Raw genomic sequence first — 60,948 nt, 5'->3', positions numbered from 1 at the left:
ATGTACATGCATGGTGAAAATGATCAGCGCTATGTGGAGACTTAAGATTTACGGGCAAAGAAGAACCTTTGAAGGTCATTGGCTTGCTTGGAAGTTGGAATTCATGATCTAAGAATATTCTGGGGCCTTGTGCTCGTTCTAGTTGCTTGAAGTTATCATAGATAAGTCGAGGCTTGACCATTAGACAGAGGAACATTATGGATTGTTGAACTGGGATGGCAATCAAGCAGAGTCAAGGAATCTGATATCTCCAGAGACTAAGAGCTCTGACTTTGGGCCACAACCGTTGTGAAATATCATCAGTAGAGCCACTAAACTGAAAATTCACATTACTCTCCTCGAATACAATTACAAAGCTCTAGCAGCCACAGTTTAGCATCCCCTGTTTACAAAGCTCTGGCCGAGCCTGGTTTTGGTCAACAAAGTAAAGGCAGGACGCTTTTAGATTGTGCCTTACAGCTGACGGCCGCATCCCCTTTACAGAAACCAATGAGACTATAAACACTTGGGTACCTTTGTATCCTCAAGTGAAGAACCTTTTAGCATGGAGCTAGACACACGTCGAAAAAAACAAGAACATTATATGATCTATTCTACCCGAACAAACAAGAGGGCTCAAATCAAATTTCGAGCGCACAAACGCAATAGGATAACAATGCCGAGACAGTGTAAAAGGAATGATTCCTGAAATGAAAGTCTACCCTCTTTTGTTTCGAAGGTTAGCTCTTTATCGAATTCAAGATTCTTCCAATGTAAAATGGGCACAAGTTGCAATCTGTAAAAGTAGGCAAAGTAAGGGAGAGATGTAAAATGAAATTCTTGATTGAGAAATGAGAATGAAGAACATAACTTGTCATCATTGAAAGAAAATGGGAGATCTTTAATCTATTCCCGATTTCCTTTGCGATGGGATAGAGTTAGAGAGAATTTCCTTGTACTAACTGAATCTAATTGATAAAATTCGATGAAGGGGATGGATGTGCCGTCAGAAGAAGCCAGGCTGCTCCTTCTTGTCCTTAGGTGCTAGGCGGTAGATTCTTTCCATAATCTGGCTGGGAGTCCACGCAGAGGGACCGGAAATGGACCATACTGAACTCCACTATTAGATCCCACCACTTCCCACCTACAGTACACAAACAACGACCCATTGAAAATTCCCCTGTCAAAAATCATGGAGCACTCAACTCGAACAGAACTGCTAGTAATACCGGTATATCATAATACTACCATTGGTCATTCTTAGACAGGGTGGTTTTTTTTTTTTTTTTTTTTTGTGCAAGATTTGGCCAAAAAAAATACCTGAACTTGGAGACTAGGTGGTGGATCAGTACGAACATTTCCAGCTTTGCAAGCTCATTACCAGGACAGGCGTGTGCTCCGCTGCCAAATGGCATAAAAGTGTTGGGCTTTGGGGCAACCTATACAAGTGCAACACAGGGCATTTTAGAACAGGATCTTGATGTTGTTAGCTGTTACTTATGCAACATCTGGACCAAGTAAATTGGCGCTTTAAGGAAAGATCTTTAGACGTTTTGCATTTGGGAGTTTGGCCAAATAAATTCTGATTCTGTACCTCAAATCTTGAAGGATCAAATCTCTGGGGTTCAGTAAAGAATTCTTGATTGTGATGAATATTCCTGAACAAAGGCATTACCTTCCAACCTTTTGGAATAAGGTACCCTGACATAATCATGAGTTTTCAGTTCCTCCACATCTTTCGTCAGAAAAGAAGTGTATATATAAACATTTTTATCTAAAAAAGGAGAACTCTGACTCAAACCCAGAAATCATACTTTAATCCCAGATCAATTAGTTGCTAGAAAATAATTCACTTCCTATAAGCTTTACCTTTGTACTCTACATCAGCTACTGCTTCCCTAAATGTGAAAGATATAATGCTTGCAATTCTTAAGCTCTCTAAGATGACCTGAGGACACACATTGTTACCAAATACAGTTATTCCAACTTCATAAGAGGTAAAGAAAAAGTGGGAAAAAAAAAGGGGACCCCATTTGCACATTCTCATATACCTTGTAAGTTAATGGCATCTCTCTAGTCTGAGCCCATGTCAACTGACAATGTTCTTTGGTATTTGATTGGTAGATAGCCCTCTGTTCGGCCTGCACAGACATTTTAGACATTGAATGCAATCATGACAGTGTCCCTAATATCAAAGTTTAAGTCCAAGACACAGCGAATGGACAATGAGGGGCTCCTTTTATTTCCCTTTTAGTAGAAAAGAAAATGTGACCATGTTCTGGAATGCACCTTTACAGCCTTCAGAAGTTTCGGGTTATCGTGGAGGTACTTGACTATCCATGTCATGACACTGGCTGTAGTGTCCTGGGCGGCAAATAGAACACCAATGATGTTATCTGCAATCTGATCCTCCTTCAGGACTTCACCATTTTCATCTTTGTAATTCAGAAGACATCCCAACAGGTCTTTCTCAGGTGTTCTTTGTTCCTTCCTTTCACTTATGATCGTGCTGAGGATTTCACTTAGCCTTTTCCTTGCCTTCAAAGGGCAAAAACAGCCAATTGATAGTACAAATTGGTAAGTTTCCAATTACTAACAAAGACAGTATAGATCATTTGAAAGGATATAACATGATCGATGCAGTTAACTGTTTTAACACGTCACTTTCACTACCGTAGTGGCACAATAATGTCCTATTGACAATGACATTTTCTATGGTTTGTTTACCTGTAAGGCCCTTCTGTAACGAGTTCCAGGAAATTTTGTTGGGAAAGAGTTGTAACCTTTATCCACAATGCTATAGTTTTCCTTCAATGCTTCTTTACGTGGGGCTTCCAAATGACCAAAAATAGCGAGAATGCCCACTTCGAATGAGTACTGGACAATTCAATCATAAGTAATTTTATTAAGAAAAGTGATAGCAATAATGCAGAGGAAAACAGGAAATCTATTTTCTCCAGTCCTCCTAAAAATCTATCATTGAGATTTACTGATATACCAACCCTTTTCATTTCATCAAAAGTGTTGAGAACATGGCCCCCTGCAACGGACTCCAACGTAGCGATTGCAATAGCTTCAACATCATTGACAAGATTACGAATAGCCTCAGGATATAAGGAGCTTTGCACCAGCTTTCTCAGGCGCATGTGGTAATCTCCTTGGTGGAAAAACAGGGCGGAAGGGCCTATCAAAACCTCCTTACACCTGGGATATGTAGGCTTGAATAAGTTAGCTTTAGTCACCAACACAAATCGAGCTGCGTCAGGGCTAGCCAGCATCACACTAGGACAACCTAAAATGTTAGTCTTGAAGACTTCTCCATACCTGGAACAGAAATCATCCAATTCGACGAAATTACACTCATCCATCCAGTGTTTAGTAAATTAACAAGATAATCATCATGCAAAAATGTACAAAAGTTGATGACACGAAACCTTCTTTGTCTATCAGTAAAAAAGACGTTGGGATCTTGAGAATAAAGTTGCAGAGTTTCTCCTATACAAGGCCACCCCATTGAGCCTGGAGGGAGCCTAGACTTTCGCCAGGTTACTACTTTCTCCTTTTCCAGGATTAAGGACATGTATGAAAATATTCTCTTGGCTTTCAGGACAAGGATGCAAGAGAGTAGAGTAAGGAGACAGATGAAGATATGTATAAAGACTTTCCCTTGCTCCATCTCCCTCTCTCTCTCTCTCTCTCTCAGAAACAGTTGAGGAAGTTAGTTTTGTTCTTGGTGCTGTAGTTAAAATGTTTCTTTCCGCCTATTCAATTCTGAGTTTGAATTGGACTCTGGACGTTGTGCTTTATATAGAAAAGCGTGGGTAGGATGGGGACAAAGTTTAGAGAAGATTTGCTCCTGCTTATATGCACTATTTAGATAAGAATGATCAGCCAGAACCCTGCTCAACTAAGGAAATTAAAGAAAAATCAAATTTTCGTGTATGGAAGTATTTTAATTAATTCCTCTAGATTATTGAGCATAAAAGGAAAACTTTTGACAGTCTATGGAACATCACATAGATTATTCTGGAAGAAAAAGGAGTACTGCAGGGTGTGAACGTGGTTGGTGAAAACTCTGACTCAGCCTTGACGTGAATTAATTATAACTCGACTCGAGTTCAATTTAACGTTAAAAATAATCCAAATTTCGAGTTTCAACTTAACTTGGAGGTGCTCAATAAGCTTGACGCCGCGTATTTTACTTTGAATTATTATGGTAAGCCGAATAACACCTTGGTATGTGATGTGATTTATTTTCATATTGTAACGGCAAGTATAATTATTATTTGATGAAATCCTTATCATAATTTTGCATCCAAAATTTCATAGTGCACAAATGATTTCCTTTCTGATTTATCTGGTTAGTTGTTTTCCTTAGTTAGGTCAACCATAGTTTGTGATTCCTGATATGGACAGACAGCTCCCGGGGAAATGATAGATTAAACACGATTTTTGCGCCTGGATTTTTCGTCTTAATGCGCCTTATTATGTGTTGTTAGAGTAGGTGACATTCTTGATATATACAGGGAAAAGTACCAGCATGGTAAGAACTAAATGGAATTGCAAAATAATTACTTTCCTTAATCTCGTTTATTTTTTACTTAATTTCTCTAAAAATGACAATTAATAAGTTCATGCACCTGCCAATTTCGGACATGGAACTCCAAATGAAGGAACTATTTAGTGGATATGCTATTTTTTTACTTGTTTTTATTTTAATTTTTAGTTTTTTTTTTTTTTTGGGTACAGCAAATCAATGGTCCTGTAGCTAGTAACAAATCATGTTTAGTCCTCCCTCATTAAGCGATCCACCTCCAAGCTTTTTGTCACTCGTTCTACATTTTCTTTTTCTAAATGAACTAACCCTTTGAAACCCTTCCACTTTTTAAATTGTTTTGCAGTAGGAGAATATATACCAGTACTTTTGGTAAAGAAGTGGATATGATCATTCGAGCATGACTTTGGAGGGATTTCTTCAATTGAAACTAAGGCTTTGTTTGGATTGCTTGTTTCTATCGGAAAATATTGTTATTTTCGTGATCACCTTTTTCTCTCACATATATCAAATCACTACAGTAATTTTTCCATGAAAAATGACGGAAAATGCAATCCAAACACAACCTAAAAATGTTAGCATGTTTTATGATTCCTTCGGGCTATTAGAATAGGTCGGAGATTTTCATTATTTTTCAGCTCATCCAACGGTATAAAATTATGCATAAAAATATTAACATATGCAATATAGGCAAATAAATTGTACACAATTGAACTGTCAAATGAATGAATGGTTGGTTGGCTTGTAATTCATGTGAAATCAACACGTAATAAAAGTTCAATATTAATAAATAGCATTTGCTTACCAAAAAAAAAAAAATTACGTTTAGTTTAATAGAAAGGGGAAAATAGCATCATATAAATATATTTTAGTTCAAGGTTCAAAATGTGAAAATGGAGAGGACAATTGTAAAAGATTTCAACAATTTCGGGGGGACAATTATGAGATTAAAGGGACTACTATCAAAATTCAGAAGGGATAAGAATGAGGCAATACTCTAATTTTTAAAATTTTTATACGCTATTTTAGAGTTTCTAAAAAATTAAAATTTCACCCCCTCAACTCAACGTGGCGGTGGCTCGGCCACTAATTGTAGGGGATGGATCTCATTGAAATTCAACTCTACAAGTAATAGCCAAAACAAAATATTTAAAAATGATGAGGGGGTCAATATAATTTATAAACTATGAAGAGAAATTTATGTATTTATTTTGAATGTTATAGGATTAATTAAGCGGAACCTGAATCGTATTTAGCCAGGCTGGGAGTGGGGAAAAGGACTTTTCCTTCGAGTGGGACAGGCTTGGACCTGATCAATCTAACAACCCAAACAATAATATGTGTTCGTATTTGGCCCACGGAAACTGGAACTGGTAAGAACACAAGGGCCGATGTGTTCCTCACCAAAACGTGCACCACCTTCTTTAGAATCTAGCCTTGTTTAGATTGTGACATTTTGGAGAAAATGTTTTTCCATAAATATTCTTTCTACACAATTTTCATTCATCTTTTTACCTCATATACATCACATTCTTAAAAAGTGTTATAATAATTTTTCTCCATAAACTCCCCAAAAAATGCAATCCAAATGGTTCGGAGTTAATTAAGTACTGGGTTTTTCAATTGTATGTCCTTAGTGCACATGATGAGAGCTGCGTCCGATTTTAAGTTATATGTGAGATAAAAAGATAGTCAAAAAATGTATTTATGATATGATTAAAATACTATTTGAAATTTTTAGTGGGTCCACCTACTCTTTTTTATGTGCTTATCGAATGTCCAAAGAACACAGAATATATATATATATATATATATATATCAACATAATAGTGTACATATTTTCCATTTAACCTAGAAAATCACAGCTTTCTTTCATTTAATTTTTACTTTTATTTGAAAAATATAATGTTGGAGGATAGAGCAGTCTCCCTCTCTGCTGGAACTCAATTTCATGGCAAATTCAATTTATCTCAAGAGGGTGTATTCAAACATGTGGAGTGTTTGGATACAAAACTTATCCCAAATAATATTTCGCTTGCATCGTACACACATTTTCCGACCCACCTTTTTATATTCCCAACCACCTTTTTATCTCACATACATCACATCACAAAAAGTGCTACAGTAATTATTCCAAATAATATTTCAAATAATACCATATCCAAATTTCCTAACCTCAAACAAGTATTCCAGGAAGCATGAAAAAACCTGCAACACACAGGGCAACGTAACGGAATCAATCAACCAGGGCAGGGATTATCTAAGCTACTTCCATAATGTTAAAATCCATTCCAATAATTTATGTAGGGTCTTTTGTCCTATGATTTTTTCCCACAATCCCATGGGATTGTCACCACATTTTCTAAACCAAAAAGCTGATGAGTTGCTGTCTCTTAGACAACAATCCCCCATTGACCCTCTTTACATGAGCCTCAGCCATTTCCAGGCTGTAAATGGCTTCTGTATCACTTTAGAAGTCAAGAAACACTCATTACAATAATGTTCCATAGTGATTGGAGATGCTTAGTTTGTCAATAACAATTTGCGGTTCTAGATTGCTCAAAGATTTCAAGAAAGTAGACACTTAACTTTAGGTTGCCTGAAAGTTCATCTGAGCCTCCTCCTTGGCAGTTGGCACATAATTTTAGAGCATTTTTACACATAAAATGAATTTCGAAGCAAACCATATTCTCAAAATGCATGCACAAAAATGGATATACGAGTCCGAACGAGGACCCTCTACAAACCAAAGGTTGAGCAAATGTTCATGTGGGACCAAAAAAGATGTTCTGTGAAACGTTGTCATCTGCATCTGGGCAATGAATTCAGAACATGTTTACTTGTTTAGTGTTCTGGACTGCTCCCTCAACATCATCTGGTCTACATGGTCCGTTGTAAAGCTGATTGTCCTTAACCAAAAGATACTTCTTTTCTTTTCTTTTCTTTTTTCAATGAAAAAATAAAAAAACACTATCGGTTCGGTTGGCTAACAGGTGCTTAATGGGCATTCGTTAAGAGGGAGTTCAGGTGTAAGTTTTTTAGAATTACTCCGAGAAAGTGTCACGATTCAAAAGGGGCAATAAATTAATATGAGTGTGTGTCTTCACGTAGTAACTTAGATGTGATTTAGGTATCTCAACAAATGTCATTAAACATCCGTTAGAAACATATAACTTTGTTACTCTAACTCAAAATTAGCCTCGAGAACAGACTAATATAAATTCAAATGTAGTTGCACTTGCAGGGCTTGCGATATTATTACAAGTGCAGAAATTTTCCTGCCAGTGCCAGAGCAATATCTCTGTAAATGCCTAAATTACCCTTATGAAGGTCAACCCAAATTCACTTCCAACTTTGCCATCTCCCCTGCTTTGTTTCCTATTTCCTGCCGACGCATGTAGCCCATCAACCACCATCAGGACCTCCGCTCCCCAACCAGTAATGTTCTGCTCTCTCCTGCAAATCCCCCTCCCTAAATTGAGTATCCAACAAGGCCACCATGATTCACAGAGGCAGTACATCCCATGCCCTTTCATCCACCATCTTGGTCGGCCACTCACAGTTGGCTACACTTTCCTCTTGAAAACCCAATGAACTGTGTTTTACTGCCTTTCCAACCAAACCACAGCATCGAATAAATATTTTGCCAAAGATGATTAAACATCCAAGTCCGAGTCATTGATTTTAAAGTTTGTACATGAGAGTTTAGTTATGTTGGAAATCCCCAGTGGTACGTGGTGAGGTTACATGTGGTTTCCTCTTCCTGTTTTAATCAACAGCATTGATGGACATTTTTAGCAAATAATGGTTAAATTTTTTCCCGGGATCCTTGATATCAAGGATATGCTCATAAACCTCCAAATTCTTGACTCTGATGTTTATGCTCATAATTGTGGCAACATTTTCCTTTCTATTTCTCGATTGAAACCCAAGAATGGCTATGCGGTTAGGGTGGGTTGTTTCATTATTTACCTATTACAAGTTGGGCTGGGAGCTGTAAGGCTTGAGAGAGATCCTGAGCGGAGGTTATAACGAAAGAAAGAAAGAAAATAGAGAGTGAGGATAGTGGAAATGGGTCAAACTTTAGGAAGGGTAATCTAGACATTTTAAAGAGAGATTGCTCTGGGAAGAACACCATCATTGTTATGGCAATGTTGCCAACCACACTTGCAACAATGGAAGAATGTTCTACGTTGCTTGCCGTGGATGAGCTAGAGTCTATAGATTACGAAAATCTATATCATTAGATTTTCAAATCTCATTCTATAGATTCGATTAGTGATTGATTTGAATGAGCCAACAATGGGGACAAATTAGCTCAATAGATTACCTGCTTGAAAGAAGAAAAGGTGGTTACACTAACATTTGGTTCACGACCAAATTCGGCATGGTTGCCATACAGTCAGATCGAGTGTAATTGACTAATTTCCAACATAATTGTCTTGGTTACTAGCTTTGCCATATCAACACTTATTTTGGTAAATGAAACAAATGAGAGCATGATTGTGGTTTCCCAAATATAAACCCATTCCATGTCATTCATCTGTACTCCCAGCTGCTGGATTATCACTGTTCAATGGATTTTTTTTAACGGGTGCCCGATGACCATTCATTAACATATTTAAAATTCATATAACCTATCATTTATATACACGTACTAATAATGATTACCCTTCCTTACATTTATATATCCTTTTTTGCTTTAATTTTATTTATCTTTCCTTGTATTTATTTACTTTTTTTATTTAATCTTACATTTTTAAAAGCATGACACCTGAAATATTTCTAACGCGTGTTCAGTGGACACTCGTTAGACAGACAGATCCTTGTTTTAATAAAGCATTTATATCTTCTAACAGGTGCCCTGTTAACTACACTATTTCATGTCTTGGAAAGTTATTTTTAAGGGATTTCACATGTTAAATAAAATATCTAACCTTTTCTCTACAAATAAACATCACAAGTCTTCCGCTGGCACTCGTGTCTTGGAAGACTTGTGATGTTTATTTTTAGGGAAAATTTTGGGTATGTCATTTAACATGTGAATCCTTTAAAAATAACTTTCCAAAATATGAAACAGTTAATGCAGTAATTAAACATTTTTTTTAACCTATATTAAAGGGTGCCCAAAATCCCTACTTAATTTACGTCAAATTTATTATATGGGTACACACACTTGAAATTTGTTGCACTTTCTATTTTTGAACTCCTTTTTAAATTAACAACACTCTTATCAAAAAGTTAATATTTGAAGCGCTAACAAGGAGTATTCGCTAGACACTCATTAACTAAACTCGTATTCATTACTAACTTCTGCTATCAAAATTTTAGAAAGGTTTCCTTTTAAGATTAAAAAAAAAAAAAAAAAAAGAATTTACATCCGCCCTCTCCATTTTACATCTTGCGCTTCAATTCACTCACCGAATATGTAAATATCATCGAAGAAGTGCTAGAAGTTAACTGATTAAGCAGTGAAAAAATCAATTCCCGGAAAAAAGGGGTTGGACTTTCCAGAAAGATGAGGTGGATTGAGGAATCTGGGATGTCGGGACCCACAAGAAAACGGCAGTGCCATACAGCTAACCACGTCGGATATCCTAGGATCTCCGACCTTACAAAGCGGATTCATTTCAAGTGGCTCCCGCACATAAATTCTTGTGGGCCGTTCTTTTGGTGTACGGATGTCACGTGTAATGATATTGCATTTTGGGCCCCCAACGAAGTTTTTGAGTAGATCAGTCTAATCAAGCCTAGTACTGCCATAAGATCTGGTTTTTTTTTTCTTTTTTAAAAACCTTTTAATGAATTCAAAGTTAACTTTAATCTTGGCTAAGCTTGATTCTAATAAAGTGAACTTTCGAATTGCTGCATTCTAGAGCTGGCAATTTGTCCCAAGTTCCAATGGACTACCCATGTCCAAAGGAACTTTGGGCGGGATGGGTATTATAATTTGATATTGCGTTTAAATTGGGACACATCCCAACTATACCCATTAATGAATGGGAAAGGGTGGGAAATACTTGGATACCCATTGGGCTCAAATAGCAAGGGCTCCGTTTGGATTAACTGTTTTTGGGGGGTGTTTTTGAAATATTTTATTGTAACAGTGTATATGAAAAAATTTTACTATAAAATTTTTTTGAAATATTTGATATACTAATATAGATGGGATGTTTCTTGAGTTATTGTATATTACTGTAACATTGTATTTGAAAAACTTATTTTTTGGAAAAATAGTCAATCCAAACGGAGTCTTAGATTCAAAAATTATCTTTAACAATTTTTATAGTCATACCAGCGAATATAATCTAGTAGTCTTCCTAGTCATTATCCACAAGAATTTCTAGCATTTCAATCAGTTTAGACCTGTCATCCTTGGACAATGATGAGGATAAATATTCAACATGCTAAGGACCTTGGCCATCTTGATATATGTTAGAATATGGCTGTATATCTATCTTTTCCTTTATTTGTTAATCCAATTTTTGGTGGGAATCTTGAGTATAAAGCACTTGCATGTTTATTTAATAAAACTAAAAGAAATTTAATAAATCAAAAATATTAAAATTATATAAAAAATAAAAAATGAATTAAAGAAAAAAAAAATATGTAGGAAATGGATTTGGATATTGGGCGGGATCAATCTAAACCCATCCCAAAGTGATCCCGCCCAAGTTAGTTCCAAAACACATATGGGTAAGGTTGGGCCCAAACCTATATGACTCGGTTCCATCTCAAATCCAAGCAAATCCCGCCCATCCCGCCCATTTTGCCACCTCTACTGCATTCCAATGGATTGTATCTTCTACTTGTTAGTTTCGGGGTTTTTGTGTTTCTTCAGTCGAATTCAGGTTGACCTTCATTTAAATTTGTACAACTCTCAAGTATCATGTGTTGCCGGAAGCTTGCAAGTTTAAGTACCACAAAATTTTGTAGAAAGTTTTAATTTGATGACCGGACAAACTTTTTTGACAAGTGCTCATCCTTGAGTTCCATTTAGTATCTATTAGGTTCATGGAAAGAGGGATTTCATGGCATAGGGTTAAGGATCCATGGCTCGCCCACAAGAGGAGGGACTAAGCCCCTCCCTCGGGGCAAGTTGACTATATGTTTCATTTTCACAATTTTTTGGAGTATAATTGAAAATCATTTAGCTGCCTTCGAATCATTCAATAGATTAGATAGGTCCATTCCTCTTTCCTAACTCCCTTCAAGCCCAATGTTTGATTTACTATAGGTTTCCAACAGGTGGTAAAATACTAAGGACTAGTTTGCGAGTTTAGAAGAGGAAAGGAAAGAAGATAAAGTTTTTAGGTTGTGTGAGAAAAGAAAATAAGAGAGAGAATGGAAAGAGAATCTCAAGTAATTGTTTGAAAGTCTAAGAAAGAAGTGGAATAATTTTGAATTTGGTATTAAAAATTTGTTCATTCGTAGTTTATGGACAAGTTTGGTATTTTGAAAAAGTTTAGAGAGCTTAGCTTCAACTTTTCTTTTATTCCTCATCACAATTGGAAAGAATTTTTTTAAAACTATTGATCCCCCTATTTTTCTTCCTTTTCTTTTCTTTTCTTTCCTTTCCACTTAAAAGCTCCCAAACAAAAGAAATCTAGTTTTTTTCCCCCTTCATTCCTCTTTTTTTCTTTTCAAATTCCTCCATCCAAACCTAGCCTAAATAGGACTATAGAATCTATATTGCATATTTTTAGTAGATTCTCTTACATTTTCTTGCAAGCAAGTTAGTACTAATGCTTCTAATTATAAGTCTAAACTACTCTTTGGCAAGCGCATTTTTTCTTGATTTCAGATCGCTATTTTGTCTCTTCCTAGTGTGGGAACATTGAGCCTTAAGTCTTTATTATTATTTTTTTAAAGAAAAAGAATTCTTAATAGAAAAATGGTAGGATTTAAGAAACAGGAAAATGAAGGAGAATTTATACTCAAAACCAAACCTCTAAATTTTAAGATTTCAACTTTAATCACTAGACCAAAACCATCTCCACGAGAGCCCGATGCCCATCTGTACCAAATGAAGAGAAGGTTGGGAGTTCATTTGAGGTAGTTGGCGGAGAATTACTTGCATTAATTAAGTAATAATATTGTCCTAGTTAGAATATGATTTTGTAGTAATCTTTATTGATTGGCAAAATCATCCTTCGAGTCAAGCTTTCTCATCTCGAAATACAAATAACTCGTAAAAGAGACGATAATTTAGACTCGTTTACTATATATCTAATTTAAACTAAACTCAACATTGTCCTCTCCTATTATTCTTAACGAGCGGCCAAACAGAGCCATAGAATATTCGACCCTCAAAACCTTGGATTCAATAATGTTTCATGGTGGCAAGTACCGTTTAAACTGGCGCGGAGTGTGTGGGCGAAATTAGCGTGTAGAAGGGCTGGGGGCACGCCGGTGCTTGTCGCATTCACGGCCAGCTGGACGAGATCTGTCTACATCAAGCCTCAAAGTGGCCCGTTGCAGCAGGCTGCCGATGTCTATCCATGGGACACGAGAGCAGAATCCAGGAGCACACGACTCTAGATCTGGGCCCATCACATTGTGTAAGTGGGCCTTCATGTTTCTTCGCAGGGCTTTTCACTTCGGCCGCGAGAATTAGGGTGATATTTGACCCTCAAACTTTAAAGCCCAACAAAAGGGCTAAAAAAGAGAAAGAAAGAGAGAGATAAAAAATTTTCACCATCATTTTAATGGGAAAGAAAAGAGCGGTTTGCTGGAGTAGAAGATCCTATTGAAGGATTGGAAGAGATAGACGGTTTCGTCTAGTTCTACTGTCCGATTATGTAATTCTTACGACATTTGATGTAAAATGATACTACTATTATCTTGGTATAAATGGTGTTTTGTTTTCTTACTCATATTAACTATTTATGATTACACTAAAGTTGTATAAAATTACGTAAAAAAATTGTAAGAATTAGAACTGAACTGGATAGAATCAACTACAGAGATCCTAATCCATCAAATACGTACCCAAAGCTTCTTTTTTTACAAAAAAAAAAAAAAAAAAAAATAGAAAAAATGCTAATTGTCTATTTCCAACAGTCCAATACATGCATGCAGTAAATTTCTAGGCATTGGCGGGTTGTTTCAATCATATCATCCTTCTATTATATATGTCGGCGGAGTTTGACTCTTCTCTACACCAAAAAAGACAATATTCAATCAAAGAAAGGATTAAAGATATGGATGCAGGTGGTAATGTTAAAGCCAAAATCAGCTAGAAAGTATATATTCCTAATCTTTTCCATCAATTCTTACCCAAAATTCCGCTTTCCATTTTCAATTTCTTCCCGGAATGCTCATGCGACTCTCAGCCCCCTTGAAACACAACCTAATCTGGTGGTCCAAGCTCCACAACCCAACCATCAAATGCCATTTGATTTATTGACCAAAGGAAAGGAAACCACGGAGCATGCAAGGCCACTCCTGTCAAAAAATGCTTCGCGACTGAAATAGATACAAGCTGATGACAACAACATCTTTTGATATATATCCGGTCATAGAAAATGGTTTCCAAATTCACAAAAAATCTCAGTTAACTACCAAAAAAGGCAGTTATATGCACTTTGGACGTTCCCAGACGCAAGCTACTAATGATGAATGCAGTTAAGTTTACCAACTCGTGACGGGGTTGTACGTGGAAAGAATTCAGAGTTTTTCCAGTAAGATGCTAGCGGATACGCCGTAGCGTTTATGCCCATTGATCATGGGTGAAATGATATAGATGATCGTTTCTTGAATTAACACACAAGGGCCATTCATTAAGTTTGGGTGAGGCTCAAATTAATTGAATCTCGTGTTCAACGAGTTCGAGCTAAGCAGTTCGAATAACTTGATGAGCTCGAGTTCAGTTGTCATTTGAATTTGTTAAGATTAATTGAGTTTGAAAATACATACATGAATACATATTTTTTGATCAATCATTAATATGTATTGGTGTATGTCTTTCATATCTCTCATTTAGAATCATATCAAATATGAAATTGGATTCCTTTAAGTTCGATTGATTTCGACTAAACTATAGCTCAAATGTAGTTTGAGAGTCGAACCAAACGACTTAAGATTACCTTAATAATGTCCCTGTCAAAACGGGGGAAAAAAAGAAGAAGCTACATGACCAGTTGCCCTCCATTGCATGGCAATGGCGAAGAATTAATATCTCAGGATGGGGAAAACAAAGCTGGAACCTCTTTGTCGGGCTAGTTTAATTGTAATTGAAGCATAGTTTATACTCGTAGAAGAATCACATCTTTTAACATCAACACAGAGCAACACCACCCCCCTCCCCTCCCAAAAAAAAAAAAAAAAAAGAAAAAGAAAGAGAAAGAGAAGCAGCTGATTCTTCATGTACATTTAATTGGAATGGGGTCCATAGGTAGCCAGCAGCAAAAATTAAGCTGATCCTTCATGTACCCTTTAGGACCTAAAAAAAGAGACATCATAGTTACATTTAGCAAACAACTTTAATTGGTAGTAAAATATTTCCAAACCTCTCTTCCCCACTCCCACTAGAGAAGAGAAAAGAAACTATCCCTAGAAAGCTAATGTTCGTTAATTTCATTGATAAGTGACAACGTTGCATGACAAGATAATGTGACGAGAGTCTGGAACACAACATCATCAGTGTTGGGTGGTAGTCACTTTGATTTCCCTTTCGTAGATTTTCCATCCCCCATGTTCCTGAGAATTCACATGCTGAACAAGAACATCCGTAAACTTGCAAAAAGATGAATAACGAACACTTAAATATTGTTTAGCCTTTTGGAGGAATGCCTTCCACTTTCAACCTAAACAATCATACGAAGCGAGTATACATCAAGTTTTATCCCACGTGTCGCGTTTTATCTGCTGCCTTGTCTTGTACGTGGGTATTGGTTCGACTTGTTGAAATTTCCACATGATGGGAACAGAAAATCTCATGTGGATACTCACGCTTTTATGTTTTCCCATTGATTGGGGCAGGTGTCGACCGTCGAGATAGAGTTGGGGCGTAGATTGCTCGATGCTAATCCAGATTGTCTAGACATTATCTTTGGTAGCTGCTGCTACGTGAAAAGACCGGTTGGTGGAGTCAGGTGCAAGATTAATGAGTCGAAGTTGTTAACATTTTATCCATCCATCGTGCAATCAAACCGATAGGAATCAGTGTGTTTGCTAGTAGATTTATTTTGTCAAAATTTTGCCATGCATGCATGTTGGTAAAAAGACATTTTACTCACCTCTATGATATATAGCAGACGAAGTACGTACAGGAATGAGTTGATTTTGAAAGTGGATGATCAATTTGCCATTTGTCACGAGATTCGCAACATTTGTGTCAAGTGCAAATCATTAAAGCAGAGCATGGCTTGACCCGTCTCACGTCGTGTATGGATGAATATTGCTGTATATTGTTTCTAAGGTGTGGCAGAATTCAGATAATGCTAGTTGTATTCCATTAACGATGGAAACTTGTTAAGGAGATTGTAGAAAATGATTAGGATACGGGAAACTAGCCTATGGCCATGGTTCGTCGTAGCCGTATGGCCGGATTTTCACGCCTTAGCAATTAGTGAGAAGGGATTGTGGGAGTAGAAGCTTTACTAATATATAATTATATACTTATACAGCAAGACTGTTGCCATGGCAAGTCCCTCTTGCTGAACCGACAGAACCAATCAGTCTGGTCCAGAGGGGATGTCAGATTTGTGTTTTACCCTTCTTGCCTCCCTCCCCTTTTACCTTTCATTTTAATGAATGGCAATGGAGCAAGAGTGTATTGAGGAGGAGGATTAGCTACAGGACGAGTACAGCGAGTATCTGAAAGATTCGCCATCATCAAGTAAAAATTGAACTCCAAGCATGATGCGCTAGAAGTAAAAAGTTTTTATCTAGCTACGTACTCCTTTTAGCATATGCATGCATGTCTTGAAGCTGTCAGATCACGGAACAACATAGCTACAACTTCCCTGTCTTTAGCTTCGGATAATGGACAAATGTTCAGTGGCCTGCAGGGTGGCTGATTAACCTGACTGTGCATCGCACCTATGTTGGATTTTTATTGGCCACGCTTGGAGGTTGCTTGCTGATGCTAAAATTATACTACTAGCTATGGTGTATAGACTAATTTCTTTCTTTGGTACTAATAGGTATCAGAGATTTTGTCGCTGATACTGGATATATACCACTGGCAGATACTTCTCATATTCTTCCTGGGCATCATATTGCGGCCCGAGCTTTAAGCAGCCGAAGCTAGTGGAGCTGAGGCAAATCCCATTCTCAACATGATATACACACACTTGGGAGCTAGGAAGAAGACAGACAAGAATCTGACGTAGATGCAGAACTGATGCCATTGGTCTATGACCTGTTCATGCTGGAGATGGATGACCGTGGATATGCTGTGAGTGTATAAAGTGATTAAACCTGAAGGAAAGGGAGTGTCACACTTATTGGCACCAAATTTGGCTCTGTCAAGTCTCTCTTTTTCGTTGTAAAAAAACATAAAAAGACAAAGTTAAGGTTTTAAGAATTAGATATCCCGGTTCCAATTCTCCTTTCCCCTTCTCATTACTTCTTAAATTTTACCATTTTTTTGTTAGAATTTTTTTAAAAAAAAATTGAGGAAGTCTAGATTTAGTGGATTGAATCTCCAAAATTTCGAGGTTTTGCATTCAAATCTCATTAATCCTCACCGCATCTTAAATCTCACTTTTTTTCTGTTAAAACGAAATAAAAAGAACACCTAAAATGCATGATTCCTCTGCAAATAAACCATTTATGTATTTGTACTTTTAGAAGGTCTAGGTTTTGATACGCTTAGTACAAAAAAAACTACTGTTTACGTAGATCGAGCCAACTCAATTAGGTTTAGGTTTGCCATACTGTTGGGCATCTTCAAAATTGACAACGTATTATCTGGGCAATCTTATCATTGCGAATGTATAAACTGCTCGCATGCTACTTCTAAGTTCTATCTAGTGGTACTAATTAATATGTCATTCTTTTTCCTTTCGTCGGCTGCGTAGCATTAAGCCCCCATCTAAGCAGAAAATGCACTGAAACAAGAAAGAAACAGGTTACAGATACTCCATAAATTATTGGGACGGTAAACAAGAGCTTCGGGTCTACTATTAATTTGCGTGTTCTATTATTTGCAATAATTGGTTTCCAGAAATAGCTGAAAATCAATAAAGTTTGTAGTTGCTAGTTTCGTAAAGATAACACTGCCGTACCAGATCATGGTACCCTTTTTCCGTCTTAGAGCCATTTCAAAGCGTCCGATAAGTTCAATCTTTTCCTAATTTGTGTCATACGCAGCCCGCACTATTTAACACTTTCATGGTTTTTGTCTGCTCCACCAGTAACATCATTGAAATCGATGTGCACCAACAATTATTCCAGTCACAAAGGAGTTTTTTTTTTTTGTTTTGACAAATTATCTTTTATTCGCGTGTGATTTGATGTTTTATCACATAACTCTCTTACGGTTTAAAAAGTTATATACTGCCCCTCATAGTTTAGGTTAATCTGTCACCATTAGTTTTCTTGTTAAAACTAACGGTAAGTAGTAAAAAATCATAATCAAGATAATAAATTGTCAAATCTTTCCTTTCATTATTTCTTCTTTTTGCCCTCCAAACATAAAAAAGAAGAAATTGAAATAAAAAAAATAAATAAGAACTAAAAAACACCATTTAAGATTTGGTTTTAGAACTTATAATGATATTTGTAGTAAAAAAAGAATTTGGTATTTTTGTTTCTTATTTATTTGTTTTATATTTCCCTTCCCTCTTCCATCTCTTCTGTATTTGCAGAAAATTAAGATTTTGTAGGCCAAAGTATAGGCTTTCAAAATCATCTCTTCTCTTCCCAAAAAAAAAAAAAGAGAGAGAGAGAGAAAGAAAAGGAAAAAAGAAAAAAAAGTAATAAAAGAGTGAAATTTTCAATTTATTACTTTGACTTGGCTTTTTACTTTTGACCGTTAGTTTTAATGGAAAAATTAATGATGACACTTTAACCCAAATCATCAGGGGTTTATATATAAGTTTTTAAACCATAGGGAGATTATGTAATAAAGTACCAAATCATAGGGGGTAAAAGGTAATTTATCCTTTTTTCAGATTTCAATTTTTTTCCCTTGTGATTTCGAAGAACGAGAAAAGAAAACACCAATATATTCTTCTATTCTTGGTGTAGACATTTTCCGCTAGAAATTTTGATTCCATTTGCCTTCAGAATCGGCATACTGTAGACATGTTCCAATAGAAATTGATTCCTTCGACGCTCTACTTCCACCATTGATCCATCTGTCTATGTCACCTGTGAAACTATTTCAGAGTTCAGACAGTTGAGGGGAAGAACTATTTGTGCTTCCAAAGTCCAATCACCATAAATCATTTTTTCTAAAATAAAATCTCTAGGAAGGAAGATGTGCGATTTAAGAAACGGAGAGGGGATAGAAGGATTAAAACCTATAACCTCTAACCTCGACGCTCTGAAGCCTTAACCACCATAAATCAAGTTGAATAGTATGAAATGGAGAGTGACTAATATATATCTCAACTTGTCTGAATACTACAGACTTCGTCTTGAATCTTTATCTGGATCATTTTCAAGCTCTAGGCGCTCCATTCCTATCCTCGACAGCAACTTGTAAATGGCGGCTCTCCTTGCATGCATGTCTTCTTCAATGGTAGTTTGATTGGATGAATGCATGCATCTTCTTCCTGAATTATACGTCATTTTCTCAAGCCAAGAGATTTTTACAAAGTATTTGCATCATCAACAGAATTCAATGTCGACAAGGGTGCGAATAATCAGTTTCTTCCTTCTTGTATTTGTCGTTTATTCTATTATGGAAGACAAATACACGCGTCAAGCTTTTCCTTATATTTTTCTGTTTTAGAAAATGAAAATTCAATAATAGTCAACATTCTAAAACGCACCTGTGATAGGACAAGACAGAATTAGCACCATTTATTTAAAGCATCAATCTTTTGGCTAAGCGGTGCCTATTTGTTAAAAGGGGCCTTATATTTTACATTCGAAAAATATAGTTAATTTGAGAAAATTGTATAAATGCAAGGGTGGTGCAAGAATTGTGATTGCATGTATTCACATGCTAAGTTGAGTGTGATTTAGATATACTAACGAGTACCCACCGAGCACTTAGTAAAACAAAAAATTCAACGTCAAAAACTGGTCTTAACTATGGCATATGAAATCCAAGATTTGCAGAATATCAATAAAATTTACCACTTGATTTCCCCTTTGTCTCTTTTGACCCTTGTGTCATCATAAAACCAAACTACTACCCTAATTACGATGAACGTACGTACTAACCGCATAAGTAGAGGAGTGATCCAAATGGATTTTAGTGCTGCATTATCTTAACAACAAACATAAAAGTTATTCGACATCATAATTTTATGTTATTACTCGTAATCCTTCCTTCTGCGGCCAGCTATGATATAGAGAGAGGATAGTCATCATAGAAAAATTAAAAAAAGGGGACAGTGAATAAAGAAATCTTTGTCTCACGATGATGAGATGCTTTTATTGTCGTCAATGAAGTACGGTGGATATGGACTCTTGATTACCAATGATGATGATTGATCTATCAAAGGAGAAAAAGATACTCATTTGATGTTCATATTATGCAAAAGCGAAATAAGAAGAAAGGGGGAGGAATAAAAATTCGTGGTTGAGATGGAGAAGTAGTTGATATCAAGATCCCATCAACCCCAATTCTCCAATCACAGAACAGATTTAGTGGGTGGCCACACTCCCTATTTCCAGCTGGAGGGAATAGGGATATCCTAAAGCGAATGAATTATTGGATATGGCGTGTTTTACTGGTAACATGGGGAATCTGGAGACTGGAAAATGCACAGAGATGGATGAAAATAGGCCATGAAGATGAAGGGATAAATTGATCTTGACGGATCTTATACTTCCCACTTTGTTCGTGGAGGAATAGTCTGTAGTCAAAATGGACACACATCACCAATCTTCCTCGCCATCCGTTCATGTTCATGAATTAGCTTTCTCAAATTATATGTATTGGTTGCGGGATTAGATGAGGGGTCCAAATGCCAGATCAAGTCTTGTTGCGAAAATACCATTGCAACTTCTACAATTTGGAAGCTGGCATAATCCCTCCTAACCTTAATTCACAATCATTTAGCTTCTTTATTACCTTGTCCTTTTCTTCTTTTGGTTGTTCCAAAAAGAAAAAAAAAAAAAAAAAAAAGCAAGGGCTTTAATATATAGCTTTCGCCATCCCTTTTTGACCTTTATTCTATCAAATTTACACCATCCCATTTTTTGAATTTTTAAACTCTTTAGGCCAAAATAAATGTAAACGTGTCTAGAAAACAAAACTATGAGCGTGCAAAGATGTTATTCCGCTTCCTCTAAATAAAAAGGGATTTGACTGTGGAAAAGTAATGGCTGACAGGTTAGAAACGGGTCAGATTTTGAGACAGAGTTGATAATTAGGCTAGATTTTGTTCTCAAAATCGATATCATTCGAATTTTCTTCGCCGGATGTATATCGAGGAGCGGTTGCGAAAACAAGAGCTCCCAATTGATATCTTCCCTACCCATCCGGTAAAGAAGAATTGTCCATCAGACGTACAAAAATGGGAATGAAATCTTCGCAATGGAGATTTTTATCTTAGGATATCACAAACTAATTTAGCTTAAAAATTTGCTTTCCAAGATCTATATGTGGACTCCAGTCATCTCAGGTCCAACATTATGTTCTAAAGAAACCCAAAAAAGAAAAAACGAGAAATCTCATCAAAACAACTCTTTACTCGGCAAGGTGGATCACAACGTGTACAAAATTTTTTTGAAATATTTACTGGTTAATGATTTGCAAGTTATTCATTTGCATCTGCACTTCTGCAGGCCCAATCCCTCCATTTTACGAACGAGACAGGACAAGATGCTTTCTATATCCCTGACCAAGCCCCTAGTCGACCATTGTCCTGGACATCGACGCTGGACTTTGAAAAACAATTGGTGGTCCGATGCTATGAAGCGCAACTCCGTGGGTACATGCTGAAACCATAGTGTCTTGGGCTCGCTATTGAATAGGCAGGCCACACACAGTAATTTTCAAGTCGTTATTAGGCCCATACAAAAATCCACAGGTGTTCGTTTCTGTGTTAACGAGGTAAAAAGGAGAATGAACTCGTTTCTGAGTGGAAACCTACAATTCAATGGTAAGTACAAACTGACGGCACAAAAGTTCAAAAAAAAGAAAGGGCCAGAATTTTCTCGTTTCCTTTTGCTTGGCTGCACAACAAAGAGACTAATAACAGAAAGCGGACAGGAAATCCTCTAGCTGAAGCAATGACAACTAAGTTAAGATCAACCAGATACAACTACGTTCAAGAATTTAATCTGATGCATGTCTATAACAAATGGCACGGTTCAGATAATTACCCTATACCCTGATGTCGTATGAGCAAGTTGGCTAGTTTAATCGAACAAGGGGCAATAGTACCAGGTCCAATTAACACCTTTCCCATCCTTCAAATTTTACCCGCCAGAGCAAAGAAAAGGCACTGGTTGTCATATGCTTAAAACGCAGAAAGCATCATCATTTTGGCCTGAGTTTGGAGTAAATGGACACTCTCAGGCCCTCTGTTCATAAGAATTTTCAAGAACTTGGACCCCAGGTCCATATATCAAACGGCAACGGTCATTAAAGGAACCAACTAGTCGAGACACCACCTCCTTAAAGAACATGTTTGCCATCTGTCAAGCAGAAGGAAAATAAGAAAAGGTATTCCAAACTCAAACCTCCAGCTTATGATATAAGTCATGAATTTCTGCAACTTCTTTAGAGCAATATCTCCATTATTTACTGAATAACACAAAAGTTCAAAGAAAAATTGCTTGTTTTGAAAGTTTTAATGTCATTGCACCCGTAAAATTTCCCTTTCAATACTCATTAAACACGGATTATCAAGAACAACCATGGAAACTAACCAGATACCAAACCCAGATTTTATGGACATAATTTAAACCAATGAGAAGATAAACTCCTCCAAAGTTTCACATGTAATTTCAATCTTGCCAAGAGTAGTTAACTCCATAAAGGAAGCATACCTGTCGATAAAATGGAGACTGAAACTTAAAATCAACCAAGAAATAAAGGTTACAAGTTCCTGGAACAGGCCCGGGATTGAATTCCCAGATGTTTATCAGATGATCGAAAAGAGCACTTTGAGATGCAGTAGTCTGCAAGTAAAATGTACGAGATGTTAAAATCTCATCAACTGAAAGTCTGAAAAGATGCTCAGGACACGATGAACATCACAAAGTACAGTAAAAATTCCTAAGACATGCAAAGCAAAACATAATAAATGCAGCAAACTTCTAAACCAAAAGCCAATCATAGAACTCATTGCACCCCATTTGACAAATTAGCCTCGGCTTAACATTATGGTTGACTTTTTTCCTTGTTTTGGATTAGATAACAACAAAAAGATGTATTTAAGATGCCATACGGCCTACTGTTCATATGAGGTCAAGAAAATATTTAGATTTATATGGAGCTGCTTTTCACAAGTTGAAATCTCCAGTTCAGGACAGTATATAAGTAATTATAACAGTCACACTGACACTACACTTTGAACATTTTGAAGATGACCTGCATCCTATTTATCAATGTTTCATTAAGGTAAAGGGACCAAAGACTATTTCACAAGCCACTATGATCCCAGCTAACTTAGATTATTCCACTCATGTCAATCACTAATGTGTCGTACCAGACCAGTTCCATAAATGGGAATACCAAAATATCTCCGATACAAGCACAGAAAGCACTTATGTCTGTACCTGTTAACATTAGAATAAGGCATACCGAAAACTGAAACTTCCAAAACCAAGACATTCACTATAAGAAATTTTCATACCTTTATATATCTTGGCTTGGTCAACTCAACATGGGACATATAACTTTCAATAAGAAACTTAAAACCAATTTCTAGCTCTGCATCAAAAGATCCATCTGGATTGCGCCGAACTATTTCTGATCGTTGACACCATGGAAGGAAATCTTCATACAAGTCAACAGCAGCAACAACAGCAAATAACTGCTCTGGAGAGTATCTAACAGTATTTAGAAAATACAAGTCAGTGCACAAATCATATGATCCTCATAAGAAAAATGTGGGCAAGATCAAATTCTGACATAATGACACAAAAGAAAAACAAATGCATGAAATGGAAAAAAATTCAATGCAGTGCAACTAGACAGTTAGGACATAAGGATATATGAAGATGGAAAAAAACTGTAATAGCACTCGTAAGAATTTGATTGAACAGCATAGTGCTGCAAGCCAATCAAAGCTCATTCCATAAGAATAGGCTGTACGTCTCAGTCATTGTCCTTCTTCCACCAGAATGAATTTACTTTTGCTCAGCTCGCAGGATGCAACTTACGTAAAACTAGATGAAAAAGTCACAAAGTACAGGATCAACCACAGGATAGATGAAAGCATGACGAAACTAAATCCAACATGAAACCTCAAAACTTTCTGGCAGCCAATTATCCCAAAAATGATAAAAATGCCGAAATTAATGTGATAGTTATAGCATGAAAAAACGCAACACGAATATCTAAGGCAGAAATGAAATCTACACCACTTTAGATGATCAGAACTGCCCCGTTACATAACCGCTCTGTGATGCTAAGGTCTACCGCAGCTAAAATAAAATGAACAATCTTTCTCAAACAACTGAGCTTCACGAACGAACTAAGACACAGCTAACAAATCAATCAAGAGTTTAACCGCATTTCAGCATAACCAAACAAATAAGATGGAAGAAAAAAGGGGGTGAGAGAGAAGAAGATCAAAGATGAAAAAGAATCAAAACCTTACCCTAAAACGCGGCGTTCTTCATAGACTTTGGATAACATACTCCCTTCTTCACCATCACCACACCCCAAAAATCCTCTCCTTTGCGAAAGACTGACGCCATTGCAATGACCACAATTGCACAAGCTCCTAAATCCTAAACACGCATTGCTGTGTTGATACGAACCCGAAATCGTCCGATTATTAGCTGGAGAATATGGATTAAAGCCAGCAAAGCTGTTGAATCCTCGAATCTGAAACAACTTCCCCAATCGCGCACTAGTTTTGGAATATCCGCGTCTTATAAACGGTCGAGATACATCTCGACGGGTTGCCAAACACCGCCCTACGGCCTTCGTCGTCATCCCAGACCACGGCATTGTTTCAATTTTATGGCATAATATTCAGCAACTGAAAAACCTAGCTAAATCGGTCGCCTTCATCGATTTCGATATACTAGACCTAATGTAATTAAACTTGAAGGACAAAAATATGTAATCAATTTCGGCAAGAATTTACTGTCAAAATCGAAAATTCAGAAGAAAAAAATAGGGAAGAAAAATTTGAAGAGAGAATTCTATGATGCAGAAGCAGAAAGGGAGGAAACGCAAGAAAGGGGGAGAAAGCAATCGGCAAATTTTGCGATACAATCGTGTGTTGGGTTGGGCCGCTGACCCGCTGGGAAATTGGGCAACTTTTCAGACAGCACAGCGGTGGGTAAGCTTGGTTTGGTCATATTTCTAAGTTTGTCCAAATGTACGTCTCGAAAAATCATCATATACAATAGTAACATTTCTAAGTCAGCCGCCCTTTCTTTGATACAATACAGGTTGCTACTCCACTGCCATTTCCTTGTACAGGTTTCTTCACATAGCGAATTTTAAGAAAAACGGTTAGACTCCTATTCGACCATTTTGTACCAATGCATGTAGCACCAACAATACAAAAATGAGCATTTTTTTTAATACAATTTTGTTACGTGACATGAATTTAATTTTGAAATTTAAGTCATACAAATGTTGTGACATACATCCATAGATGTTAATGTAAAAAAAAAAAAAAAATTATTACACTGTCGGGATCCTACAAATATTTATTATTATTTGGAGTTAATATTTGGATAGAGTGTTTTTTGAAATAATTACTATAGCGCTTTTTGTGATGTGATGTATGTGAGATAAAAAGTTGATTTGAAATATAAGAAGGTGAGTTGGAAAATGTGTTTATGATGCAAGCAAAATATTATTTGGAATAATAATAATGGTATCCAAACAAACCCAATATTATAATTATAAGAGTGTTTGGATAGAATATTATTCGAAATATTATTTGGAATAATTACTGTAACACTTTTTATGATGTAATGTATGTGAAATAAAAAGGTAATTGAAAATATAAAAAAAGGTGGGTTGAAAAATATATTTATGATGTAAGCGAAATATTATTTAGAATAATTTCCCTGTCAATATTACTGCAAGTTTTATAGAAAGTTGGCGATATACCTGCGCTCTCAAGTATCTCTATACAAAAGGCACACTCTCAACTAAAACAGAGAACATCACAGAGACTGAAGAGACATTTTCCCAAAATCTGTACAATGTTTCTTCTTCTGATTTTACAAAGACAAAAGGCAAGCATACACTAAAACGTCAAAGCAGCTGGATGAAATTAATCAAACAATAAATAAATGAAGTTATGTCAGACATCATAGCACCATAAAATTGTAGTTCATGATTCCATGCAAAGACGGGCTTAAATCTTATGGAGAGTCTTCAGGGGCTTGTTTTGATTTGTGGCAGTGTCAGAATGATCCATGGCCCTTGCATCTCCTTGACATTCCTCTAGTCCCTTATGCAGAACTCAGGCTAAGCCTCATGCCATATACTGGTTTGACAATCTTCCTTCTCTCCTCAGCACTGGGTTTGAGGTTTACATCTGTAGTCAAACTACTAATTAGAATCAACTGAAAAATACGAGTTGTAAATTACAATCACAAAAATGTCAATTCTCGTAGTTGATTGCGTTCTCTATCCAAGTCCCTACTCTTTTTGGGAACTATGAACCTTGGAATGATCATCTATAAGAGATAACTTTCCATGAGGCACGACCTGCACAGTGAATTTATAGACCTTTATAGTTGTCAGAAAATCTGATTTTTGATTTTCATCTTGCAAGACTTTAGTATGGGATGTACTTGATCATTGGATGAAGCGGTGGCTGCTGACATTTTTCTGCATTTTTGGCGGCGTTTTCTGCTTTTCTTCTCTTCTTCAGAATCCTCGTCAGCAAAGTTTTGATCAGTCATCTCTGAAAACAACACAATCACAGACTGTCTAAGTTGGCAGATATAGTTGAAACAAGCAACTACAATTCGTCCTTTGGTTATCAAGTAGCAAGATATCTTTTTAATTTTGAATAAATATAGCAATATTGGCATTCAACTTTCCACCTCCAAAAATGGTTTATGATATAGTGAAGTTAAACTTCTGTTTTAGACACATTAACCTTGACCATACCAGTTAGCAAACAAAATGGAATCAGTCTCTATTAACAAAAGAGGCTGTAAACTCTATTCAATGTAAACAAAATAGCAGCAGTGCAGCACTCACTGTGAAGGAGTTAGAGCTTTTGAAAACTGGACCAAACTAAGATGGTAATATACCTGTATTGCTGCCCATAGAATCTTGGCAGCCAAACGGAAACGCAGTTGGATTGGCAGTAGTAGATACAGGAGCTTGTCCTTGGAAGGTTCTGGTTTGGTGCCTGCACGAGGACCTGTAATGTTGAATCCAGGGATTTGCGAAAACAGGGTCAGATTTCTGTGCTTGCTTTGGTCGTGCCATTTCTCTCCTGTAATTGCTGAAATTGACTCTTGCCCAAGAGCCATCTTTGAAAACCTTGAACTAATTTTTAAGACCAAAAAAAAAAAAAAAAAGCAATAGCAATGTCAATGATCACATTTCAAAGAATAACGTAGATATTCCGAACTGCTAATGCAGCTAGCAATCATTAACGAGTTATTTGATCAAACCTGGCCAGAAGGAGTAGCAACACCATCATTCATTTGCCCCCAGTTTTTAGGTTCTGACAAGGATTCTTGTTGGGAGAAACCACCCAATGTATCCAACGAATCATACAACTGGTTAACAAATGAGGCCTCCATCGAATTAAGATACAAGCTGTGTTTCTCGTCTGTCCACTGTGTGGATTCTGATTCTGTTTCTTGAGATTCCTGAATGCAATAAACTGAATCAGAACAAAATAGGAATTTAAACTAAAGGCTCATCAGCTCCAATCCGTTCAAAAATTAATTTCTTGTTCCTTGTCTCTTTAATTCATAATCTTTATTCTGCTGATCGAAGAAGTCACTTAGACTAGTAACCCAAAAACAAGGTAGAAGTAGAGAAACTCCACCGCCTTTTGAAACCTCCCAAAATAGATTCTTTTACCTATGAGCGTATGACAAATTAGATACCACCAGCTTTGATTTTGGATCACCAAACAGATAGAATCCTTCAACTGACAATTAAATCTTGAAAAATAATTACAGATGACAAAGGAATTAAGGAAAAAAGGCAATAGTAGCTAAAGTGTGTAAAAATCCATGGAAAAGCACCCCAAAAAAAACAAAATTTGTTCAAGAAATGAGCTGAATAAACTAGACCCAACTATCCCTCATGCCCAAGATACCAGAAAGGAAGCTACATACTTCTCCAGAAATTATACCTGAAAACTCAAGTCCAAAAAAAAAAAAAAAAAAAAAAGGAAGGAGAGGTAAATACCAGCAAAGTTGAGGTTGTATCATCAGAATTCGAGGGATGTTTTTCTTTTTCAACGCTCAGCTCCGACAATAGCGACCCCGTTCGGTCCATTTCTGGCCTTGATGAAGAACCATTTAAGCTTTGCATGTTCCTATAGATATCTTTCTGGAATCCGTACCCAAATTTAGGAAAACAAAAGAGACAAATCCCCAGAATTGTTCACTCGTAGCACCAGACTTAGAAAACGAAAAAGGGCAAAAAAAAAAAAAAAATCATGTAAAAGAAGCCGTTCTCTGGATTAGGTTGGTTTCTGGAACGATTTACTATATATTCACTAGTATCATGAACAAACCAAATGGGTCGGTTTTTGTTGATGGAAAGAAAGAGGAATTTGGGACCCAAAAAGAGTAGCCCAGTTGTCGCACTTTTACACTTGTCCAGCCGAAGTTGATGTCCACGTCAGCCGCGAATTCGGGGAATGAGTGAGTAGCCAGGAAGCCAGGCAGGCGGAGGAGGATGGAAAATTGGAAAAAGCAAGGACAAGGGTCAGATGCAAGATATTTTTCTTTCTCGTACGGCTAAATTCACTGTTCCACCCCAAAAAATATCTTGGACTCTCAGTCTCAGCTCACAAATATCTTGGGTCACCAGTAGGAGGATTGACTGCGCAGCAGCACAACATTTGAACCGTCGCCGTCCGGGATTAATTTCAATTTTGTCTGCACGGCCTCGTCGTACAATTCTTGACAACTTGTAATCTTTTGTACCGAGAACTTTAAATGCCTGGTTTTCGACAATTGTTCGACAATTAACATGCCTGGTTTTCGAGGATGTCTTGGGCTCTAATGATAACTTGAGCCAAATCAAATGGGGTCAATATGATCGTATTAGCACTCTCAGAAATCCCATGGCTTGTATATTGACCAAGCTGACTAGTATGCCCGAAACACTTGTGAGGCTACCCTTCGTTTATCCTGCTCTTCAAATTGGCTCCGTCCGGGTCATGTATTTTTAGGGGTATGTTTGGTATTTCCAAAAATTTTGTGTTTGGACAGAGTATTATTTAAAATAATTATTAGAATCCTTATAATTATAATGTGATGTATGTGAGGTAAAAAAGTAGTTGGAAATATAAAAAAGTGAGTTAGAAAATGTGTTTATGATGCAAGCAAAATATTATATGAAATAATTCAATTATTCAAACATTCTAATTGTAGTGATGTGTATAAAAAAAAATTTATACTATAAATGGTTAGATGTTTTTGGGGCGTTCTTGAGAATGTATTTAAGGTATTTTTAAAATTTAAAATTTTAGTGAGGTATTTTTAAAATTTTTTTCAAAAAAAAATTCACCACCCATCACCCTCTCCTCTCCTCCCTCTTCCACAGCACCATCACCACCGCCCTCCCCTTCTCCCTGCTCTCTTCTCCCTCTTGTTCCTCTTTCTTCCTTCTTCCTCTTCCTTTTCCTTTCTTCCCCTCCCCCGCAACCCCCTCCCTCCCTCCCTTTTTCTCTCTCTAGTTCATGTCGAAATCTAGTCACACTAATCACAACCAAAATGGGGGAGAAAGAAGAAAAGGAAGGAGGGGAGGGAAGGAGAGAAAGAGGGAGGGAAGGAGAGAAAGAGGGAGGGAGGGAGTGAAGGGAGAGAAAGGGAAAAGAGAGAGATGGCAGTGGCGATGGAGGAGGAGAGGGTGGTGGTGGGTGAAAAAGGATAGAGGCAGTAGAGTTTTATTTATTTACTTATTTATTTTGTTAGTTGTATTTGAAATTTGTATGAATTAGGTGTTTTTTAAAATGCGTTTTGAAGTGTGTTATTATAGCATCGCATTTAAAAAAACTTGTTTGTGAAAAAATGATCAATTTATACGGACATGTTTTGTACCAGACTATGTCGTGAATAAATAGCACTAGGCCAACTAGTGTTGTTAGATCCAAGCTAGATCGGGCAATCCGATCGTGAACCAGCCTTCTTCCCGAGTTGGTTTGTAGCATAAAATTACTTTGGTCAAAACTCAATTAAAACTGTCAAACCAGCTAAATCAATAACCTGGTTTCGACTGGTTGGTCCATTTCTCAAACTTTCTTAAATATTTTTTCCAAGCATAATTTAAGTTATCTAAATTGTAATATTTTCATTTATTAATAGGAATAAAAAATTGCCACCCACTTAGTGTAATTATCAAAATTACTCGTTTTCCTAAATGATTTCTAAATTAATAAATTTTTATCTTTATCATTTTATCAATTTAGTATCAGTGATTCCAATTTGCATTAATTTTTCTTAATTTAGTTTTTCAAGTAGTTTTGCAAAATTGACATATTTTAGCCATGAATTTACATTTTTATACATAATTTTTGGGTGTATATTTGATTGCAAGTCTAATATTTTTTAAATAATTTTTATGGTTAATTAAATATAACCAAAAACTTAATTTTAATATTTTGAAACTTATAAAAATATAAAATAATTATGAAATCAATTTGATGTCAGTGAATTTTTTAGAACGCTCTGATTGATCTAACCAATTGACCCCTAATCCAATAATTTCGTCGAGTCGCTATTCGGTCCTAATTTAACAACATTGAGCCCAACCCTTATACCAAACCCAAAACTACTGTAAAACTCACTAATTTGCCTATTTCAAGAAAAGGGGAATAGAATATGCAACCGTGGGTTGGAATCTTGGATTGCCAAGATTTTCAAAGTTTTAAGATCGGTGTGCATTGGCAAAGATGACTGACAGCAGCGATCAGTGATTAGTGGTTACAGAAACAAAATGAGACACACAGAGAGAGATTGTAGAGTGGATGGTGCTATAATCTTAATAATAGTTCAAGAGTATATTTATTAGTTTAGTCAAATATAAAAGAGTGGTGGAGTACAAGAGATTTACTTATCAAAGATGCACTTCAAATTTATGAATGGATTTTACAATTCACACCTAAAATTTGTACAAAGGTTATGATTGTAGATATTATCAATTCTTTTGCTATAGGATTGGAGAAAATAGTGATAATATTAGAAGCCTCTCTTGTGATTTTTACTAATAGCATTAAACACTCTTGAAGTTTTAAAAATATCACTTACCTCTCTTGATAATTGCAAAATGACTATAGAGACCCTTACCTTCATACATACATATCAAATAAATGAAGCTCAAAAACTTAAACAAAAAGAAATATAAGTCACTCTCTTCTCTTACCCTTTTCTCTAACATTCTATCTTGTCCATTTGTTTGAATGACTACTTCTTTTTTCTTTTTGTAACTTATTGTAAACTGAATTTTGTTTATCTTCTTCTTTTAAGTGATTGTGGTAAAATGAAGTACGATTTCTTTAATTATTTTGATTTGATTTTTATAGCAATTTAGTACAACTTCAAGACTTGGGTCATGGATTGATAAGAGATTAAAAGAAATAGGGTTCATAGTTTTGATCATATAAAGTTGAACAGGTGCTAATGTATTTTTTTACAAGTATCTTTTCTGTTTTTCAAATTTATACGTTTAGGAGTTATGACTTTGCGACGTGGTAGCAGTATTTAAGATTATTTTTAGGTGGTAGTTTTTAATGGAGTGAAAAAAAAAATTGCTTCAAAGTATTATTGTTTAGCACAAAGAGAAGAAGGGAAGTTTAGAAAATTTAATGATTTTATAATACGAATAACAATAAGGGAAGTAATTGATATTTTTAAAATCACAGAGGTACTAAGTGATATTAAAACAAACCTCAGAGAAGGTTTCCAATATTATCCCTAATAATAAATAGTACTCATCGATTAACCGTCAGATGCAGTGTCTTTTTCTTTAAGTCTGTGCTACGTACCATACCAGCTTACCACCAGGCATGGTATGGGAGCGGTGAGCATCATCATACGTGTTGTTAGGTTGATGCCATGAGGCCTGCAGTTGCACCCAACCGCATTTGAGCTGTTACTGAGGAATGCTCATTTATTACCAAGTTGAGAAATTATTAAAGAAGTTGATTACGTCTACGCATTGGTGGGGTTGGGGGTTGGGACTGGGGCATGAAAATGAGGACATGATTACGAATATGAAACCCTTTTTTCCTTTGGAATGGAATGGAATAATCCTGCCTTGACTCTGCCTTGCGGCATTTGCGGCTAGTGGTGTACATCATCTATCTATGACGTGAAGTTTTCCCAAGAAAGAAAAGGAAAATCTTCCCTCTTTCACCTTTCAAGCATACACTCGATAAATATCGGTGAGCATATCTCATCCCTTTGATGTATAATAGACTATGAACGGCTAAAATATCTATCCCATCATGATAACTCCCCATCACCTGTTCAGCTTTTTCTTGAGGGTGCAAAGACAATAATCCATCTCAGATGTATCCAGCCCAGGCTGAGCTTTTGTGTTCTCCGTTTCTTTTCTTGATTTTCAGGGTTACGCTTCAGATTCTGGGTACCGTTACCGCCTTCCAATATAATCTAGAAAGAATATGAACAGGAAAGGATTCCATTATCCCTGTTTTGTTATGGAACCAGTGCCTACAAGAAAAAACATCTCTTTTTTTTAAAAAAGATTGCAAATGAAGCAATACTAATCCCTGTTGACATCATCAGCTGTAGGAGCAAGACCAACATACAAGTAGCCTTCTATTTTTAACCATTTATTTGAAAATCAAATTTCGCCATGGTAGCATTGACGGAATTAAACTTGATATAATACTTTTAAGGCTGTACATTAGCATTCGTATATACACATCAGGGAGGGGAAGAACAGAAAGGCACATCTCAAAATCGTATCAGCTCTTTAGCTGAGTATTTATTCTCTTCTTGGTAAAGCAATTAGCTGTCGAGCTACAAGAATAACTCCTAGAACAAGATGCTTGTAGAAGGCATAAGGAGAAAAAACTTTTTATCATTCTTGTTTTGGTTCATCTTCTGCTATTGTCTCTTGGAGGTCTACCTTCCCTGCATGAGTCGTGTAAAGTACCTGGCTTTAGAGACTTAATACAGTAGCTACTCGAAAGCTTCTTCTAAGCAACTATGGAGTAAAGACAACACAGACAGACCAATGCTGCACTCTCACAACAATTAACACAAGGAATTAAACGTCCAATTCTCCTTTAAATGGATAGCTGGCATGAAGAAAATTGTTAAAAGAAAATTTGAGTAAGGTAATGGAAGGAAATCATCGCTTTTTAAAAAGCAGAATTGTAGGAGGAATGATTGCTATAAAAATCACGTGCAACTTTTTATGATTAGATATATCAGACTCCCGTTTTGCAGCATTCTGTTAAGCTCACTCTTACCATGAGTAACCATTGCTTCCTTAACAGTTTCCTCCTACACTACTAGAAAAGTTGATCTAAATCATTACGGAAGACCAAGACAAATTGGCAATATCAGGAAAACTTTTCCGCTCCCAGAATGGTTATACGCTCATGATGACAAGCATCTTTCAGAACATATGAAAACCTAGTAGCTACACAGACAAACACAAAATCATACAGACAGAGAAATTGGTAAGGGCATGAAAATTCGAGTTCAGGTAACCTATTTGAAATAGCAATGCAAATTATCCATAAAAAGTGTGAATGCTGTGTTATAGACAGTACAGAACACCCTAGAACTTAGTCATCAACACAGGAGCAATTTTGCATTCAACTGCATTCCATCTGCAATTGAATTTTAGGTTGGAATCATATGGTTTCCATTTAAAAGCAACCAAGATGATTTTTTTTTTCTTATCAGTCTCTCATCACCATATGAAGGCACAGAATTGATGATCAACCAAATCCCATTTCAAAAATAAACAAAGAAAAAAGGCACTTGTTATGTAAATGTAGAACCAGAAAGGTCACCATACCAAATAATGAGACTAAGGATGGAGGCTTTGAAGATGCACTTGACCTTGTTACTACACCTACATAACAAACAGGAACTTTCCATGATAAGAAAATTATAAATGGATACAAGAATTTGTAAGAGAAAATGCACAAGAAAATGCTACTTTACTGATTCATAACTCAAGTTTGTGATGATAGTAAACATTTATGACGGCTAAATTCACAAACTGATCATTTAATTAGGATGAAAACAGCAAGTAATAGTTCAGTTGCTAACTTAAATTCACTTCACTGGATAGTAAAACAAGTCATTTTTCATGACAATGACAGAATAAATATCATGCAAGACACCAGCTAAAATGCTAGGGATTTAGGAGAGAGTTCATTCAATAAAGTGAGGGCCCAAAATAGTTTATTTTTTTTTAATATACTAAGGACAAGTACTTTTCCAGCTTCTTTCTGTTTCAATGTCTCAGGCAGTCAGGAAGTAGCTTGTTAATAGCTCTCCTCGAATTTTCACAGCAACATTTCATAATAAAACACATTTTCATAGTCGTATGAAGACCATGAATCAGAAACAATCATTTCCTTGTCAGGAATTGGTAGTAGCCATGACCAACAGCCATCAGCTGTGACAAGTTGGTAAGGTGAGAGCTTCAAGCCCGATTTATGATGGCACAACACCCACACAAACAAGAAGTAGCATACCTGAAGTGCCCAGAGATTTTAGGGCGTCAGACTTCTTGAAAGTAAATCCAATGAAATTGGCATCTTTTGATGTCAACATCTGCAAGAATAAACAAGATACCATTCCAAAATCAAAACACAGTCATGCTTATCCTGCGAATTGTTTAAATTTTGCTCCAAATTCATGATCCCAACTGCATCAAATATGAACCCTTATTCCCTTTTCATTTAAGGAAACGAGACATATCAATGAAAAATTTCATCAGACCACAAAACTTAAAATAGAAAAGCAACCTTCCGCCAAGGTCCTACTATTGGTCCTGTTGATGGTGCATCTCCCACCTGTTGAGAAACAAAACATGCCACAATGTCAGACGCTTCATATGACTCAGATGTCAATATCAACTGACAAATGGTAATAGCAACTCTGACAACTTCTGCAGGTATCTGGAAATGAGGTACTAGAGTAATGTAAGGAAATGGCAAGAGCCTTTCTAACTTGGTAAAATAATCATGTTCTCAGACCAAAGTCCCAATGTGGAAGAGAGAAACCAAGAAAGGAGCAGGCTAGGTAAGGGGGCACAAAGGTAAAAAAAAGGTGCAAGATGGTATTCACTTTTTTCTTTTTCTGGAGCAGAACAGTAAGTCCGGTTTGCAATCTACAATCTCATACTATAAGTTCTAGGCTCAAAGAGGTGGTGCAAAAACAGGTCCAGGGATTGCCCAATTCCTGGGGTCGTTAAAGATGGTTATCAAAATTCAGCTGAACCTCTTCAGTAACGCCATTAACTTTCTCCAATTTTTTATCCAAAAAGCTATTACGCAATAACTGAAATACTCACTTCAGCAAACTTCTCAAAGTTCTGTGTGTCTAATTCTCCATTTACTCTTGGCTTGTACACAGCTTCCATCTCATAAAGCTGGTCCCATTGGACGCCTCTAAACCATGGATGTGCCTGAAAACATATTGGTAATTATGTATAAGGTTTTAGATAATAAATGCATTAATGCTAATCCAGAGTAAAACCTTTGTCATTACAAGGAATCTCGTCCTAATAGTTATGAGCATCTTAAAACTCTGGAACTGGGCACTTATTTAATAAAGTGATAAAAAAACTCCCCACGACAGATCATGTATGGGAATTGCTAATAAATGCAGATATACCTTTATTTCTTCCACTCCTCGGGTCCCTAACCTTGTATCTACATCGCATAATAAATGACAGATGAGATCCTTTGCCTCATCTGATATTTTTGGTTCTTCAGGGAACTTCAAGCAAGTCCTCCAATTTATTATCTGATAAGGGGAAAAAAATGAAGTATTCAACGAAAGTTAGCAACACTAAATAAGATATAACTCAAGGGTCACATAACGTCCTTAATTCATTTTATCCCTATCATAAATTGAAAATAACAGTAAGAATCTTGACCAATTTAGGAAAGTATTATGTATTTCACAAAAAGGCCAGCAAGACATTAATATTCAGAAATTCCAAATAAACTAAGTGTCAATGTCAATTGAGCTAAGAATCATAAATTTAATTTTCATTATCCTCACCCCTCCCAGGGCTCAATTAACAGAATGACCATTTGGGTACCTTACGGCATGCAATTCTTGGATCATCGGAACAGAAGGGAGGATAGCCCACTAGCATCTCATACATGATAGCCCCCAGTGACCACCAGTCGCACTCTAGTCCATATCCTTTTTTCAACAAAACCTCAGGTGCCATATAATCCAGTGTCCCAACAGTAGAATATGCCTGCAAATTATGTTACATTGCCATTGCATAAATTGGATCAATGCATGACTGGTGGATAAATAAAACAAGGGTCAAACTTAAGTCATTAAACTAGACATTGCAACTAAGCAACTAAGAGACAAAAGTAAAGTTGGGAGTGAATACCAAGGCTCGGCGGTTACGCTTCCATTGTTGTAACTGTTCTTTTGGCATTAACCAAGGAGCTCTACTACTTTCTGAGTCGCCATCATGCTCACTTGGAGACTCCTGAATTGACAAGTCCTCATCTTCCAAAAGGATTGAAGAATATTTGTTATGCAGGGGCTTACACAAGCCAAAGTCGGAAAGCTTCAGATGACCATTTTTGTCCAATATTAGGTTATCTGGTTTTATATCCCTAAACGAATAAGTATTTCAAGTAAATATCAAATCGTAGACGTGTATTATGCACAGAAATCTAAATAAGACCAAAGATAAGTTCATTGTCAAGCATGTTTCAACTACGTTAAGATATTCAACACAAATCTGTAACTCCAGAGTTTAAATCTGAGCATCAAAATATTTTCAACTCGTTGCAGCATCAATAATACCTCTGTAATACCAAATTATGCAAAAAGTGGAAAAATACTTCAATTATGGAGAAGCTATTGGACATGATACATCAAGTCATGCTACAAAACTTACAAGTAACTAAGAATTTCCACTTAATTTGGATGCCATCAGACCTTAAAGGGTCAACATATGGACAGTTTGGCACTTGAATTCTGAGGAAAGAAAGACTTGGCACTACCTATACGGTCCAAGTCTATGTTTCAAAATTGATTTGAGGAATAGTCATATGTACTCACATATTCAAAAAGAGATGCTACACTCTCCAATACACAAGGTAATATGAAATTCATAGAAGTACACTGCAATCACATCTATTGGTACCTATGTACATAATTGTGTTGATGAATTGAATGTATAGCAAGAATACTTTCAGCAATGTAGAATCTGGCAACATCTTCGGAAAGAATATCCTCTCTCATCAGTAAGGTCATGATGTCCCCACCAGGTAAATACTCCATGATAAGGTACAAAAAATCTGAATCTTGGAAAGAATAAAAAAGTTTTACTATGCACCGACTGTCAACCTCTACAAGCAAATTCCTCTCAGAGCGAACATGCTCAACCTGGAATGGAGTGAAAAAATTAGCAAGAACACAGGTACTTATACTCGGTATACCTTTTAGAATATGAAAGTCAAGAATTTAATCATCTTTTTCCCCTCCTCCATGCATATAGCTATTGCATTCAGAATTTCCATTTGGCCAATCAAATATATAAACTGTTCCCTATTACTATATCAATTTTGTAACTACTATTCTCTTCTTATAACCTTGGCTTTTGCTTTTAAGTTTGGCTAATTTTCTTTCTCAATTGAGAGTCACGTACATGTCTCTTAAAATCTTAATAACTCCTAATATTAACCAACTGCAATTATGAGGTAGATACCATAAGATCTAGAAGGAAAACAACCGAATATGTTTACTGTGTTTTCAATTAGCAAGGTCTCACCTGTCCCCGACTGAGCATATCAGACTTCCTTAATTTCTTCATGGCATATATTTCTCCTGTATTTTTAGCACGACACAATCTAACCTGCATACCAACAAGCATGCTTGAACTCTTAGTATCAAAGCAATGCATAGATAAGTGGTCCAATGTAATGCAAATTTCTGACATTTTGCATCATAGCAGGGTAAGCAAGAAGCGATACTAATTTAGTAGGATCTTATGTGGCATGAACTTCTCCATCCCTCTAGTACACAAGGGTAGCCTTATAAGCGCTTCTATCTTCGAAAGACCTAGATACCTTACAGAAAGAGAAATAAAGAACCTTTCTTTCCTGGGCAAAACTTTACCAAAACGAAAACAACAATAATATCAGTAAATAAACTCCTTAAATGCCGAATCGAATTTGCAAAAAGCCATGAAGGAAGTTCCACGTAATCAATACACATGACTAGAATACGACTTTGAACTTTTGGGCACATATTCATGAGTTCTTGTTGGCTTTCGGCGGCCCTGAATTTGACCTTTTCGGCACCTAAGATTTTGCACATTAAATGAAAAACAATCTATGACAGCAAAGGTCAATCTACAAAATGTATCAATGACAGCAAAGGTAACTTCTCATGGTCAATCTAGTTTCGTTATCAGAACACAACTTCCTTTATTCAGCGTGCCCTATGTGAAAAACAAAAAAAGGAAAAAAAAATGATCATGTAAAGCAGAGTAATAAAACCTGAAAAGAAGACAGGTTGTATTTTTCACTGTCATTGCTGAAAAATGAACATGTTCAATTAGATACGATAGATGCTGAAATTCAAGGGAGAAAGATCCTACGTTGTGCTCGCTCGTCTATCAAATTATATAATTACATTCTCCATCAATCCTTCGTATTGATTTCACAAACTTGATAAAAAGCATTTCGAATCCATGTCAAGGCAGTTACGTAGGAGATTGATTCTACAGCAAAACCGTTAGAATCAAGCTTAAGGAACTTCATTCATAGTAGGGAATAAACAGAAAAAGAATATAGCATGCATTTAATGACTAAAAATCAAATAAGAATCAGCAAAAAATGTGAAAATAAATAGCGAAATTGGAGCCACATGTGTATTTGTTTTCTATGTAGTTAACACATTTACCTCACCAAAAGCACCTCTACCGATTATAGTCATCTGCTCAAAGTCATCAATCCCAACCTTGTGCCTCTGCGATCTCATATATTCCGTTTCTCTCCTTTCCAAGTTCCTCAGCATCTCCTCTTGCTCCTCGCTCGATACATTAGCCTCCTCCGCCTTCCTCTGCAGCGCTCTCCTCCTTTATTTTAAAAAACAAAATTATATAATATATATATACACACACACACACACAAAAATGTGCGCATCTAAATTCAAACATCTTTTCCAGTGTATTTAGTGCACTAACAATTATAGTTACAGAAAAGAGAGATAAGCGAACCTGTCCTTGCGATCCTGGAGGCCTTGCAGATAGTTTTTATAATGATTCTCGATAAATTGTTTGGCGGCGGCAGCTTTCTGCCGAGTGACAGGCGAGGAAACAAACACGTCCGGCTCTAAGTTGAAAGCTCGATCGAGCTCCGCCGGCTTCATGGTCGTGAGATTTCCTAGTTTTACAGTTCCGTCACCACCGCCTTCCATTATACTACTCTGCTAATTTCACAAATTTCTTTCTTGTTTTCGCAGCAAAAAGTATTCTACCAAAACAGCGAGTTCCGGTAGATCCAAATCTCATGTAAACATATAGTAGAGTATATATATATATATATATATATATATATAGTAATTAATTAAATCAATTATTGGAAGGTTCCATTAATGAGGTTGAGGGAGACTTGGACAAGTAGCGGAAGAAGTGAATAAAATTTACTGTATGGAAACTTGACAGTTAAGAAGAAGGAGAAGGAGAGGGTTGCGGGAGAAGTTCGAGGCAACAGTTTAATAAGTGAGAAAAAAGAAATTCAAAAAGTACAGAAGAGAGAGAGAGAGAGAAAAAGCAGAGAGAGTCCCGAGGAGAGATCAGGTGAGAGCTGAGTTGAGGTTGAGCTGTTGGGGCCTGCCGCAGGTTTTTGTACAGCTCTGGATTTGCTGGCGGGGGCTATGCGCAGTCGTGTACAGGAAAGAGAGGAGATGAAGCTGTAGTAGAACGGTTTTTCTATTTCACCTTTTTTTTTTCCCTTGTTTCCTCTCTCTCTCTCTCTCTCTCTCTCTGTTGTTTGTTTGGTACAAAAGGAATAGAATTGTTGGGTTGGGTTGGGTTGGGTTGAACGAGTGTCCAATAAGTACTTATTTATTGATCAATTATTTGAGTGTTAGATTTTTTAAAAATATAAAATTACGTCCAAGAAAAATATAAATATAACATAGTCTAGTAATTATTATTACATATATTCATTCATGTAATATATTAGAATGTGGTTAAGGTACGTTAACGACTATTTAATGAGTACTCGTTGCAAAAAAAAAAAAATTATTTTAGGTTTTTGATAAATGTTTTCGGTCGTTTACTCGGCCAGAGGTAGTGAGAAGAAGTCAAGAAGACTGGAAAAGAATGAGCTGGGTCATGTCATCATTCATGATGCAAACAGGAAAATTCTTCGTGAGATTTTGATTAATAGAAAAAAATTGCGGCCTTAGATAATGGCAGGCAAAGTAGTTAAAATATCTTGTCTCCATAATCTTGCGATCATACTATTCAAACTTTGCAAGTCGGTCTTGATTTTAGTGGGATCATCACATTTTAATATTTTTATAAACTAATCGGATATTTTGATAACTTGGGGTACAAATGTTGTAATGTTTTTCCTAGAGTATGTTATAAAACAACTTGATCAATTTAAAATATGTTACTCACATCTGTGTTTGATAAAATTGAAATTAATTCCATGAATATTCTGAGCTTTGATACACACAAATATATAATAAAGTCTATATAAAATTATAACACTAATCGACGTAGTGTGGGATTAATACAAAAACAAAATATATTAAAATACACATTCACAACTCTAAGATCTTAACAATCTTAGGGCTTGTTTGGATTGCCATTTCCCACCGAAAAATGGCCTTGTTTTCCGTGAACACATTTTCCTATCACCTTTTTACCTCACATACATCAAATCGCTACAGTAATTTTCCAACGAAAAATCCATGGAAAATGCAATCCAAACGCAACCTTAGTATATATTAGCTCTTTGTGATGCATGAATAATTGCCAAGCAAATAATAACTTTGTGTTGTTGATGACACGGTATAATTAATCAATTAATAACTTCGTGTTAGTTATTAATGATACGACATAGTTACAAAAACTCGATCACTTAATAATTACATTTAATTATCTATTCTCATTTTTTGTTAAGGAAAAAACATCTTAATTTAATCAGTGATATGTTACCAAACTATAAATTGTTGTGTGACTCCTATTTAGTCAATCCTGCCTAAATTGAATCTCATTAAAAAAAAAAAGCACAAACTTATGTCCCCAAGTGCAATTATTGACTTAAATTTAAAAAAAAAAAATCTATTTAACTAAGGGAAAAAAATGTTTAGTCAGAACACATGCCTAATTAATTACTAGTTGATTTGGTCTGAAGACTTGATTGAATTTAAAAAAAAAGATCCAAAATACATCACTCATTGAAAGAAAAGAAGATTATGCGTGGTACTTCAAAATTCATATGCGGTCTTTTCTCGTGTGTTATATTAGTCGCAACGCCATGACAAGGAGATTTCTACTGGCGGTGAGACCAAGACTAACAAGGAGAAGCCGAGTGTTGCTGGGTGTTGAATGGTTTTCCACCGACGGACAAGAATTTAGTATAATTGTTTTTTGTGCGATTTTATTCAATTATTGTATACGTTAAAAGTTGAATTTATATTAAATACTTTATTTGTATACGCTATTTCTATTAAATATTTTTTATATACAATTTTAAGATATTTATATATCGCAAAATTTTTATGTGTCCAAACAAGGAGTATAACGAGGACTTACGTAACAGAAAAGCGTTTGCCTTTTTGTTTTTTTTTGGCTCTAGCCTCTAGTTCGTTGTACTGTATTAAAGGAATGGTGTTACGAATCATTGGACAACAGCTGCCTAAATAGTACTATAGCTGTTAACCAGCCGAGCCGAGCTCCAGCATGTGATAATCGAGCTCGACTCGAACCCCTAATCGAGCCAGCTCGAGCTCGCTCGATTAGTAATTCGAGCTTCACAAATTATTCGAGATCAAGTCGATGTGATCGATAGAAAACTCGAGTTCGAACTCGAACTCGAGTTTAAAATTGAGTCGAGCTATCGAGTTCGAACTCGAGCCTGTCGAGCCTCTAGAATATCAAATACACAATAAAATTGACACTAATACCCCTACTATTTATAGTAGTTTCGAGTTCGAACTCGAGCTTGTAGAGTATCAAATATACAATGAAATAACGCTAATACCCCTACTATTCGAGCCTGTCGAGTTTAAACGAGTCGAGCAGCTCGACTCGTCTATTAAACGAGCATCAAGTTAAACTCGAGCTCGGCTCGTTTCTCTCAATAAACGAGCCAAGTCGAGCCCTTATCGAACCGGGCCGAGCTCGACTTGCGAGCTACCCGATTCGATTAACAGTTCTACTAAATACATAAAAGTTAGAGTTGATTAATCCAAGACATCCCCATCTAAATAATTGATTAATTGTTTTTCTTTTAAAATCTTTAGGTGTAGTTGAGTTTGTTTGATTAATACTAGCTCATCTAAAAAAACAACATGAATCGAGCATCATAGAATGCCAAAAATAAAAAGGGAATTTCGTTAATGTTTTAAGTTTTGAGCTTAGCAAGTAATCTAGCCCCATTTGATTTATCATAATTTGAACTTGCTTGTCCAAAAAAAAAAAAAAAAAAACTTACAATCAAAACAATAGACAAGGGGAGAGTTGGGTTGGATAATAAGGTGGAAGGAATTGTAATTTTAAATAGAAAGTTGTGAATTTCAAACATTTCATTAAAAAAAAAGATTAATAAAGATTTTGGTGGAAAAGTGTACTTGGCAAACGGGTCAATTGTTTAGGACATTCCATAGTTGCTGTGGGTCCTTCACTTTCATTATATCTTGGTGATTGAATTGCCTTGAGAAATAGCAAATAAGACTTTTTCAGTAATTTGAAATTCGTAGTCTAATCACATGACACATTGTTATTGTTATGAATTAATTTTGGAAAAAAGAAATCATTGTACGAAAACTACATCAACAATTTATACGTGGACATCTTTATCGCCGAATAGCTGGAGCACCGCTCTCATACATTAGGCATACAGGCCATTCCAGACCGTTTACTTAAATTGTAGTCTGCCTTATAAGAGTCACCACTTAAGTAAATAATAAAAAGAAAGAAATATAGGATATGAGAAGAGTTGAAATAATTATCTATTCTATACTCTATATAAAGCTTAAGGAAGGGGCTTGGGGTAAATACTAGGATTAATATCTATCTTCAGTTTATGAACTTTCTTTTTTGTCTTGTAAAAACTATTTTTACTTTAAGTATCTATAACTATCCATGATTATTTTTACTTTTAAGTATATGTTTTTAACATAACTACTCCTAAACATTACAACTACCAATATAAAATTATTTTATGAAAAATATTTAAAAGATTAAAGTTTGCTTCAATAATAAACATTTTATTTGATATATATGACCATAAATATCATATATATATATATATATATATATATATTATTGTATACACATTGGGTGTGCATTGAATATTGGTACTAGTAATGGCTGCACGAATTTGTATTTGGACACCAGAGTCCTAGACACAGGTGATACAGAATTATTCAACCTTGGAATTTTTATTTTGGATTTGATGCTTTATCACACATGACCTCCATATGATTTTAAAATTTATATGTAAGTTTGGCTTAAAATATCACCGTTAGTTTTCATTTTTCCGTTAAAACTAACAGTTAATATTAAAAAGTCAAAGTTAAACCAATAAATTGACAAATTCAACTTATTCACTACTTTTTTTTCCTTCTCTCTCTCTCCCTCTTTTTGAAGAGAAAAAATGATTTTGAAAACCTATATTTTTGTCTACAAAATCTTAATTGTCTCCAAACACAAAAAGATGGAAGGAAAATAAAAAATAAATAAATGAGAAACAAAAAAGATGAAAGGAAAATATAAAACAAATAAATAAGAAGCAAAAGTACCAAATCTTTATTGACTACAAATATAATTATAAGTTTTTAAACCAAATCTTTAATTGTATTTTCTATTTCTATTTATCTATTTTTTTATTTCAATTTCTTCTTTTTTGTATTTGGAGGAAAAAGTAGTGAAAGGGTAAATATATCAATTTATTAGTTTGATTTTGACTTTTTACTAGTAATTATTAAAATTATGAAAAAACTAACAGTTACACATTAATCCAAATCATAAAGCGGTTTTATATAGATTTTAAACCATAGAGGGTTATATGATAAAGTATCAAATTACAGGGGATAAAAAATAATTTATCCTTTTTTAGGTTTTGGTAATACATATCTCAGATTACCTCTAAAATTTTAGTCGTATATTTAGAATTTAAACTGTGACAACATGAAGTTTAACGTTCTACTATAATACGATTTACTTGATTAGGATCCTGGTTTTTTTTTTTTTTCTTCCCACCTGTTTGTCTTTTCGATTTCGTAGGCTTTCATTGTCTTGGTGCATTGTGGACTACAACTGGCCTTACAGCACAAAACGACTACTGGACATTGCAACTAACATTAGAGGATCAGTCTCCAATAATTTCCAGCTAACGTGAAATAGAATCCTCCCCGGAAAACTCATTGTTAGCTAGGTTGAAAACATGACATTCTTTAATCGACCATGCAACAAGAAGATGATTGAAATCGGGCAGGAGCAAAGCTGGCTTATAATTTATGACGACCATGTACAAAAACCTATATATTCTTTAATAACAAAGGTTTTAGATCATGACAAATATCAGGCTCCAGATTTGTCTCAAATTCTTGAATCTCTGTGCATGATAGGAACCCTTAAATTTCTTGTTCCAAATTTTGTGAAGCATCTAGTAAGAAGCAATAATGCCCATCTAACCGCTCTTCTGTTTATCAGTGATGCTTGTATAGAGTCAAAAATCGAGCAATGCCTTTCCAGTAGACGTGCAACTGCATTCACAAATGCAACCACAAGAAGGCTGCCTGATACTAGGAAAAGAAAAAAGAAAGGTTCGGTGCCTATTTTACTAGGGCCTTGATTATCTTCCTCCGCTGATGAAGAGCAGTTTAGAGATGAAAGCATGCGTTTTTCCATTTGATCGGTCGTTCCTGTCAATGTTATATTTAGAATAGCCCCCGAAAGATCATCAGCCAAAGGAGAACCCTTTTGGAAGACCTGAGACCACAAAAAAAAAACCACTATCGTTATGAGCCCAGCTAAGATAAGTTAATATAGGAATAAGTATGTTAAAACACAACGAATTTGACCGGAATCTGGATCTTAATACTAATCTTACAAATCCAAAGCCACCAAGTTTGAATTTGGGCCCTGCTTCGGTATAGCCTTTGCAATACTTCGCAAGGAAGACTTTGGCATGCGGGGCTGCCAAGAAAGCTGCTTTGATGGTTCCCCTCTGGAAAGCTTCAGGGTAATCGCTAATGGAGCCAATTCGCCTGACGTTTTCAGGCTTGAAATGCAAAACATTTGTCAAGAAACGACCGATGTAGGAATTGTTATTGCATCCAACAGGTGCATCGGTCCCTAATAGATAATCGATATCCACTATAGATGGTTCAATCTTTGGAACAGTCATCCATGAAGTAACAGCTGCAGTAAAACATGTCGTCACAACTACTGTCACAAACAACCATGTCGCTAGCACCAGCCGTGACAAATTGCTTCTGATAGATTGTCCTGTAAAGGGATAATTTGGCGTCAAAAATTTGTTACTATGTATCCTTAGATTACAAGGTCCTCTTTCATTAAAAAGCCTTGTTTGATTGGTGTGTAATCAGTGAAACTTACTCTGAGCAAATGATAGAATGGTAACAGAAAACCAAAGCATGGCCCCGATGTTTTGAGGGAATGGACCTCTGAATTCTGGATTGTTATTTGCATGTTCATTTAACCAAATGACAGCACCAGTAAACACGCTCAAGGCTGCTAAGAGTATCCACATTTTCAATGCAAATGCTTTTAAAACCATAAGCCTTGTCTTTGTGACGTCTGGTTTTACAGTGACTACCATGACAACTCCAGTTTCCAGGTAGGGCTGTGTAAAATCGGCAATCCGGTAGCGGTCCACCACTATCCCGATATCACCCACCGCTGCATCTAAGTTCTTTATCATTGAAATCGATCATTATTAGTAACTTTTCCAGGGAAAATGATTATTGGGAATAGCAAGAATTAACATCGTTATTGATTGGATCTTTTTCTTTTATCTTCGTCTTCTATAATTGATGTATTTATGAATGATCTGCTTAAAACTATTGGCAAATGGTAAGGACCTCGAGAAACTAACAAGTAAATCAAACATTTAAAAGAGCATGCCACTTTTTTTCTTGAGATAGCTATACTCAAAATTATGGCATAGTAATTACTTATGTTCTACATTTTCATTATAAACTCCAATCTACCAATATAATTAGTAAAGTTGAACATATTTTTACTCCCTTTAGGAATACTAGAGTAATATATTTAATTCTGATCTTTAACACTCCTGAAATTTAATCCAGAAATTAACGATGAACAAACATGTTAGAATATATGGTACCTTGTTGCGAACTTCAGACACCAATTGGTCATACGATCCATAATGGGGGACTAAAACATGGGGCAGGTGGTAAGGTAGGCGGCTGACTGCAGCTTCAAATACTTGGATCGAAAACCCGGTAATAGCAGTTTCATTTCGGCTTTGCTCAAAAGTAACATTGACAAAATAATGAAAAGCACCATTGGCGGGGACTCCTATCCTCAAGGGTTTTCCACTCTCTCCCAATGTCCATCCCTTTGGGACTTTCAGCTCAGCACCTGGCCAGTAAATTTGACCCAAATCTTCCCGTAAGCCATTGCCAGAATTCGTTACCATGCCATCGTGTTCAATCGGGGCCTTTGAAAAGCCAAATTCCGGTGACCATAATGCTACTGGCCTATAGCTTTTTCCTATCACATTTACTACCTGATACACGGGATTTTGCAATAACGCACCATTCTTGAAGCTTATTTTTCCAGCAAGACCATCAAAATTACAGGACAAAATCGAATCCACTAAGCCACTGGAATTTACCTTTCCTTTCACATTTTGTAATGCCCTGGCGACGGCCAATGTTGAATCATAAGCTCGAAGAGCGTATATGCTTGGACTGGAAAATTTTTCTTCTTCAGGATATTCTGATCTATACTTTCTTCTAAATCGTCGCTCGAATGCTTGGAACGAATGGCTAGTTTCAGAATAAGTTGTCTTTAATGCAATTATGCCTTGCATATACTCGAGTATAAAGGACGGCTTAACAGAGTCAAGAAGGCTTGCAACATCCTCTGAAACGATCCATACATAACCCCTGTCCAGCATGCCCAATTCTTTAGCCTTCTCGAAAAGAACCATAGCAAATTCCAAAGAGGACTGCAGCACTGTAAAGACTTTAACGCTCTTGCCCTTCAGCTTCCTTAACTGTTCTTCGATGAATTCTTTAGGGTTTGGCTCTGAACCCACCGGATGGAATGCCATGTGATGTTCGACAACAGACTCAATGGCTCGCAGCGAGTCGGAGAGGTGCGCGACAAGCCCAGTATCCGCAGAAAAGCTGTTGCTATGCTCGTAAATTGCTATCACCTTTCTCCACCGGAAATGGCCAACTATAGCCGCAATGCATTGCATCTGGATATTAATGTCGGTGCTCATCCCGATGAAAGGTAAAGATCGATCAGACGGTAACAGTGGAAGAGAGGCAGACATTTGAGCCGTGGAAATGATGGGGATGTGTTTGGGAACTTTGTCCAGTACCCATAGTAGAGCGGCTTCTTGCAACGTAAGCGATCCGATAATGACACGCGCTTGTTTCTTGTTCACAATCTCTGTTACTGTGATACAACAAGGGAAAATGAACGACTATAAAACCAGCACACGCGCGCACATGTAAAGAAATGCGTTCTTCTACCCTATATGGTCGGTAAGGCACAGGATAAAAGGTGAAGTTAAGGTATATATTAGCTGTAAAGTTTAATTCTTATGTAAAAGTGTAAGGAAAATTGCCCACAATTTTTTGGGTGCTGTGTCCTCTCAGGGAAAAAAAATTCTTTAAGAGCACATAAGTTTTGTGATTCATATCGAGACCATAAACGATAACCGCGAAACATTTTGACCTACAAAAGTTTGCTCCGCATAATTAATTAGTGTGTTATTTGTCACTCATGCGAGTCAAAATTGTTAGCTACACAGTGCATAATTAGTGTGTTATTTGTCACTCATGCAAGTCAGGTTAGATCCACTCACTAAAATACGAAGCCCCAGCCGGGACTAAAAGTGTCTGGCTACGAACGGAATAAGATGCAAGGCACACAACGTAGAAATGACGGGAAAATTTTTTTTTGATACATGGCTATATTGGTTGGGGAAGCATATTACCAGCAGAAGCTGCTCGAGCTGAGTTCCCTTGTGAATCTTGAATATGCAAATCCACCTTCGAACAATGTGACTCCCGATTGAAGTCATGGACTGCCATCTCCACGCCTATTTTTTGCTCCTTACCTACACGAGAACTCTGATCAACGACCACTCCTATGCTCCCAATTTCGTGGTGGTGGTTTATTGAGCAATACTGCACGTTTCGCCCATGAGCACTTGCTTCTGATTTGGCCATTAATGGAAACATACCCAACAATGACAGAATGACAGGAAGATTCATTTTGCTACTAAAGAAGAAGAACAGCCCTTCCCGACTGAAATGAAGGGCAAATGACAATCAAATGAGTTGGCCTTCTTGACTTATATATTCAAATACATTTAGCAGTGAAAAATTCCTGATAATGACCCCTCTTAATTACTCCTTTGATGAACTCTAAGGACTTTCTGGTAGCTCTGAATTCTGATGCAATTTCCGCTAGCTAACTTAACTACTGTTATTTCCTTTGCTAAACAAGGTCAAAACAACAGTTGGAGAGGCATGAAGAATTGGAAATTACCAAAATCGGGTCAAAGGCGCTAAAAGCTTTAGAGAAAAATTGGTACAGAGAAAAGTACTCTACGCGTCTTTTTCTGTTTTCCTTTTACCTAATCTATTCTTTGAAATAATTGTTGGACATACTGTGATATGGCTGTTATTAAATTAATGTCTGTACAACCCTTAATTACCACCCTTACTGTATATATATGCAAGTCCTGTTTCAGCCATGGCATTAATTAAACAATACATATCGTGGATAATGATAATGACGAGCATTTTCAGAAAGCAAAATGGCTCATTAGAATTTTGTAACCAGCAGCAGCTGCTTTTTTTTTTTTTTTTTTATGCAACGCCACATCTAGTTTTGTCTAATCTACTACTATTCCTACTTGGGAGGAAGGGGGAAACCTACTCTAAGAGGTGGCTCAACTGAGTCGGAGGGAACCTGATGGGGATTGAACCACTATCAGACCAGACGGAGGTTGAACCATCATCAGACCAGATGGATGCACCACACACTCGTGTGAATTTTTTAGAACAAATCTCATATAGAGTCATGTTGATGGGAGACAAAGTTTGAACCCTTGATCTTCCACCCCATGATTAATGTGGTGGCCAATTCCTCTATTAGGAGTTGGTTCAGCAGGAGCTGCTTGCGCTGAGCAGCGATATCGGTTATTTACTTGACATTCTGAATCTTGAATATGAGAAACCATCTTTGAACAACGAGGAGACTGACCACAGGCACCGAATACTCAGTCATGGACAACAGGCGGCCAACGATCAATTTACTTGGCATGAGTGATGTGGTTGATCATTTTTCTAAACCCTAAGCATGACAGAATCTATTATTGGCACGATTGAGCTGAACAGATTAAAAATAACTTTAAAAAGAGAGTACAACTGCTTTGATGATGACACCTCCTCCTTGAGCTCAATTAGGAAACTTCATGGAAATTTTGTAATGATTAAACAGATATTTCAAGTTTAAATGAAATGCTTGAAAAACTGATACAGATTAACCTAAGACTTAATTCAGCAGGAAAGAATATATCAGTCAAGTGATCATGAAATTTTTTGTTTAAATTTTTTTTCTTTCTCCCTTCTCTTGAGACTAAAAAAAATGCTTTCACAATTCAGAATCACAAATTACTTGAGTCTGCATTTGTGCTCTTGTTACATGATTATATATATAAAAGGGATTTTTTTTTGGGTAATAAAAATGCGGTAATTTAAATAGAGAAAAATAAATGAGTCTAACAGGACTTCTATTTCAACTAATTTGAGTCAAACCGTCGTTTATGTTTTGAATGCCAAAACTTAGGACTCGTTTCATAGGAATATAATACCATCCAAAGTAGTCATATCACATATGTAAACTCGATCCCCATCACCAAGTTCTGTGTGTTCAACCATATTCGCTAGACCAGTTCAAGCTTAACTTTCTCATTGGCAAAGATCAATCCAGAAGGCTCTACCTTTCCTGGAAGTAGGCTCAAAATGGAGAAGCAGGAATAAGTAACTAATTAAGGATGTTGTTAATTTTTTCTTTCAAGTAAGGGTGTTAATGTTATTGCAACTATAGATAGTGAAACTAATGCAGCAGCTCACCTTGTGACATCATTTATAGTGATTAAGTTTCATACTAATTACAATCAGATAAGATAACACATCTATCATTTATAAAGTAGTTCAAAGCACTAGTATCATGTTATTCATAAAAATGAAAATGGGTTACAATTTGAGGACAATCTACCCATCTCGTACAATCAATTTTTTCCCTTTTCATTAATACTATGTGTTCTTTTATTTTTCATATGTTATTGGGCTAAACTACATATGACCCCCTGTGGTCATGCATAACCACATGACCTACATGATAGTTCAAAATATCCACATAACTCCACTATAGTTTCATGTAAAGTGAAAATATGAGGGAAAATAACATCCGCAATGTCATTAGTTTAAATGTCGGTATTGCACTTACTTAAGTACTAAATTGAATAATGGCCTAACTACTTTGTATAAAACTATATGAAAATAATGTAGATATATGCAAAAATTATAAGGGAGTAATGTGAATATTTATGCAAATCATAGGAGAGCTAAGTAGATATTATGACTCCCTCGCATATATTTTTGGAGTGCGTTTGGTTCAATCACCTTATTCAGTGATGGTTTCCATCTATCATTCACTTTACATGAAATTATAGGGGCTATGTGGATATTTTAAAATTTTAAGGGAGTTATGTAGCAAAATGCAAAATTAGAGGGCATTATGTTTAATTTTTCCTTTTTAAAAGTACAAAATTGTTTAGTCGTCAAAATATTCCCTTCCTTTTAATTTGACGAGAATTTAGAATTTTTCTGACTTATTCTGAATAATATGCATGGAAGTTCTCTTCAAGAAAGTCATTTATAAGGTTAAAACCAACTTTGAAAATTCTTCTGCTTACTAGATTTTTTTTTTTCTGCTTAATAGAGTTGAGTTCTAGAGAATTATAAGAGGTGGTTCACATATTAGCAAGTGTTGATGTAGTCTAGAAAGTTCACATATCTTTTTTTTTTTTTCTATATGGAATAGATTATAGACACTTAAGGAAAAAAAAAAAACGTCCTTCAAATGAGCATCCCTTTGATTTGGAGATATGTATACATTTCATTTAAGATATTTATTTTAAGGAGAATAGGAAGGTTTCAAATGCTTTAATTTTACGAAAAAAAAACTCTTAACTATTAGTTTATATCTTGTCAGTATTTTATCTTTTTATTTCTATCTAGCAATTTTCTTTTAAAGGTTGAGATTTTAAAAATTAGAGATTATGAGTTCAAATCCCCAATCCTTTTCTCGCTTTTTAATTTCCACCCCTTTCTTGTTTGAAACTAAAAAAAAAAAAATCTTATTTTGTGTTGTTTAGCATATAGCAAGAATGATTTCTTAACTAATAGAAAAAAAATTATATATATATATATAAGAAAAAACGCCAAGGCTATTTATTACCGGAAATGCACCTAGTACCCGAATTCATCCACAGAAAATAGACCACCCAATCAGAAAATCTCCCCTTTATCCGAACATATCCAGCCCGCAGCCTTCTACTACCCTTCTTCTATCTATCATTCACTTGACTAGTTCGGACCACCAATAAACAACAACTTCAATGGATGATCTTGAAGCTAAAGAATAGTAATTCATCCAATACCCAAAAATATTTTTAAAAAAAATTCTAAATGCTAATGGCTTCAATTTCTTCCCAAAAATTTATTAACACTTCCCCTCTTCATAGTAACTATCTCTTAAAAAAAAAAAAGGTCTATCTCATCCCACTTGCTTTTATCTCCTTCTTCGTTTTCTTTCCAATTATACCCTGCGGCCGTTAAAACAAATTGACCAATGCCATAGTAAACGGTAAGCACCGCTGCATTCTTTTCTTTTTGGCTGTTTCAATTTCCTAGGCTTTCACTGTCTTGGTACATTGTGGACTACAACTGGTCCTACAGCACAAAACGACCACTGGACCTTGCAACCTTCATTAAAGGATCACTGTCCAGCAATTTCCAGCGAACAATGACGTGAAGTAGAATTCTCCACGGAAAGCTCATTGTGAGGTTGAAAACATGACACCTTCAAATATTATGCAACAGCAAGATGAGTGACACGGGGCACGAGAAAAGCTGGCATATAATTTCTGATTACCATGTTCATAAAAGCTATCCTCTTTACTAACTAGGTTTGAGATCATAGCAAAAATCCTGCTCCTGATTTGTCTCGATCCCTTGAATGTCTGTGCATGTTAGGAACCCTTAAATTTCTTGTTCCAAATTTTGTGAAGAGCTTTTCTGTTTATCAATGATGCTTGTATACAGTCAAAAATCGAGCAATGCCTTTCCAGTAGACGTGCAACTGCATTCACAAATGCAACCACAAGAAGGCTGCCTGATACTAGGAACAGAAAAAGAAAAGGTTCGGTGCCTATTTTACTAGGGCCTTGATTATCTTCCCCGCTGATGAAGAGCAGTTTAGAGATGAAAGCGTGCTTTTTTCCATTTGATCGATCGTTTCTGTCAATGTTATCTTTGGAATAGCCCCTGAAATATCATCAGCCAAAAGAGAACCCTTTGGGAAGACCTGAGACCAGAAAAAAAAAAAAAACGAATACCGTGATGAGCCCAGCTAAGATAAGTTAATATAGGAATAAATATGTTAAAACACAATGAATTTGACTGGGATCTGGATCTTACTACTAATCTTACAAATCCAAAGCCACCAAGTTTGAATCTGGGCCCTCCTACGGAGTAGCCTTCGCAATACTTTGCAAGGAAGACTTTGGCATGTGGGGCTGCCAAGAAAGCTACTTTGATGTCTCCCCTCTGGAAAGCTTCAGGGTAATGGCTGATGGACCCAATTGGCCTGACATTTTCTGGCTTGAATTGCAAAACATTTGTCAAGAAACGACCGATGTAGGAATTGTTATTGCAGCCAACAGGTGCATCGGTCCCTAATAGATAATCGATTTCGACTATAGATGGTTCAATCTTTGGAACAGTCATCCATGAAGTAACAGCTGTACTAAAACATGTCGTCACAACCACCGTGACAAACAACCATGTTGCTAAGCACCAGCCATGACAGATTGCTTCTGATAGATTTTCCTGTAAAGGGATAATTTTGCGTCAAAAAATTGTTACTATATATCCTTAGATTAGAAAGTCTTCTTTCATTAAAAAGCCTTTTTTGATTGGAGTGTAATCAGTGAAACTTACTCTGAGCAAATGATAGAATGGTAACAGCAAACCAAAGCATGGGCCCGATGTTACGAGGGAATGGCCTTCTGAACTCTGGGTTGTTGTTATTTGCATGTTTCAGGAAGAACGGCTTCAGTCCAATCCATGGTAATTTAAGGATCCGTACAGTTTATGATTTTTAAGGATGCACAGAGTCTGAGATTGTGTGATTGTCGTTATTTTCATCGGTTCGTTCTTCTGCTTCGTATTTCTGTTCCTGCATCCTTTGCAAGCTTGAAGAAGAGGCCATTAGGAATCCACTTTGTCTTCCCTTGGCATCTGATGGTGCTGTGTTTGAACTCCCAAGTTCCTACGGACTCAATTCCGATTAACTTCGAAACTGGTACCATAAAAATTTTGAAACATCAGCATTAGGGAGTTGAAGTTTTTTGGTATAAAAAAGGAAGGATAAAATCTAGTTGTTAAATTTTTTTTTTTTGTTTGGGGGCCTTAGCCAATAGCCATTGCACCATATTTCGTTTCTTTGGGATTTAAAATTTCTCAATTTTTTTTAACTCATGTTTTTCTTTGTATCGATCTTTGTCGTTTTTTCCCCTTGTTGCCTTGAATTATGATAAAAAAGAAAGATGAAATTCTAATTATTTGAAGGTCTCTGACCTTCGTACTAGAACTTGGTTGGTTGTGGGGTACTAGCACTTGATGGTTTGTGGATTGTGTTCTTTTGTTGCTTTTGTCATTAATTTTCGGATCTGTGTTTCACGTTTAGGTTGATATTGTTTTTGCAGTATGCTTTAATTTAGAGGTCATGCCAAAGATCAAATCTTATCATTAGGGTATTCTATTCTGATGCCAATTTTATCACTGGCTTTGTTTTCCAATGCCAAGACCGAGTTTTTATTACTTGGATATAATTTTGGCTCCTGCCATGCTTACACTTCTGGCATCCTTAGTTGTTTAGTAGGCTATTTACTCTGGAAACCTCTCTACTTGGTCTTATTTTATGTAATATTACCTTTTCTTTCCGAGGAGGGTAACGTTTTTATATTGAAATTTACTACACTTTGGTCAGTTCAAGGCCTAATACTGTGCTTCCTTTCCCTTTGATGCACAAATTTGATAACTTTTTTGGGTAACATTGAATTTTGAGTCTGCAAGGAAGTTTGATAAGGAGCAGGAAGGAAAATTAGCAGAAAGTTTAAATCTTGATGGGTCTAAGGGGGGGTGCTGCTTAAAACATTTGGACCGACGAATGGACTGGCGAAGGTAAGGCCTTGGATCAACCTAAATAACATAAATTTTCTTTTGTTTACTGTATTTGTGGAGCTCTGCTATTCATCCAACGATTTTGCTCTAAATTACTGCAACTTTTATAAATTTTCTTCTTCCCTCACTTAATAGTGTGGAAACAAAGAGCAAGTCTTGAAGGATCTGATTGGCGAACTATCAACTGGAAGTTCTTGTTCGCATCGCATCCCGTCTTTCCTGACACTTAAAGAAGCTGCTAGAACAAGTATTCTCTCAAAACGTTGGATAGATCTGTGGATGCGCGTTCCTTGGCTTGATTTTGATGCTTCTGTAGTGTTAGACAAGTTGGCAGCCCTAGCTGATACATCAAACCATAGCAGGTTCCGCAAAAGGGAAAGGTGCAAGTATGTTTAATGGGTAGACAATGTACTGCAACCATCCAAAGCCTTGACACTGGATGAATTTAGGGTTTTTTTTTTTTAATTTGGACAAGTCTTCTCAAGTTGAGATTGACAAATGGATTCAGGATGCACTTGCAAGGAGAGAGCAAAGGCTAGAATTGAACTTGTTAGAGAACGGCGAGAATTTATGTGTTCCCTCAAATGGTTATACGTTTTGGCTTGGATCCCTCGGCCTGAGCAGTCATCCTCATGAAGTGGTTGATTTTAAGCCACTCAAAACACTGAAATTTGATTAATGTTTATGTGACTAGGGAAGTTCTTGAATTCTTCTTGCACGGGAGCATGGTTCGAAGACTCAGCTGAGACCGTGACGACTTGAAACGGTCGAGTTATACCAAATCACTCCAAATCAACTTGAATTTTTATTATTTTTACTAATTTTTTAATTATTTTTGTTTATCATATATTTTACAATTTTTAGCATATTAAATATTTCAAAAATTCACGTCTCGCCGAGACCAAAATCGATATGTCGAAACCGATGTGAAACGGTTCAGACCGTGACCGCGGTCGCCACTTTGAACCATGCACGGGAGCCCATTTCTCGAGCTTCTACAAGTGCATGGCTCTCAAGTTTTGACAAGTCTTCATGTCTCAGCATTGAAGAATTTGGAGATGACCTTCCCATTTAGAAACCCTCACTTTCTGTGATACGAACCTAATCTCACTTAAAATTACTAAAGCAGAAACTCTAGTGCTTGCTAATGTCCCAATGCTTGTGGATGTTTTGGTTTCTGGGAGATCCAATTACTTAGTCAAGGATTTTATCTCTTGGCTCTCGTGTTGCCCGATGGCACTTGAGGTTCTTGTCTCACAAAAATCATCTGTGAAGTTATGACCATATATTGTTGATAATTCTTTCGCTTAGCAAAGTTCTTGAAAATGATAACAGATGGTTTACATACCAGCCAATCTTGATATAGTCTAGAAAGTTCACGTATGTTTTTCCATTATGGAATAGATTTTGGATACTTTGAAAATAGGCGGAACTCAGGGGAAAAAAAGAAAAGAAAAGAAAGAGACAGAAATATTAATGTCATTCCTCCTGGCTGACTGCTTGCTTTACTGATGTGAAACGATAAACATGGCCATAACCTTTGTTTTGATTGTGAATTTAAATGGAACTTGTCCAGTTCACATTGTCAAAGATCCAAAACAAAAAAAAAAAAAATGTTGGTAACAAATAAAGGAGTAGCATTAACATTTTTCAAGAAAAACAAAAGTCCTCCTTCAGATTCCTATCCTTTTTTTAATTAATAAAGACGTCTATACATTTCATACAACAGTATTTATCATAAATTGGATGATCTGAAACAAAGAAATTGTGAACTCTACACATAATTAGGAGGAAAGAACTTAACTGAGAACGTTGGTTGCTAGCTCAATGGCCCTCAAATCTGGCTCCAGTTCATTACGATGCATATTTATTTCGTTATTCGGTCTCTGAATAATTGGGGTTTTCCTCAAAAGGGTTGTCCCAGATTTTGTGAAAGCTCGAGCAAGAAGCAGTGACGCCCACCGAAGGACTCTTCCGTTTATAAAGCCATGATTGGCCAAGTGCTTTTTCAGTAGGCGGAGGATTGCGTTCAGAGATGCAAGTGCAAGAAGGCCGCCCGAAACTAGGAAAAGAACAAAGAAAGGTTCAATACCTACTCCATCAGGGCCTTGGCCTTGATCGTGATCCCCTCCCGTGGATGAAGAAGAGCATGTTGAAAACGAAAACATGTGTTTCTCCAATTCATCTATGGTTCCCGTCTGCGTTACTTTTAAAATGGCCTCTGAAATATCAGCAGCCAAAGGAGAACCCTTTTGAAAGACCTGAGAGACCAAAACGAGGAAATTGTAAATGAGCCCAGCTTAGAGCAGAAGATATACAGGTCAAACACAAATTAAAGGGGCAACAAAAGAGAATCAATACATAGAAAATATTAAATAAACAGAACCATTATTCTTCTGTTTATCAGTACAAAATGTGTCAAGATTGAATGATCATGTCATGCTTGATAGTAAGTGCAGTTTTTTTTTTTTTTTTTCCCCTTTCAAGACACATAGTGGGTGATGGAGCTCGATCTTTAGCAGATGGTCTAGAAAAGAGCTTATTAACCTGTCTGACATATTATTATCATCAACAAATATCTCATCGCCAGTGTATTAGTAAGGATCAATAAATTAACTCCATCATGTAGAAGCAGAATTGAACCAACTAATATTACGAAATGAAATGTGTCAAGACTCAAGACTGGATTAAAGTTCGGTCTTACAAATCCAAAGCCACCGAGTTTGATGCTGGGGCCTGCCATTGTATAGCCTTTGCAGTGTTCGGCTAGGTAGATTTTGGCATGGGGGGCAACAAAAAAGGCTGCTTTTATCTCTCCGCTTTCAAATTTTCCAGGATATTCACTTAAGGACCCAATTTTCCTGATATTTTCAGGCCTAAAGTGGAGAGCATCGATCAGGAAACGATCAATGAAAGAATTCCCATTGCACCCGACAGGTGCATTTGTGGCTAGTAGATAATCGATGTCTCCAATAGATGGTTTGTTCCTCGGACTAGTCATCAAGGTAGTAACCGATGCAGTAAAACATGCTGTCACAACCAGAGTGACAAATAACCATGTTTGCAGCACCAGGCGTGATAAATTGCTCCTGATAGTTTCTCCTGTAAATGATCATTTGCCAAATAAACGTCAATAAACCATTCTGTCTTGTCTTAATGATCTAAAATCCTTGTAGAAATCTCCCCATCAAAGTTTAAGTGAAATTTGTGAAGCCTCAACGAAAATATGTCTCAAATTAAAGATAAATGTACATTGAATAGTCCTCCAAATGATAGATATTTTCAAGTAGGAATCAACTTACTATTAGCAAAAGATAGAACGGTAACAGAATACCAGAGCATGGTCCTAATATTTTGAGGGAACGTTCCTCCAAAATCTGGATTCTCATTTGCATGTTCGTATAACCAAATTGTCACCCCTGTGTACATGGTCATTGCAGCCATAATCGTCCACATGCTCAACTTGAATGCTTTTAGAACAAGAATTTTCGTTGCTATAGTGTCTGGTTTTACAGCGACCACCATGACAAGGCCAGAATCCAAATAGGGCTGCGAGAAGTCTGCAATCTCATATCGGTTCGCCATTATTTCTATGTCACCTATTGCTGCATAAAAGCTCTTTATAGCCAAATAACTAGATTAGTGTCCATCCGTTTGAACTTTGAACACTTTCTCATTCTTTTTCTACTATTTAATGTCTATATATTCAATGGAAAAATACTAAAGGTAGACTGTACTTAATCCACAGTTACATGGTCAAACTGAACTATTTTGGTTAGAGCAGTACCTTATTGTGGACTTCATCCACCATTTGATCATACGAACCGCTATATGGGACTAGCACATAATGCAAGTGGTAAGGTAAGCGCTTGACTACAGCATCGAACACTTGGATGGTAAATCCAGTGATGGTTGTTTCATTGCTAAGCTGGTCAAAAGTAACATTCACAAACTGATTAAATGCACCTTTTGCGGGGACTCCAATTCTCAAAGGTTTTGCAGTGCTACCCAATTCCATTCCCTTGGGAACTGCCAACTGACCACCTGGCCAAATAATTGTACCCAAATCCCACGTTTTGCCATATTCATGTCCAATTCTAATATTCGTTCCATCACCTTTAATCCGGTCCTCCGACAAACCAAATTCATCAGGTGACCATATTGCTATCTCTTGGTAGCTTTTACCAATCACATTCACTAATTGATAGACAGGCTTCTGCAATAAAGCACCATTCTTGAAGCTTACTATTCCACTCAGACCCTCAAAATTACTAGATAAAATGGAATTACCTAAATTAGTAGAATTTTGTAGACCATTTTTTTCTGATTTTTGTATTGCCTTGGCAAGTGCCCATGTTGCATCGTAAGCTTGAAGAGCGTATATGCTTGGACTAGAATGCTTTTCTTCTTCAGGATATTCTGATCCATATCTTCTTCTAAACCTCAGCTCGAATGTTCGAAAAGAATCACTAGTGTCCAAATACTTGGTTTTCAATCCAATTACACCTTGCATATGATTGAGCAACACCGATGACTGAACGGAGTCAAGAAGGTTCGCCACATCAGACATCACAATCCATACATAACCCTTGTTCATCATGCCCAATTTTTTAGCCTTCTCAAAAAGCATCACTGCAAACTCTAGAGAAGCCTGTAAGACAGTAAAGACCTTGATGTTCTTGGTTCTGAGCTTGCTCAGCTCCTCCTCAATGAATTTTTGTGGGTTTGTCTGAGAAACTACGCGAGGGAAAGCTGAATAATATTCCAAGCCGGCCTCTACGGCCCAGAGCGAGTCAGCGAGGTGAGTGATGAGCCCGGAATCTGCAGAAAAGCTGTTGCTATGTTCATAAACTGCAATCACCCTCCGCCACCTGAACTGGCCAATTATGGCAGCAATTCCTTGCATTTGGAGAGTAGTATCAGTAGTCATCCTGATGAAGGATGGAGGCTGAGAAGGTAGGAAGGGTGGAGAGGTGGCAGTCGGAACTGTGGAAATGACGGGGATGTCTTTGGCGACTTTGTCAAAATCCCAAAGCAGAGTTGCTTCTTGCAAGGTCAGCTGTCCAATTATGACTTGCGCTTGCTTCTTGTTTACAAGCTCAGTCACTAGATGCCAGGAAAAAAAAAAATCACATGGCAAGGCAGGTAAGCTCAGTATTTCACTTTTGGAGATTATTAGTTTCTGGCTACATTAAAAAAATTACCTCGAAGTAGATCACATAAATGTTCATGGCGTTCTAGTTGCCTACATGTCGAATTCTATATAGCTTCCTCCCTTTTCGAAACTAGTAAATAGTAATTTGCTAGTATATGTATAGCTTCCTCCCTTTTGAAACTGGTTGCCATTTCTTTCGAATTACTTTCCCGTTTTTAGAAACCCTTTGGTTAAGGGCATGCAGCCCGACTGGTGCTCAATTTGTCGCCGACTGGTGCTCATCATGTTAGCTACTATTTGTAAATCAAAACGTAAAATGGTAGTCAACTCTTTCATTTGGTTGGTGTGAATGTCGCAGTTTGAATTTTTATTTTTACAGTAATTGTTGGATGAAATGCCAACATTATCTTTCCAAAGTCCAAATGCAATTTAGACTTGAAAGAAGTAGTTCTATTGTTTTGCCATAAAAAAAAACTGTGGAAATAAATATTGGATTGTACGTTGCAATATAATTTGCCCTTTCATTTCAGGTCTGAATTAACAATTGGTAGTCTCCACTTCTTAGCACCATCTATAACTAATCTTGCACGATTTCAGGCAACAAAACTAAATTTGCTGC

General features: G+C 36.4%; 6 protein-coding genes and 1 long non-coding RNA gene across 13 annotated transcripts in view; 1 reads left to right on the top strand and 6 right to left on the bottom strand.

The window, feature by feature from the left end:
- Positions 1-294: 294 nt before the first annotated feature.
- On the bottom strand, positions 295-3,769 carry LOC113712755 (abscisic acid 8'-hydroxylase CYP707A1-like). 2 transcript variants are annotated; one of them, XR_011821975.1, is made up of 10 exons: positions 3,414-3,769; positions 2,982-3,303; positions 2,707-2,856; positions 2,269-2,517; positions 2,031-2,120; positions 1,849-1,927; positions 1,574-1,680; positions 1,300-1,418; positions 943-1,123; positions 295-775 (listed from the first exon to the last, which is right to left on the bottom strand). XR_011821975.1 is itself a non-coding variant. In XM_027236309.2 (9 exons), exons 1-9 carry the CDS (start codon positions 3,653-3,655, stop codon positions 1,024-1,026), a joined length of 1,458 nt encoding a protein of 485 aa, XP_027092110.2. In that variant the 5' UTR covers positions 3,656-3,769; the 3' UTR covers positions 801-1,023. The 2 variants fall into 2 exon arrangements, 1 of the variants encoding a protein (XP_027092110.2); XM_027236309.2 differs by lacking the exon at positions 295-775 and having other exon boundaries at positions 801-1,123.
- A 17,934-nt stretch (positions 3,770-21,703) lies between these two features.
- LOC113712583 (uncharacterized) lies at positions 21,704-25,023 on the bottom strand. The gene is made up of 4 exons (XM_072067641.1): positions 24,439-25,023; positions 23,470-23,665; positions 22,661-22,792; positions 21,704-22,306 (listed from the first exon to the last, which is right to left on the bottom strand). The coding sequence occupies exons 1-4, from the start codon at positions 24,792-24,794 to the stop codon at positions 22,184-22,186; spliced, it is 807 nt and encodes a 268-aa protein (XP_071923742.1). The 5' UTR covers positions 24,795-25,023; the 3' UTR covers positions 21,704-22,183.
- A 954-nt stretch (positions 25,024-25,977) lies between these two features.
- Positions 25,978-28,573, bottom strand: LOC113712187 (cold-regulated protein 27). 4 transcript variants are annotated; one of them, XM_027235497.2, is made up of 6 exons: positions 28,197-28,573; positions 27,446-27,646; positions 27,077-27,317; positions 26,609-26,721; positions 26,478-26,522; positions 25,978-26,349 (listed from the first exon to the last, which is right to left on the bottom strand). In XM_027235497.2, the coding sequence occupies exons 1-6, from the start codon at positions 28,320-28,322 to the stop codon at positions 26,344-26,346; spliced, it is 732 nt and encodes a 243-aa protein (XP_027091298.2). In that variant the 5' UTR covers positions 28,323-28,573; the 3' UTR covers positions 25,978-26,343. The 4 variants fall into 4 exon arrangements, with proteins under 4 accessions (XP_027091298.2, XP_027091296.2, XP_027091299.2 ...); XM_027235495.2 differs by having other exon boundaries at positions 26,458-26,522; positions 28,197-28,471; XM_027235498.2 differs by lacking the exon at positions 26,478-26,522 and having other exon boundaries at positions 28,197-28,471.
- Positions 28,574-32,224: 3,651 nt separating this feature from the next.
- LOC113712186 (uncharacterized) lies at positions 32,225-40,128 on the bottom strand. 3 transcript variants are annotated; one of them, XM_072067640.1, is made up of 12 exons: positions 39,438-40,128; positions 39,122-39,296; positions 37,986-38,069; positions 37,359-37,600; positions 36,591-36,822; positions 36,282-36,446; positions 35,849-35,980; positions 35,526-35,639; positions 34,978-35,025; positions 34,705-34,783; positions 34,017-34,073; positions 32,225-32,632 (listed from the first exon to the last, which is right to left on the bottom strand). In XM_072067640.1, the coding sequence occupies exons 1-12, from the start codon at positions 39,635-39,637 to the stop codon at positions 32,613-32,615; spliced, it is 1,548 nt and encodes a 515-aa protein (XP_071923741.1). In that variant the 5' UTR covers positions 39,638-40,128; the 3' UTR covers positions 32,225-32,612. The 3 variants fall into 3 exon arrangements, with proteins under 3 accessions (XP_071923741.1, XP_027091294.2, XP_027091295.2); XM_027235493.2 differs by lacking the exon at positions 32,225-32,632 and adding an exon at positions 32,847-33,140 and having other exon boundaries at positions 39,438-39,761; XM_027235494.2 differs by lacking the exon at positions 32,225-32,632 and adding an exon at positions 32,847-33,118 and having other exon boundaries at positions 39,438-39,760.
- Positions 40,129-44,932: 4,804 nt separating this feature from the next.
- LOC113711859 (glutamate receptor 2.7-like) lies at positions 44,933-48,946 on the bottom strand. Its single transcript, XM_072066723.1, has 5 exons — positions 48,628-48,946; positions 46,777-48,083; positions 46,026-46,341; positions 45,517-45,914; positions 44,933-45,395 (listed from the first exon to the last, which is right to left on the bottom strand). Exons 1-5 carry the CDS (start codon positions 48,905-48,907, stop codon positions 45,003-45,005), a joined length of 2,694 nt encoding a protein of 897 aa, XP_071922824.1. The 5' UTR covers positions 48,908-48,946; the 3' UTR covers positions 44,933-45,002.
- Positions 48,947-52,547: 3,601 nt separating this feature from the next.
- Positions 52,548-55,881, top strand: LOC113710899 (uncharacterized). Its single transcript, XR_003453031.2, has 2 exons — positions 52,548-55,174; positions 55,310-55,881. It is a non-coding gene; the product is annotated as an uncharacterized lncRNA (long non-coding RNA).
- An 821-nt stretch (positions 55,882-56,702) lies between these two features.
- LOC113711893 (glutamate receptor 2.7-like) overlaps positions 56,703-60,948 on the bottom strand; it is a 4,730-nt gene continuing 484 nt past the window's right edge. The window contains exons 2-5 of the mRNA XM_027235126.2: positions 58,962-60,280; positions 58,477-58,792; positions 57,879-58,276; positions 56,703-57,435 (exon numbers count right to left, since the gene is read on the bottom strand). Of these exons, the coding sequence (XP_027090927.1) occupies positions 56,974-57,435; positions 57,879-58,276; positions 58,477-58,792; positions 58,962-60,280 (2,495 nt within the window). The 3' untranslated portion in view covers positions 56,703-56,973. The remainder of the gene's footprint in view (positions 57,436-57,878; positions 58,277-58,476; positions 58,793-58,961; positions 60,281-60,948) is intronic.

This window comes from Coffea arabica, chromosome 10e, assembly GCF_036785885.1.
Source record: "Coffea arabica cultivar ET-39 chromosome 10e, Coffea Arabica ET-39 HiFi, whole genome shotgun sequence".
NCBI lineage: Eukaryota > Viridiplantae > Streptophyta > Magnoliopsida > Gentianales > Rubiaceae > Coffea > Coffea arabica.
The sequence above is the reverse complement of the archived record's forward strand: the minus strand, read 5'-3'. Positions and strand labels throughout refer to the sequence as shown.

What these genes read in the sequence shown, in the direction of transcription:
- LOC113712755 (XM_027236309.2), bottom strand. Translation starts at nt 3,655, where the DNA reads ATGGAGCAAGGGAAAGTCTTTATACATATCTTCATCTGTCTCCTTACT. An exon ending in AGATGCCATTAACTTACAAG is followed by an intron (nt 1,928 to 2,030) that starts GTATATGAGAAT and finishes GTGTGTCCTCAG; the next exon opens with GTCATCTTAGAGAGCTTAAG. An exon ending in AGCTGATGTAGAGTACAAAG is followed by an intron (nt 1,681 to 1,848) that starts GTAAAGCTTATA and finishes TGATTATGTCAG; the next exon opens with GGTACCTTATTCCAAAAGGT.
- LOC113712583 (XM_072067641.1), bottom strand. Translation starts at nt 24,794, where the DNA reads ATGCCGTGGTCTGGGATGACGACGAAGGCCGTAGGGCGGTGTTTGGCA. An exon ending in GAAGAACGCCGCGTTTTAGG is followed by an intron (nt 23,666 to 24,438) that starts GTAAGGTTTTGA and finishes AAATACTGTTAG; the next exon opens with ATACTCTCCAGAGCAGTTAT. An exon ending in CCAAGCCAAGATATATAAAG is followed by an intron (nt 22,793 to 23,469) that starts GTATGAAAATTT and finishes TTTTACTTGCAG; the next exon opens with ACTACTGCATCTCAAAGTGC.
- LOC113712187 (XM_027235495.2), bottom strand. Translation starts at nt 28,322, where the DNA reads ATGCAAAGCTTAAATGGTTCTTCATCAAGGCCAGAAATGGACCGAACG. An exon ending in ATACAACCTCAACTTTGCTG is followed by an intron (nt 27,647 to 28,196) that starts GTATTTACCTCT and finishes TATTGCATTCAG; the next exon opens with GAATCTCAAGAAACAGAATC. An exon ending in TTGCTACTCCTTCTGGCCAG is followed by an intron (nt 27,318 to 27,445) that starts GTTTGATCAAAT and finishes CTTAAAAATTAG; the next exon opens with TTCAAGGTTTTCAAAGATGG.
- LOC113712186 (XM_027235493.2), bottom strand. Translation starts at nt 39,637, where the DNA reads ATGGAAGGCGGTGGTGACGGAACTGTAAAACTAGGAAATCTCACGACC. An exon ending in GTAGAGGTGCTTTTGGTGAG is followed by an intron (nt 38,070 to 39,121) that starts GTAAATGTGTTA and finishes GTTGGTATGCAG; the next exon opens with GTTAGATTGTGTCGTGCTAA. An exon ending in ACTTTGAGAAGTTTGCTGAA is followed by an intron (nt 35,026 to 35,525) that starts GTGAGTATTTCA and finishes GTTTCTCAACAG; the next exon opens with GTGGGAGATGCACCATCAAC.
- LOC113711859 (XM_072066723.1), bottom strand. Translation starts at nt 48,907, where the DNA reads ATGAATCTTCCTGTCATTCTGTCATTGTTGGGTATGTTTCCATTAATG. An exon ending in CATTCTATCATTTGCTCAGA is followed by an intron (nt 45,915 to 46,025) that starts GTAAGTTTCACT and finishes ATCCCTTTACAG; the next exon opens with GACAATCTATCAGAAGCAAT. An exon ending in AACTTGGTGGCTTTGGATTT is followed by an intron (nt 45,396 to 45,516) that starts GTAAGATTAGTA and finishes TTGTGGTCTCAG; the next exon opens with GTCTTCCAAAAGGGTTCTCC.